Here is a 72089-nt window from a genome sequence, read left to right as displayed (position 1 = left end):
TCGTTTAAAACATTTTTAATCTATGTAAAAATAAAATAAAATGGGTTCGGGAGCCGATTACGTAGGAGGAAGGGTTAACACCCTCACTACGCCAAAAAACTGGTACCAGATTGATCACATGTTGTCCTTATGTTTAAAATTTTAGAAAAGAAATCTTGAAATATGGTTCTTATTAAAATGTTTGAGTGGTGTAAGCTGGTCATCAAAACTCTCTCGTTTCAAAGGTATGCAGCATCACATCCAGCACGATTGGACACAATTGGACACGATTCTTCATACCTTTGAAAACACAATTGATTTTTTGACTCCCAAAAGGTTAAAAATTATAAAAGGATATCCAGATATTTAGTCCAACGAAAAATCGAAACCCAGCACGGTAGGGCACGATTCTTCGAATTTCCAAATATTGAACATTGTCTTATTTGAAATTTTTTTTAAATAAACCATTGTAAACTATCTCAAAACGTCTTAATTTTACTTGAAATAAAATAGAATAATTAACTTTAAAACAAAGAGTGAAAATAAACAAAAGGCGAAATTACGAACATTGGATAATATACACGAGTAATATATCCTTTTAACGAGTGAAATTATTATAGTCATGAAAAGAAAAAAACAAATTTATGAACATACAATAACAATGTGCTCACATCCAACGTTAATAAATTAGAATAAAATATAACAATTTTCGAACATAGATGAACAGAAATTGAAGTAATAGTACAAAAGACTGATTGACAATATACAATATAAAATAATATGAAAAATAAAACGCAACACATAATATACAGAGCAATATGGACACTGAGAGCCAATATAATACACAACAATTTAAAAACTATATGAAAAACTTATAAATAAATAATGCATGCTAGGGTTTGAAATGGTTTACATATATAAAAATAAAACTTAAAAATATGTAAATCGATATTAAAATAAAAATATTGTGAAAGAAGAAATTCGGAGCAAATATCATACAAAAATATTTTAAAAACAATACATATCTATTTAAAGGTGATAATATACATACAATAATAAAAATTGATGTAAACAATATATATAATGAAGATATAATAAAAATAAGGAATAAACAATATACATAAAAGAATAACAAGCCAATATATAATAAAACTATAGATACATGAAAGAATCCTAAATAACAAAGAAATAATAAAATATGTTTTTTCAAGAATAAATTACATACATAATAAATTTAAAAGGAGATGCAAATAACCAGATTTAAAAGAAATTATATATATAAAATAACATAGAATTACTAATGTTTATAAAATAAAACTATTTTTAATATAAATTATATATATAGGTAATTTAAATTAAATATTGTACAAAATTTTAAAACAATATGATATATAAAAGGTGATTTTAAAATTAGACTTTTATAATAAAAACAAAGTAATTTATGAAAGTAATTTAAAATGTATAAAAAATTAAGAGATAAACACTAAATGAATGTATAAAAGAAATAATGAATTATACAAATTAAAATGGAAAAAAACTTAATTGAAAAAAAATTAAACTAACAGAGATAATTAATAAATAAAATAAATCAATGAAACTGTTATAAGGACTAAAATACAATGCGCGTGAATGCACGAGGGCTAAAAGTGCAAATGTTCCCAACTCCAAAAAAAACACTCAAGGGCGGACTGAATTGGAATAGCGCGCAAACTTCAAGGCAGAAATGAAAGAAATAGGATAAGATTAAATTAAGGGTGGTGCAAATGGGAGGGACTGGTCGCGAAAATTTTCCGTTTAAAGTGAAAATGCGCATACCCAGCTTACAAATGGGGTCAACGCGCGAGCTTTCTTGTTTTACCAAATGACGCCATTTTTTAACGTTAAAACTAAAAGAAATTGGATGGCAATCTGCCATTTTCTTTAAACAATCAAAGCAAATCCCTAATTCTCTCGTTCTTTAACCGATTCTCAAAGACCAAACCCTAGCCACTTCAAAAACAAAGAAAATTCCCACTTTCACTATTCGGCTGATTAACACTCTAAAATCCCCATCTCAGGCTTCGATTCCGAAGGAGATAAGGACTCCGATGGCTCGTTTTCGAAGGTAAACTCCCCTCTATCTTTTCCTTTTGTTCTTAAACGCAATGACGAATGATTGAAAAAGATCAATCGCCAGAAAGTGCTAAAATTTAAAGAAATTTAAATAGAAATCACCTTCTAAAAATTCTAACTGCCTTCTTCGTATTCCCCCCTTTTTCTTTTCACATTTTTTTTAAATGTAAATGATAAAAACAAAAGAAATAAAAAATGATCAACAGAATATTAAAGAGATTTAAGAAAAAGCAATCACCTTCTCCAAAAAATCCTTTGAATTTTTATTGAGTATCAGTATCTAGTATGAGTGCGTAATATGCGTCCCCCCCAAAAAAAATACATAGTACATTCAGTCCCTTTTTATAGCTGAAAAATGAAAATAAAATAAATAAGAAAACTTGAATTGCTTTGCTGTAATCTGCTACGTATTCTGTTATTTGCTCCTTCTTGTGTGGTCCATTTGCAAGTGTGGAGAAATGGCAGTACAGAAGAAGCTGCTCGTGGAAGCCGTGCGTGGGAACTACTAGTGGGATCGATCTGTTGTTGCTCTAGCACATTCGAGAAACCCCTAAAGTTTCTGGTGTTTTCACATTATTGGGCTCCTTTGGGCCGTTTATTAATTGGGTGTAATGGGTTTTGTTGGGCCAGGGATTAAGTTGGGGTTTAGGTTGTTTGGGTTAGGTTTAATTTAGGTTTATTTAGAGTTGTTTAATAGAGCATAAATTTGGACTTTGGGCTTTATTATTATTATTATTTTTTATATATTTTGATTTGCTTTTTTTTTTTTTTGTATAAGCCCGGATAAAAATTGAGCCTTACACATGCTACTCCATATGAACGATGTAAACAAACACTATAAGGCACATACATATTTAGGAGAATCCCAATGGCTCACCTAGCACTTTTGTGGAATAATGACACTTTCTTTTAGTATAATGATAATTTTTGTCTTTAATATTTATATTTTCTGATATTAATTTTATTTAAAACATATAAAATTCTAAAAAATATTTTAAAAAATTTAAGATATAAAAATGATAAAAAGTTATAAAAATATTGAAATTCTAGAAATAAATTATATAAAAGGAATTAAAAAAAATTAAACTTAAATTTTAAAAAAAAAAAGATAAATTAAAAAAAAGTTATAAAAAATTATTAGAAATTTCATTTTTTATGGATTGGAGAAGGTGAAGTGGCATTTGTAGTTTCCATCCTTTAGGCTCGTAATTGGTATATTTAGTTCTAAGCTCAGTTGAGTTGCTAGAATTTGAGCGGCAACACATAGTATGCACCTCCACATTTGCGTTGGTAGTTTGGTAGCATTGACCCAATAAACATTCTTCTATTTGTCTTTTCACCCACACCACGTTTCCTTTCAACACCCTGAAAATCGTGTGTGTATATATAATGCACTATTCAATTTAAAAAAAGACTCCAACACCATTACTTAAGACCCAAAAAAGTAGAACGAGAGTGAGCTTTAGAAATAAATCGATTTGGAGTCAAAGGCTACTCTCAGCAACTCTGGAACTGTATATGTAGATAAGCTTAGGATAGTTAGATTTTAATTTTTATAATTTTTAATTATTTTAAGATTTTTATCGTTTTTATAAATCTTTACTAATTTTGTATATTTTTTAAAGAATCGGTATAGGATATTAGTGGGGTGTACCTTGTATTTTCGGCCGAACAGACAGCGACGTCACGACAAGAAGCTTCCTGACGTTACAACGACAAACGACATCGTGATGACACAAATGTGGACTGGTAACGTGATCCCCACATAAATTGGGTTTTTTCCTCAGTTGAACTCTACTATCTTTTCCTAATTAAACTCTGATTACTTTATTGATATTTTAGTCTGATTAGACCTCTAATCTTAGCTTATAAAAGGGGTCATTGTATCCTTGTTTTGATAGGCCAAGTAAGAGGCAATAAAAGATGTACTACTACACGGCTTTTCTTTTGGTGTGATAAGATGTACTTGCAGAAGAGTTTTGGTAACAATTTTCGTGATAATTATGGAGAGAATATTGTACCCCTTTTGAGATAACTCTATGAAGGTTAGGGTTTTGTTTTTGAGTTTTCTCTATGAGAGTTAGGGATTTATTTTCGGGGTTTTGGGTTTTGGGTTTGTACGTTTAGTATATTTAAGTTTATTTTCTTCATATTGTACTCTCGTTTGTTTACTTATTTAGTGAAAAGCCAAAACCTCATTTGCTTGTGGTTTTTATCCTTTTTGGAGGAATTTTCCACGTAAAATTTGTGTTCAATCTTCTCAACCTTTTCTATTTCGTTGTTTATACGGGTCAATCCCCAACAAATTGGTAACAGATCTTGGTTTGGGCTGCAATCGACCCTTTCAGGGATGGCATTAACAAATTTAGGTATCGAAAAGTTCAATGGTATGAAAGATTTCAGATTGTAGTAGTTCCGGATAAAGCAGAGTGTTTAAAGCAATGTTGGTCGCAAAGGGTGACAGTCAAGTGGAGGGAGTTGATTTTCTCGATGTTTTCTATCTTGTTGTGAAGCACGTCTGTTCGTGTATCAGTGGCCCTAGTTGCATTATACAACCTTGATTTGAAGACTAGGAGTCTTTCGATTTCCAAGTTCAAGAATGGTTTGGGTTTCGTTAACATTCTTCAAAGATAGAGTTCGGCCCGTGACGAGGCATGGAGAAGAAGGTATGGTAAATACGAGTCAATGTGGATATTTGTGAGTTGTACCTCGTATTTTCGGTCGAATAGACAGTGACATCATGACGAGAAGCCTCTCGACGTTGAGATGATGGAAGACGTCGTAACGACACAAATGGAGACGTTGCAACGTGGCAACTTGTTCCCCACATAAATCGGGTTTCTTCTCCAATTAAACTATGTTATCTTTTCCCAGTTAAACTCTGATTACTTCATGGATATTTTAGTCTGATTAGACGACTAATCTTTACCTATAAAAGCGGTCATTGTATCCCTGTTTAAAAGGCAAATTAAGAGGCAATAAAATATGTAGAAGTATAGGGCCTTTCTTTTGGGGGCAACAAGATGTAGTCGTAGATAAGTTTTGGTGAGAGTTTTCGTGGTAACTATAGAGAAAATTTTATATCCCTTTTGAGAGGACTCTATGAAAGTAAAGGTTTTGTTTTTGAGTTTGCTCTATGAGAGTTAGTGCTTTATTTTTGGGGCTTTAGGTTTATACGTTTAGTACATTTAAGTTTATGTTCTCTATATTGTACTCTCATTTGTTTACTTTTTTAGTGAAAAGTTGAAGCCTTCTTTAATCGTGGTTTTTATCCTTTTCAAAGAAGTTTTCCACATAAAATGTGTTCAATCTTCTCAACCTTTTCTATTTCGTTGTTTATACAGGTCGATCCTTAAAAATATTTTTATATAGATGATACAAATAGAGAAATTTTGGAAATTTTAAAAAGAATTTTCCAGGATTTTCTCTCACATTACCTTTTAAAAAAACTTCATATATTTTTGTTTAATTTAATTTTTTTATTTTCAATGTTTTTCAGAATTTTTTTTACTTTTTTTAAAAATCAAATTTTAATAATTTTTGCATCAAATCAATGTGCAATTGATAGAAAGCATAAAATCTTAGTTAAAAAAATGTTATTATATAAACTAAAAATGTGATACGGGTAACCGCTTAACAGTCGAGTGACCAAAAAAGACGTTAGTGATCAAATTGTAATTTTATTATATAAATATTTGCTTATATTAAGTTGTTTTATTTGTTTATATAATTATCTATATATATCTTTATTCGCTAACGTATTTTGTCAAATACAAATGTAAAATCTCTAAATTTGGGAGTGATAGTGCGTGATTCATTTGTTGTATTGTATATTAAAAATAATAGAATTACTCACTGAGCTAAGCTCAACAAATGTAGAAAAACTAACTTACATACACAAATTTTGGTGCTCTTCATTAATTTTTTTCTTTTTACAGTTTTTACAATATCAAGTCCTAATCATCATTGTAATTAGAAACTTTCATTCTAAGTTAGCAACTATATAGTTTCCAAATTAAGAATACATCACTGTAATTAAACACTTTCATTCTAAGTTAACAACTTAAACAATTAACAACTTTAGGTCTCAAAGTTATATACATGTTATTCATGCACCAAATTCTTGGCCCATGGAAACAAGCTAACATATATTTTTAATTCACAAATAAATAGTCATATTATATTTTTGGGTCATGCTCAAAGGTGATAATCCAACATGAAATTGCACATGTTTTAGGGTGACATGAACGAAAGGGCAGGGTGAGATAGCAATTTTGTTTGGTTTCATTCATGCGAGGGCTTTTGAATACAAAATCAGACTCCTCCGGCTTCCCAATTGCATTAATTCGATAAACTACAAATTAAATCTCCAAATAAACTGCACTTGATTTAGATTAATTTATCAAACAATGCTGACAATGGGTCTTTATCATAGGATGTTGAAGGGCAAGCATATAGACAAGATATGTGTCCCGAAAACACCTCAAATATGCATCGCAACAATTTGGACTTTGGACTATATAGTTTCCAAATTAAGAATACATCACAATCGGTGTGCCTTATCATTTTTCTAATTATTTATCAAAACAATTATCATCAACAAGACTTTGCAGTGCACGCAGCAGAAAGCCAAGATGGGGAAAGAATTGGACTATATATAAGTCTAGGAATTCATCACATTTGGTGTGCCTCTTCATTTTTCTATTTCATCGCAAACTCTTCTTCCACCATGGCTTCCAAAAACCAGCTTCATCATCAATTCCTTTATTTGGCCTTACTATTCTTCATATTGCGTGTATGTGAAGCCACATCCCGCACTGCTCTGGAAGATGCATCCATGTACGAGAGGCATCAACAATGGATGGTCAAATTCGGACGAGTTTACAAGGACACCAACGAGAGGCAAAAGCGTTTCCAGATTTTCAAACAAAATGTGGCACGCATCGACTCTTTCAATGCTGCCAACAACAAGCCGTACAAGCTCGGTGTGAACCAATTTGCAGATCTAACCAACCAAGAGTTCACTGCTTCTCGAAATGGGTTTAAGGGCCATATGTGTTCCAACACGGCTACCACTTTCAAATACGAGAACGCCACCGCATTGCCTTCTACCGTGGACTGGAGAAAGAAAGGAGCTGTTACACCTATCAAGGACCAAGGCCAATGCGGTCTGCTCTAATTTCTTGTTCTCAGAAACACTACTAAAATATTACTATGCTTTCTTCTTTGTCTGTGTTGTGTTCTAACTATATGTGTGTCTCGATCATGTGATGCTGAAATATAGGATGCTGTTGGGCGTTCTCGGCCGTGGCAGCCATGGAAGGGGTTACTAAATTGACAACAGGAAAGTTAATTTCGTTGTCCGAGCAGGAACTGGTGGACTGTGACACCAAGGGTGAGGATCAAGGCTGCGAAGGTGGTCTAATGGACGATGCATTCCAATTCATCGAGAAGAACAAAGGCCTAACAACCGAATCCATTTACCCCTACAAGGGAGTTGATGGCACATGCAATACCAACGAAGAAGCCAACCATGCGGCTAAGATAAATGGGTTTGAAGATGTGCCTGCCAATAGTGAAGATGCATTGCAGAAGGCCGTTGCCAACCAACCTGTTTCCGTTGCCATCGATGCCGGGGGGTTCGACTTCCAGTTCTACTCAGGTGGTGTGTTTACGGGAAGTTGTGGCACCGATCTGGACCACGGAGTAACGGCTGTTGGATATGGAGAGGATGGTGGGACTAAGTATTGGTTGGTGAAGAACTCTTGGGGCAGTAGCTGGGGTGAAGAAGGCTACATTAGGATGCAAAGAGATGTGGATGCAAAAGAAGGCCTTTGTGGCATTGCAATGCAAGCATCCTACCCTACTGCATAAACAATACTTAAACCATAGTTGCCTTTTCTATATATTATCATACTATGAATTTTATACATGCTACTCTACGGGATTGTACTATGAACAATGTAAATACACACTTTGAGTGGCATACCCCATTGTCTATATATATACATGCTACTCCATATGAACGATGTAAATATAGCACATACATATTTAGGAGAACCCCAATGTCTATTATGTCTAGCTATAAATTTAAGGGTTGACTTAATTATATATCAAAATCAAATATATATGAAATTAATTTATGATAAGAATGTAAATGATTTCTGAAATTAAATATCAAATGATTATATGAAATCAAATACAAGAAGCAATAAACCCTATTGTATGTTATGGCATGACGTGGCCCCTAGTTCTAATTTAAGTAGAACTTGTATTTTTTATTAAAATGTTATTATTTAATTAGACATTATTCGAACAAAATTCTTATACAATTTCTCTATAAATTGAAACTATGAGTTAACTTGCTAACATAAACTTTTTAAGCATTGATATTCTATCGAAAAATAGTAGGAATTTATTTTAAGAATAAATTCAATTTTTGCAAGAATACTCATAGTTACGTGTCTATTGATAAACATAATATATACATATTTTTACCCCATGTTTAACATATTTATGGATGATTTTTCCTTAGTTTCATTGAATTCGATGCTCCTAATCCTTTAAATTTATGTTTTATACTTAGTTGAGCATAGGAAAGTAAAAAGAGCAAGAAACAGGCCAAAAACGGACAAATCGAGCCTAATTCAGTGTTTCACACGGCCTAAGCACTTCCACACGGGTGATCCACACGCCCGTGTGTTATGGCCGTGTCAACATTAAACCAAGTCAGAATTGCACACGGCCTGAGCACATTCACACGGGCGTGGCACACGGCCGTGTCCTTGTCGAGCCAAAGTCTAATTCTATTCGGAAAAGGCTAATTTTGAGCTATTGTGGGCATTCCAATTCTATATAAACACCCTAGAAGAGGATCAAAGGGGGATTCGCAGAGTAGAAGGTAGAGAATACTCAAGGATAGCCATCAGAATCAGCTTGGAAGCAGGATCTACTTCAAGACTGAAGATCTCCATTCAATTTCCTTAGAAGTTCTTTGGGTTTCTTTATGTTTTGTTATTTTCCCAACTTTGAGATGTTTTCCATTATTATGAACTAAGCTTTCTAAATACCTAAGGGAGATGAAACCTAAGAAGAATCTTATTACCCTTTGAATTATATGATAAATACTTGTTATTATTCTTAATTGTGAGTTTTAATTCTTGTTTTAATATTTCAGGATATTAGTTTAGGTTTTGATGTGCTTATTTAGTGGAGCAAAAGTCCCTGTTTAAGAGTAGATCATTCATAATTAAGCGGAGTTGCATGTAATCCTAGAGATAGGACGATATAAATCTGCCGGATTAGAGTCAAATCTAATAAGGGAATCCATAGATTGAGTTAATGCGACAATAGGGTTTTTAATTAGAAAGAGATTTCGATTAATCAACCTAAAGTCAGTTGTTTTTAGTCTCGAGAGAGATATTAACATAAATCAGGGATTTCTACAGATTAAATAAATCGTCTAATTCAGAAGTGATAAGTGAAGTCAAGGTGGATTCTTCCTTGGGTATTGTCTTCTCCATCGATTTTCTAAAAATTATTTTCCAACTTTCATCTCTATTGTAATCTTAGTTAATTAGTTAATTAGTTTTAGTTTAAAAACATCCTTTAATTCTTAAGCTAGATAATAAAAAGATAGTAAGTACTACTACTTTTAGTCCTCGTGGATACGATATTATCGGTCTCACCATATCTATACTACTATTCGATAGGTGCGCTTGCCTTAGTCAAATTTTTAGTTAGTTTCACAGCCATCAAGTTTTTGGTGCCGTTGCTGGGGACTAAGATATTAGGAACACTTGATTTTTATTACTTTAGCCATTTTTACTTTTATTGCAATTTACTTTTTGTTTTTAGTTTAATTTTTCTTTTCTAAATTTTTCTTTTTAATTGCTTCTGGCAGGTGTCTCTAGTTTATGACTAGAAGAAACCTGTCAGGACTTTTGCTTTTTGACAGTGAAATCGAGAGCACAGCTCGCAGAAATCGAAGAGAAATAAGGCGAAGCCTACAGTACATAGAGGAAGAGCACGAGGATGACACCAATAACACCGAGGAGATAACTGATAATCAGAATAATACGTTACCTCTTGTGGTTGCTGCAAATCCAGTAGATCAGAATCCTGCTCCTCGTACTATGTATGATTATTCTAAACCTATTTTAATAGGAACTGAATTGAGTATAGTTAGACTTGTTGTTGCTGCAAATAATTTTGAACTGAAACCTAACACGATTCAAATGATACAATAGTTTGTTCAGTTTGATGGTTTGTAGGACGAGAATCCAAACACCCATTTAGCGAATTTTCTGGAATTCTGCGGCACCTTTAAGATCAATGACGTTTCTGACGATGCCATTTGCCTTCGGTTGTTCCCCTTTTCATTGTGAAATAAGGCTAAACAGTGGTTGAATTCGTTACCATGAGGGTTAATCACTACTTGGGAACAAATGACCGAAAAATTTTTGTTTACATATTTCCCGCCAGCTAAAACGGCTAAATTGAGGAATGATATCTCTTCTTTTGTGCAGATGGATCTAGAAACTCTTTATGATGCATGAGAGAGATACAAGGACTTATTGAGAAGGTGCCCTCACCATGGGTTACCTTTATGGTTGCAGGTTCAGACTTTTTACAACGGTGTGAACCCCTCAACAAGGCAATTGATCGACGCAGTCACCGGTGGAACTTTAAACAACAAAATACCTGAGGAAGCTTACAAATTTATTGAAGAAATGTCACTGAACAACTATCAGTGGAAAGTCATGAGAACGAAGCTGGCAAAAACAACTGGTGTTTTCAACCTTGACGCGGTCATTATGCTATCTAACCAGGTAGAACTTTTAAATAAAAAGATTGATGGTTTGTATGGTTCTACCCAGGTACATCTGGTGTTGAGGTGTGATTCAAATGGAGGAGGAGTACACAATACAGATTATCCATCTTTCAACCCTAGCACCGAGGAGGAACAAGTCCACTACATGGGTAATAATTCTAGACCTCAAAATAAACCGTATAGTAACTCTTATAATGTAGGTTGGAGGAACCATCCCAATTTCTCATGGGGTGGTTAGGGAAATCAAAGGCCACAACATCCTCCAGGTTTTCAACAACCACCCTACCAATAAGAGAAGAAACTGAATCTTGAAGAGATGCTTACAAAATTCATCTCGGTGTCAGAAACTCGTTTTCAGAATACCGAAACAATGCTTAAGAATCAACAAGCGTCAATTCAAGGGCTCGAAACTCAAATAGGACAGTTTGCTAAGTTGATCTTTGAACGACCACAATGTGGCCTACCAAGTAACACTGAAACTAACCCAATGGAGCAACTTCATGCCATTACTGTGCACAATGATGAAGGGTTAGTTAAAGCTGAATCGAAACCGAGGCAAGACAATGTGGAAGATAAAAGTAAGGTTGATGTAAGCAATGATAAACAGAAACTGGTAAGCAATGAGTATAAACCTCGTGTGCCATACCCCAATGCGACAAGGAAAGGCCACACAAACGAACAATTCGGTAAATTCCTTAAATTATTAAAAAATTACATATTAACTTACCGTTTGTTAAAGCTCTTTCGCAGATGCCAAATGCAGTTAAATTTTTAAAGGAACTCTTGGCTAATAAACGAAAGTTAGATGATGCATCACATGTGGAATTAAACGCATTTTACTCAGCCATTCTACAGAATAAGCTACCCAACAAGTTAAAAGATCCAGGGAGTTTTACGATTCCCTGCTTAATTGGTAGTTTAAATATTAATAATGCATTAGCTGATCTAGGGGCAAGGATTAATGTTATCCCCTACAAAATGTTTAAACAACTAGGCCTTAGGAAACCAAAACAAACTAGGATAAGCATTCAACTGGCAGATAGAACAATTAGGTTTCCTAGGGGTATCATTGAAGATGTGCTAGTTAAAATTGATAAATTTATATTCCAATTGATTTTGTTGTTCTAAATATGGAAGAGGATAGTGACATGCCTTTAATTTTAGGACGACCCTTTTTAGCAACTACTGGGACTATCACTGATGTTGGCATAGGAGAACTAATACTTCGTGTAAGAGATGGCACGATTACTCTCCAAGCTCGTGATTCAACTAAATTATTTAGTAACCAAGATGGCTATACAATTTCTGTTGATATGAATACCATTATGGCTCAAACTTCTTTTCAGGAAACCCTTAGGAAGAACGTAATAAAGCCATATTCTAATCCATGTGACAAAAACAGAGCGACTCAAGAAGAATGAAGGCTTCAGATAGATGAATTATACGAATGGAGAACACATGTCAAGGAGAAACCAAAGTACATGATGAATCAAAGTGACGCCATGATGAGTGTAGGGATGAAACAAAGTAATTTAAGAAAGTATTATTAGATGAAAAGGAGTCCCGAATTGCTACTTCAAAGCTTAATACAAACGAAACGATTCCTTTCACGGTACTAGATGTTTTCCCATACGGTACAGTCGAGGTAAATCATTCTTAATTCGGCACATTTAAGGTAAATATTACTTGACTTAGACTTTATGTGGATAATAAAATTGATAGTGAGAAAGAGGAGTCTCGACTCCGTGGTCCACCGTGACCATGCAAATAAGAGGTAAGTCGAGCTTAGATTTTAAAGAAGCGATTCTCGGGAGGCAACCCGAGCACTAACACCACTAACCCATTTATTTTATCTATTTTTTGTGTTATGCAGGTACAATGGCCCACACGGCCTAGACACATGGGCGTGTCCCTGGCCGTGTGGAAACAGGGCTAAAAATCCCTAAGTATCGAGTCACACGGCCATAAATTCGATCCACATGGTTGTGCTACACAGTTGTGTGAAGCACACGGCCAGGACACATGGGCGTGTCCTAGGCCGTGTGAAAACTGAAGCTAAAATTTTAAATTTTAAACAAGTCAGAGAGTTATACGAGTAAGGCACACGGTCGTGTGTTCGTACACACAGACGTGTGGGATATCACGCGGGCGTGTCTAAGATCGTGTGGCGAATGGGAATTAAATTTTCGCGACAAACATGGGTTAAACTCAAGCCACACGGGCGTGTGACACGGCCGTATGGCCCAACATGGGCCTCACAGACCGTGTCCCCTTTTTAATCCCCAAACCTAATTTTTTTCCTTTCCACCTTGTCTTCTTCCTAACCCTCAAACCCTAAGCAGCCGCCACAGCCTTCCTTTCCCCTTCCGTCAGGCCACCCCTTTCTCGCCGCCCCCCCGGTTCACCTAGTCACACGAACCCCTCAGCCCTAACCGGGAACTTATTTTCCTTATCCAGTGCACACCCCCTTCTCCTTCCTAGCACCCCCTCACCTTCACGCACGTCCCACACAGCCCTCACCGCCACACACACCCATACACCTGAGCCCCGCACCAAATCGCAGCCACTTTTTCCCTCTCTCCCCTACGCGCAACACCCACAACCTCCAACCCACCACAGTTCGCACCTCCGATCACCACTGTCGGTTTCCCCCTTTTACCCCTCCCAATAATAATTATTATTATTATTGTTGTTGTCGTTATCATATTTAATCATTTTCAGTATTATTATTATTAGTCTAGTTTTATTTCAATATTGGTTATTATTCTTTTCTTTATTAGTTATTCCATACATTTAGTTGCTATCTAAGTAAGTCATTTATTTTGAATTATTCTTCATGCTGCCATTTTATTCATGTAGATAACCATTAGTCTGCCACATTATTAAATCTTTTCATTTCTTTGCTCATTGCTTCTTCATGTACTTAGCTGAGTGCTGCGTTTTTGATCCTTAGTCTTAGGATTCATTTTTCATTTTTTTTAGAATACTCTAATTCTTGATTAATCCTTAGTGTTAGGATTCATTTTTCAATTTTTTTAGATTACTCTAATTCTTGATTAATCCTTAGTCTTAGGATTCATTTTTCATTTTTTTTAGAATACTCTAATTCTTGATTATTTTAACAGCACTTTTCCCGTTTAAACTATTTGCACATGCCATTCTTGGTTTTTGGTGATGCTTGATTTATTTAATGATTGATCAACTATTCTATTTTTCAGGTATATCATGACCAACAAACGAGGTCGGTACTATCACTTTCTGACTTGGTGGCTTAGTACGACGACATATGAGCGTCCTTAAGTTTGGCGCAGCTTTGGGCATCTATACCGATGAGTTTATAGGTGCCGGTAACTTTCTTCACCTCCACCGTCACATCCATTACTTATCTTTGTGCTGTTGGACCTATCTCACAGCTAGTCAGATCCGTTATGATGCGAGTCGCTCGAAAGCGACATCTCCTTCTCCGGCTCTATGATACATCCATGCCTTATTAGCTCACATGTTGACTGGCAGGAGAGAGAGCACAGGAGTTGTAAGCACTACTGACGCATACTACCTTTGGAGCATGGCAACTGGTCAGGTCTTTGATTTGGCATACTTTATTCCCCTTGCTTTTCTCCACCAGACAGACCGCCATAGGAGGGGCCCCGTTTGCCTTGGCTCCTACGTGACTCGCCTCGCTAGACACTTCGGCCTCTTCGAAACTCTAGAGATGTCATCAACACTCACACTAGTAAGCCAGATGTCTTCTCAAAGAATATCTAATATGATCCACATGACGATGATAGAGTGACGCCGTGGATTCGACCCATCTTAATATAGACTCGTTCACTCTGATGACCAAGATGAGCCAGAGGACATTACTGATGATGTCCCTCCCCCTCACGAGGACCCACATCCAACACCACCACTGAGTCACCGGCCTCCTACTGCCACGTTGACAGATATATCCGAGCGACTCACTAGCTTGAGTAGCAGTGTTTTGAGCGGTTCGACAACATTGATGCCACTTTTCGACAGATTTGCCACCACCTCCACATCTCTCCTTCGGCACCGTCAACCCACGAGCCATCCGATGATGAGGACCTTTGAGTCTATTTATTTTATTATTATTATTATTATTAATTTTAATTTTATTTTCCTTTTATTTATATTTGAAGACTTATGTTTTATATTTTGAACTATGTTTATCTTTATAGTCATTATCGAGTACTCCCTTAATTCTCTTCCACAGTTGTGTTTATTTTCCTATTAATAATTCAGAATCATTCCTTTCATTGGCCTTATCTACAATTCTCACTTTCGCTATTCCAAGGATTTCATCCAAAAATTCAAGGCAATTTTGCTTCTCTCCCTTTCTTCTGATATTATGCTTATATTTTTACTATTTATCTTTGTATATTGAGGACAATGTATGTCTTAAGTGTGGGGAGATTATTTATATGATTATCAGAAAATCCCTGAATTTTTATCTTGTTCTCAAATAATGATATCATATTACTATTAGAATGAATTTTGATTGATTTATGATTTTTATTTATATGTTATGGATTAAAACATAGGTAATTTTGCTTTGATTATTTAAATTTTAAAGGTAGTAGAGAATCAAGAATGATAAGTTGACTTTGAGAATTAAAATTGCTAGGTTGTTTCCCTGAATTGAGGTATTATCTTGAAATTTTGAATTTACAGAACTAACATCAATTACCCATAATTTTCGTGAGATTTTGAGCCTTTTAGAGCATATATCTTTCTTGCTCACTAATTTTATTGGTTATGAGTGTGTCAACATTGAATTGTTATTCTAGAACTTACTTCGATTATGCATATCAAGACCATATCTTTGATTTGATATACCGAGATGATAAAGGCACCTAGGTTTTAACCCACTTACCCTACAAAAAGCCTACCTTCATAATTAACCCTTAGTAAACCCCTTTGAGCTTAACAAACCATTCTTAATTTACCCTAATTTTAACCCCTATATCATATTTTTTGATCCATTAAGAATTTTTCCTATTTTGATTCTCTTTTTGTCGAGATTTGATTTGGTTAATTACCTAACTATGTTCTTTCATTTGAGTTGTATAATTCTCTCTTATTACTCCATGTTCTTATTCTTTAAAAAAATTATATATATACATATATGTTGATTATTATTTCTTTGTTTGAGCTTAAGTATTTAATTCCATATTCTGAGAAGAAGCTCATGTTTATCCTTAATAAATTTGATTGATGTAATTATTTAGTGTTAGTTTATTTTTTCCAGTTAGGTAATTTATCAATTCAATCTCGATTCTAACCTTCTTTTGCAGCCTTTATCCACACCTTTAACCCAAGCCTCGTTATAACCCTTTAAAGACCTTTTGATTTGTATATCATCTCATTTAAAGTGGTGGAGATTCGATTTTCATGCAAGCCTATGGTAACAACTTTTCATGTTTGACTATTGAGTGCTTAATTATTAAACCTTAAACACTTTGAGTGATATGATTGGATCTTTAATGAGGATATCACCCCTTGTTGATTTGGAATTAAAGGTAATTACTTAGATAAAGGGGGATACCTATGATTTTATGATTGAAATACTCAAATTGGATTATTTGAGACTTTAATGTTCTTTTAGTTGAATTCTCAATGAATGATTATCTGTGGATTATCTCGAAACAGTATTGATGAGAATTATAAGTTGAGAAGAATTTATTTTAATTGTGTGTTGAGGATTGTGCTTGAGGACAAGCAAATGCTTAAGTATGGGGATATTTGATAAACCATAATATATACATATTTTTACCCCATGTTTAACATATTTATGGATGATTTTTCCTTAGTTTCATTGAATTCGATGCTACTAATCCTTTAAATTTATGTTTTATACTTAGGTGAGCATAGGAAAGCAAAAGATTAAGAAACAGGCCAAAAAAGGGACAAATTAAGCCTAATTCAGTGTTTTACACGGCCTAAGCACTTCCACACAGGTGATCCACACGCCCGTGTGTTATGGCCGTGTCAACATTAAACCAAGTCAGAATTGCACACGGCCTGAGCACCTTCACACGGACGTGGCACACGGCCATGTTCCTGTCGAGCCAAAGTCTAATTCTATTCAGAAAAGGCTAATTTTGGGCTATTGTAGGCATTCCAAGTCTATATAAACACCCTAGAAGAGGATCAAAGGGGGATTCGCAGAGTAGAAGGCAGAGAATACTCGAGAATAGCCATCGGAATCAGCTTGGAAGCAGGATCGACTTCAAGACTGAAGATTTCCATTCAATTTCCTTAAAAGTTCTTTGGGTTTCTTTATGTTTTGTTGTTTTCCCAACTTTGAGATGTTTTCCATTATTATGAACTAAACTCTCTAAATACCTAAGGGAGATGAAACCTAAGACGAATCTTATTACCTTTTGAATTATATGATAAATATTTGTTATTATTCTTAATTGTGAGTTTTAATTCTTGTTTTAATATTTCAGAATATTAATTTAGGTTTTGATGTGTTTATTTAGTGGAGGAAAAGTCCTTGTTTAAGAGTAGATCATTCATAATTAAGCGGAGTTGCATGCAATCCTAGAGATAGGACGACATAAATCTGCCGGATTAGAGTCAAATCTAATAAGGGAATCCATAGATCGAGAGAGATATTAACATAAATCAGGGATTTCTATAGATTAAGTCAAGTGAATAAATCGTCTAATTCAGAAGTGATAAGTGAAGTCTAGGTGGATTCTTCCTTGGTTATTGTCTTCTCCATCGGTTTTCTAAAAAGTATTTTCCAACTTTAATCTCTGTTGTAATCTTAGTTAATTAGATAATTAGTTTTAGTTTAAAAACACCCTTTAATTCTTAGACTAGATAATAAAAAGATTGTAAGTACTAGTACTTTTAGTCCTCGTAGATACGATATTACCGGTCTCACCATAACTATACTATTGTTCGATAGGTGCGCTTGCCTTAGTCGAATTTTTAGTTAGTTTCACGACCATCATCTATATAGATAATTAACTTTCCTACTAAAAGTAAAAAAAAAGTTTTCATTTTATGCACTTATTCGATTTGTTAGAGTCCATGATCAAAGCAAATCAGAGTTCGAGAATAGCAGAGAAGATCAACTGGTTGAAAGTTGGGAAATGACTTAGATTGCCTTCGCACAAAGCAAAAATATAAATTTGGTTGTAGTTTATTATATATATCACGAGGGCTCGATTTTAAGAAAAAACTTTCATTATGCCTAAAAAAAATTGTTTTCTAACCTGATTTTACTAACAAAAATATGTTCCTTTCTTGAGACTAGTGCTCTCTATCTCTTGTACATAAGAAAAACATTAACTAAGTCCCCAATTTATAGGCATTATTCAACTTTTATAATTGAGTTAGTATGATTGCCTTGAAACAAGGAAATTGCACCCCAATTAGACTTCTTTATTAACGCATGAAATAAATTAAAAGGTATCTGCTTCACTTAAACTTATTCAATGTGGTATTTCTTAAAAAAAAAAGAAGAAGATTATACTAGGACTCCTTTAAAATAATTTGGCTTTACCAATTCTCTTCATCAATAGTAATCTCAAAAAATAATGCTTAATATCCTTAAAAAGATGCATAATGATAATCAAGATAATCAAGATAATCGAGTAAAAATATGCCAATAAAATAGATAAGTTACACTACATCTAGTTGCAAAGTGAATCGCAACTAACGGTATAATTGTCAGGACTAGCAACAAATTTTTTTTTGCACAAGAAAACTGATGATAGCAATTAAACATAAGCCATTATTTTAAGTAGACATAATAAAAAATTTAGTCCTTAATATTTACTCATTTTGTAACTTTGGCCCTAATTTTTTAATACCACTTTGGCCCTCAACCTTCAAATTTTAGTCAAATTACTCATTTTTTTTTGTTGAAAAATTGACCGAACTGTTAAAATTTTAATGGTACTGATATGGTAACCTACATAGGAGCTTACATGTACTTCATTGCTAACGAGGATAATTATTTGGAAAAAAATTATGAACCTTTTTTTAAAAAATCATCAAATTTTAAGTTATTATTATTTGAATTTTTTATGAAATAAACATGTACTACCACATAAGTTACAACATTAATGATGTTGGGACTTTAATTATCTAAAATATGTTTTTTTTTTCAAAATGTCAAAGGGGGAATTGTTGGAACTTTAACTATCTATGTTTCAGCTACTACATGCTATGTTGAACATCACTTGAGGCAAGAAGTTGGGATAGATAAAGGCAGAGTTTTGGTTGGCACTTGTGACTTGTATATTTTTGTTACGGGTCGAATCAACAAATGATCATGGTATTGTGCTCCACTTGATTTTATTTATGCAGGTTAGTTTTTTTTTAACCCTTAGTAGAATTTTAAGAGAGATGAACCATTTTTTTTAATGGACAACAAATTTTATCCTTATTTTTTAAAGCCTTTGACTTAGTATTACTTGGAGCCAACGTTGATTTGAATTCAATTGGAGTTTAAGGCTTTGCTTGGAAAGTCAAAATGGAGATTTTGTGTGGATAATTATTTTATTTTAAATGTTTGTTTATCTATTTAGTTACTTGGAGAAGGTGTCGATTTCACACTATAAATAAACTATTAATTTTATGTGTAACTTTAATAGGTAGAAGGAGGATCAATTTATATATAATCAACTTTTTTTCTGATATGTCCATCAAGTAACCGAATAAATAAAAAAGAATGTTTTAATTTAGTATTAAATTAAATATCTTAGTTAGTTTAAGTTGAGTCGGCTTAATTTTTCCCATATATTTGGACTAAAATCTTATCGTGTACCAAGTCATACTAGCAACACCCCCACTCTGTTTTTGCCAAGGGAAAAGTTTTAGGAAGAAAAGGCAGATGGATCAATGAAATGGAATCAAATTGAGGAAAACAAGGATGATCGACACCTTGTTATAACATTAGATGGGACAATCTCGACTCACTGTGTTATAGCTGCACAAAAACGCATAGATTTTTAGATCTCTTAATGGCATACTTAAATTCAATCAATGTTGATTTGGTTGTCAAAAAGGTAAAATTTGTTGAGTTGATTTGCAACTTGGAGAAGACAACTTGGTAAGGGGGAGGATAACTAGCTGCAAATGTTCAAATTTGAGACGAGATGGTGACTAATTGCTTCGGCATTTTACATTGTTGATTTGGTTTTGAAAGATTGCATATTTTCTTTTTCTTGTTGCCCCGTGGTGGTGATTATGGTGCTGGTTTAATTTGTTATTTTTACAATTGTGCTATTTGGTTGGAATTTGTTTTAGACTTAATATCTTTTTCCTTGGTTGTGCACTTTGATTGATCATCCTTTATGTATTCTTTATGCTTTGAGATGTTTGGTTTACTAATTGAGGAATAAACATGCATGTTTATAGCCTAAGCTAATAGGGGAAATTTTTAAGCATGATATTTTGTGATGCATTCTCCTAGGGAGAGTTCTTTGTTTTGAAGTCAATTTCAGAGGAGGAAACTCTTTGACATTTTCTCCCAAAAGGGGAGAAGATTAGCAGTGAATGAGCTTTGGTCAGTTGTTGATGGTAATTGATGTTAATGCTTATTTAAACTTGATTTCAAATTTTTTCGAACATACTTTCTTAAGTTTTCGATTTTATACTCCATGCTTATATTACATTCGAACTCCTTGGCTAACAATTTGATTTGATCTTGTCAAAAGGGGGTCCTAGTATGATGTTGTGTGTAACAGCTTATTTTTTAGTGATGTCGGAAACAATGATTTTGAAATTACAATTCTAATGAGTGAGTCCATAAATATTGTTATTTAATATTTACGAGTCAAATATAGTATTATATTGAATTTTTATCTGGTAATTTTTGCTAACTAAACGATTAGTCAAGTACAAGTGGTTGTCCCTAAAGTCAAGTGGTTTTGGAAAATGAGGTATCAGGACATCATTTCTGTGAACTAAGCCCGTAAATATTTAAAAATATTTACGAAGTTACTAAATAGGTATATTGAAGTTTGGTCTAGAAATTTTAATATTTATATAGTTAATTAAATGAAAAGGACTAAATCGTACAAGACGTAAAACTTAATCACTATTTAATTTTATTAGTTAAATGGCTCAATCAATAAATGTGCAAGGGTTTATAATTTAATTTGGCCGTAATTAAGTACATTGGACGGTTGGGGGAGATTTTTAGTTGAAATTAAATTAAATAAAGTAATTAAAAATATAAGAATGAAAACCATCATATTCCACTTAGCATTTTTACCACTGAAATAAGAGAAACAAAAGCTTGAGGAGCCATTGTTGATAGTTTAAGGTTCGACCAGCATTAGATTCATGCATATCAAGTTGTTGACTTAGGCGAAAAATGGAAAATTGTCGAATAGTCTTTGGTATTTAAAGCACTATTGTTTTTTTCAAGTCAATTCACATGACTTACATGATTTCAAATTCGTTGTTAAATTATGTTAATTATATATAATCTAATGTAAGTTGGAATTTGACTATTCAGTAATGAAATTAAGTTGAATTGATTTGTTGAGATAATTCCGATAGACCTAGTAAAAGTCTCATAAACGAGATTACATATTGATTTCTGACTAGACCAAGCTCCAGCATTTGCTGTAGACTCGGATATACATGTGACATAGGTTTAGCATGGACTGGTAATCTATTGTTGTTTTAAAGGTTTAGCCTAGACCAATAACCTTACATGTATTTATAGCCCTAGCCAATCTATTTTTTTGTGTTGTCAAAGGTTTAGCCTGGATGAGTAACCTGACACATATATTTCTATATTTGGTTAGCTCGAACGAGCATCAGATGTTATTTGCACTCGTATATTGAGTTTCTTTTACGAAGTTCCATCGGTAATTCAAAGGATAAATAGTATGAATTTGTGATGTTAATGTGGATGAAATATGAACTTTAAATATCTGTATGTACATTACTTATTTACCTGGGATTGTTGAACTATGTCATGATAGGGAAAATATTTTGAATAGTTATTCGCGTTTAACTATTAAATGAGTAAGGTAAGTTATTGAATTGAATTATATGAACTTACTAAGTATTTTATATACTTACATTTTTTTATTATGTTCTGTAAATTTTGGACATTTTGATCATGTCAATCGGATCAATGGGAGCTCACACATATTATCTTTTGACTCGGTAGATTTTTGAAGTTTGAAAATGTGGACTTGTGGCATGAATACAGGATGTCTACTTTGCAAATTAATGATCATGTTTTAGTACTTTGGTTATGAAAAGATTATAATTAACCTTGATATATTAAGTGCTTGGTACCTAATTGACATTTAGTAAGTTGATGATATTAGCCAATATTTGAATGACATTCTGTGTAAGTTTAGGTAATAGCATGACTTGATATTGAATGTTGGTAATTGTTAATGTTTGGAGTGAATGACTTGAATGATATAAAATGGTTAAAGGCATGGTTTAGTAAGGTATGCTTAAATTGTGAAAATAGATTCTTATGTTTTGGGTCACTTATTAAACTTTGCTTATTGATATCTTAGTTAAAGTAATGATGATTGTATAAGTATGATTAGACATGAAAAATCTTGGTATGAATGGTTGATGTTTCATGATTGAATTGTGGTGCCAAATGAGGCATATTGGTTAAGCTTAGGTTGAATATTAAATTAGCATGTTTTGACATGTTTTAGTGAGGTTTGAGTTGGTATAAATAGATGTAAATGGTATATATTGATTTTTAAGAAAGAATGGATGATATTGCTTGAGTTTGAAGGTGTTTTGGGTACACACGGCCTGTGACATGGTTTGTCACATGATCATGTGCCCCACATAGTTGTGTGACACGGTCTATAACACGACTGTGTGCTCTGTTTAATTTTTTGTGATTTTACGTCCACACAGAACCATTTGGTTACATGGTCTAAAGACATAGCTGTGTATCTCCTCCTATACGGTCTAAGCTCTACTACACGGTTTGGCCACATGACCATGTCCCTGCACCACATAGTATCTGCCTTGTCACACGGCTTGGCCATATGGCCTTGTGACCCATGTTTTCACTATTTACCTATATTTTTGTAAAAGTTTCAATTTAATCCAGAATTGTTATTGGTTTGTTTTAAATGTTCTGTAAGCTCGAATTAGGTCCCTATATAATTGAATAGCATGGGAATGATCTCTTTGTCTATGTTTGATTAATTGGTGAACAATGTTATCTTTTATAGTGGTAATATCCTGTAACTCGAGTCTGGCGACTGGACCGGGGGTATGGGGTGTTACACTTTGAGTTAGAGGAAGACTTATTTTCTTATTGTTGGTCTTTTTTAATCATTAGCTAATTTTTTTTCTTTTTAAATGTCAAAATGGGAGATTGTTGAACTTTAACTATCTATGTTTTAGCTACTACATGCCATGTTAGAACATCACTTGATTTTATTTATGTAGATTAGTTATTTTTATCCCTTTGTAGAATTTGAAGAGAAATGAAGTATTTTTTTAATCGCAGCAAACTTTATCCTTATTCTTTGAAGTATTTTGACTTAGTATTACTTGGAGCCAATGTTGATTTGAATTTGCTTGGAGTTTAAGGATTTGTTTCGAAAGTCAAAATGGAGATTTTTTGTGGATAATTCTTTTATTTTATATGTTTATTTATCTACTTGGTTACTTGGAGAAGGTGTCGATGTCATACTATAAATAAACTATTAGTTTTATGTGTAACTTTAATAGGTAGAAGGAGGATTAATTTATATATAATCAACTTTTGTTCTGGTATGTCCATCAAGTAACAGAATAAATGAAAAAGAATGAAAATTAAATCTCTTAATTAATTTAAGTTGAGTCATCTAATTTGAGACTTAAAATTGCCCATATATTTGAACTAAAATCTTACCATATACCTATTTCGGCATTCGTCTAGACCAAATCATACTAGCAGCACCTGTTCTCACTTTTTGCACAAGGAAAAGTAAAATTGTTAACCGAATACATACCCTTACTATCTAATTCCCAAAAACTTCTATCCCAAGCCCTATCATTCACCCTCACCCCGTTCAATTTACACCACGGCAAATTTAATAAACCATATTCCCATTGAAATAAACTATACTTAAAGTTTAAACTTTCTATGAAGTCTAATTCTTTTGAGATTTATAGTTTCCTTTTCAATAATGTATTTTTAAAACTAAAATTAAGTACTCGCAACGAGTGTAAAGTAATTTATCATTGCACCCAACACTTTTGAGCGATTTTCAAGCTCTTCATATCCTTCACCTAACAACATTAATTATGAGCCTATGAATACAATTATTTCTAGCTCTAGCTACGAAATACTTGGTGTTTCTATTCTCATCCTTTACGCACTTAGACTTCTCTTTTTATCTCCAAATGGACACTATATTATTACGCAATCCATAGGTGTTTAGTACACTGATATAACATAAAAGTAACACATTTTAATGTCATACTTAGCATATTTTTGGATGGTTTATCATATAATTTAGTGAATTAGATGCTCCTAACCCTTTAATTTCAAATTTTATACTTAGGAGAGCGTAGGGGAACAAAAGGAGCATAAAACGGGCCAAAAACGGACAAAACGGGCTGATTGAAAGATCCACACGGCCAAGACGAATTCCACACTCCCGTGTGAGACACACGGGCTGGCCACACGCCCATGTGGCAGCCCGTGTTGATATCGGTACCTGTTTCGGGTTTCTGAGCATTCTAAAGTTTATATAAACACACTAGAAGAATACCTAATGGGACACGGAGAGTAGAACACATGAATTACTTGAAGAACGCCAACGAATTTAGCTCGGAAGTAGGATCTCCTTCAAGATTGAAGATCTCCCTTCAATTTCTCTCTCGAAGTTTTTGGGTTTCTTTATGTTTTTTTATTTTCCTATTTTTGATATGTTTTCCTACTACATTATGAACTAAACTCCCTAAAATACCTAGGGAGGATGAAACCTGAGACAGATCTTGTTATTTAAAGTTCTGAATTTAATGATAAATACTTGTTCTTGTTCTTAGTTATGAGTTATTAATTCTTGCCTTAATATTTTCAAGATATTATTCCAAGATTGATGTGCTTATTCAGTGGAGCAAAAGTCCCTGTTTAAGAGTAGATCTCACATAATTAAGCGGAGTTGCATGCAACCCTAGAAATAGGGCGACATAAATTTGTCAGATTAAAGTCAAATCTAATAAGGGAATCCATAGATCGAGTTAATGCGACAATAGGGGTTTTAATTAGAAAGAAATTCAATTAATCAACCTAGAGTCAGTTGTTTTTAGTCTCGAAAGAGATATTAACATAATTTAGGGATTTCTACCGATCAAGACAAGTGAATAAATCGTTTGGTTAGGATTCGGAATAATAAGTGAAGTCTAGGTGGATTCTTCCTTGGATATTGTCTTTATTATTGGTTTATTCGATTATTTTCTTCACTCTTTGTCGCATTCAGTAGTTAATTAGTTAGTTAATAGTAGAATAAAACGAATCCCTTATATTTTAGGTTAAATAATAGAAAGAAAGTTAATAGTAGTACTTTTAGTCCTTGTGGATATGATATTCTGGACTCACCATAACTATACTACCATTTGATAGGTGCGCTTGCCTTAGTTGTGATCATAGTCTAGTTTAGTGTTCCACAAAATGCTCATCAAGTTTTTGGTGCTGTTGCCGGGGACTAAGATAGTAGGAACGCTTGATTTTTATTACTTTAGCCATTTTTTTATTTTTATTGCATTTTATTTTATTTTTATTTTTTTATATACTAATTTTTCTTTTGTTTGCTTCTGGCAGGTTCTTGTAGTTTATAACTAGAAGAAACCCATCAGGACCTCTACTCTTTGACAGTGAAATTGAAAGCACAGCTCACAGAAATCATAGAGAAATAATACGAAGTCTATAGTATATAGAGAAAGAGCATGAGGACGATATCAATACCACTGAGGAGATGGCTGAAAATCAGAATAATCCACTACCTCTTATGGTTGCCGCAAATCCTATAAATCATAATCCTACTCCTCGTATTATGTACGATTATGCTAAGCCTAATTTAGTAGGGCTTAGACCTGCAATTGCTGCAAATAATTTCAAACTGAAACCTAACACTATACAAATGATTCAACATTTTGTTCAGTTTGATGGTTTGCAGGATAAAGACCCAAATACTCATTTGACCAACTTCTTAGAGTTCTGTGATACTTTCAAAATAAATGGCATTTTTGATGATGCCATTCGCCTTCGGTTATTTCCCTTTTCATTGAGGAATAAAGCTAAACAGTGGTTGAACTTCTTACCACGAGGTTCCATCACTACTTGGGAACAAATGACCGAGAAGTTTCTACTAAAGTACTTTCCACTCGTTAAGATAGCCAAATTGAGGAATGATATCTATAGCCAAATTGAGGAATGATATCTCTTCCTTTGTATAGATGGATTTACAGATTTTATATGATGCATGGGAGAGGTATAAAGACTTATTGAGAAGGTACCCTCACCATGGGTTACCTTTATGGCTACAGGTTCAAACTTTTTACAACGGTTTGAACCCCTCAACTAGGCAGTTAATCAATGCAGCCGCCGGTGGAACCTTAAATATCAAAACACCTGAGGAAGCTTATGAATTTATTGAAGAGATGCCACTGAATAACTATCAGTGGCAAGTCATGAGGACAAAGCCTAATAAAGTAACCGGTGTTTTCAACCTCGACATGGTCACTATGTTATCAAACCAGGTAGAGCTTTTAAATAAAAAGATTGATGGTTTATGTGTCTCTGTGCAGGTACATTCGGTGATGTAGTGTAACACAAGTGGAGGGGGAATGAATAATACAGAATGCCTAGCTTACGACCCTAGCACTAGAAATGAACAAGTCAACTATATGGGTAACAATTCTAGACCTCAGAATAACCCCTATAATAATACTTACAATGCAGGTTGGAGGAACCATCCCAATTTTTCTTAGGGTGGTCAAGGCAATCAAAGACTACAACCCCCTCCAAGCTTTCAACCACCTTACCAACAGGAAAAGAAGCCAAACCTTGAAGAGATGCTAACGAAATTCATCTCGATGTTAAAAACACGTTTCCAAAACACCGAAACAGTGCTTAAAAATCAGCAAGCGTTGATTCAAGGTCTCGAGACTCAAATAGGTTAGCTTACTAAGCTGATCTCAGAAAGATCACAAGGTAGCTTGCCTAGCAACATCGAGACTAACCCAAGAGAGCAGCTTCATGCGATTACCATTTAATATGAAGAAGGGTTAGTTGAGTCCGAACCAGAACCAAGGCAAGAAACTGTGATAAGTCAAGATAAGGTGGATGAAAGCCAGAACAAACAAAAACCGATAAGCAGAGAATATACACCTCGCGTGCCATACCCTAAAGCGACCAAGAAAGACCACACAGATGAAAAATTTGGTAAATTTCTTAACATCTTAAGAAAGTTACATATTAACTTACCGTTTATTAAAGCTCCTTCGTAGATGCCCAACTCGGTTAAATTTTTAAAGGAGCTTCTAGCAAACAAATGGAAGTTAGATGATTCATTGCATGTGAAGTTGAATGCAGTTTGCTTGGCCATTTTGCAGAACAAACTACCTAGTAAATTGAAAGATCTAGGGATTTTTACTATTCCTTGTTTAATTGGTAGTTTAGCTGTTAATAATGCTTTGGCGGACTTAGGGGCAAGTATTCACGTCATGCCCTATAAAATGTTTAAGCAACTAGATCTTGGGAAGCCCAAACAAACTAGGATGAGTATTCAACTAGCAGATAAAACTATTAGATTTCCTAGGCATATCATTGAAGATGTACTAGTAAAATTTGATAAATTCATATTCCCAGTAGACTTTTTTGTTTTAGACATGGAAGAGGACGGTGACGTTCCTTTAATCTTAGGGCGACCCTTTTTAGTAACTGATAAACCATAATATATACATATTTTTATCTCATGCTTGGCATATTTTTGGATGATTTACCATAAGATTTAGTGAATTTGATGTTTCTGATCCTTTAATTTTGATGGTCATGAAACTAACTATAAATTTAACAAAGGCAAGCACACCTATCGAATAGTAGTATAGTTCTGGTGAGACGGAAAATATAGTATCCACGAGGACTAAAAGTACTAGTAATTACTATATTTTTATTATCTAGCCTAAGAATTAAAGTGTGTTTTTAAACTAAAACTAATTATGTAAATTAACTAAGATTACGGCAAAGATAAAGTTTAGAAAATACTTTAGGAAAAATCGATGGAAAAAGCAATACCCAAGGAAGAATCCACCTAAATTTCACTTATTACTTCTGAATTAGACAATTTATTTACTTAACTTAATCTGTAGAAACCCTTAATTTATGTTAATAACTCTCTTAAGACTAAGAACAACTGTCTTTAGGTTGATTAATTGAAATCTCTTTCTAATTAAAACCTCTATTGTCGCATTAACTCGATCTATGGATTCCCTTATTAGATTTGACTCTAATCCGACAGATTTATGTTGTCCTATCTTTAGGATTGCATTCAACTCCGCTTAATTATGAATGATTTACTCTTAAACAGGGACTTTCGCTCTACTGAATAAGCACATCAATACCTGAATTAATATCCTGGAATATTAAAATAAGAATTTAGAACTCACAATTAAGAATAAGAATAAGTTTTTATCATATAATTCAAATAGTAATAAGATTCATCATAGGTTTCATCCCCTTTAGCATTTAAGGAGTTTAGTTCATACTAATGGAAAACAACAAAATATAAAGAAAACCCCAAAGAACTTCTAGAAATTTGGATGAAAATCTTTAGTCTTGATGTAGATCCTTGCTTTCGAGATGATTCGGATGGCTGTCCTTAGGTATTTTCTACTTCCAACTCTGCGTGTCACCTTTAATCTTGTTTTAGGGTGTTTATATAGGCTTTAAAATGCTTCTAAACCCTCAAAAGTGGCCTTTTCCGAGTAGAACTAGACTTGGGCTCGACAGGGACACGGCTATGTACCACGCCCGTGTGCAAGTGCTCAAACCGTGTGCAATTCTGACTTGGATTAATGTCGACACGGCCACGACACACGAGCGTGTGGACTGCCCGTGTGGAAGTGCCTAGGCCGTGTGTAACACTGTTTTAAGCCCAATTTGTCCGTTTTGGCTCGTTTCTCGCTCTTTTTGTTATCCTAAGCTATCCTAAGTATTAAAACATGAAATTAAAGGATTATGAGCATCAAATTCACTAAAACCAAGGAAAAAATCATTCCTAAGTATGCCAAGCATGGGGTAAAAATATGTATAATTTACAGTTTATTAAATATCCCCACACTTAAGCATTTGCTTGTCTTCAAGCAAAATCCTCAACTCACAATCAAAATAAATTCTTCTTAACTTATAATTCTCATCAATAATGTTTCAAAATAATCCACAAGCAGTCATACATTGAATATTTAACTAAAAGAACACTAAAGTTTCAAATAGTCAAAGTTGAGCATTTTAATCATAAAATTATAGGCATCCCCCTTTATCTAAGCAATTATCTTTAATTCCAAATTGATAATGGTTGACATCCTCACTAAAGGTTCACTCAAATCATTCAATGTGTTTAAGGTTCAATGATTAAGCACTCATTAGTCAAACATGAAAAGTTATTGCCATAGGCTTGCATGAAAATCAAATCTCCACCACTATAAGTGAGATGATACACAAATTAAAAGGTCTTTGAAGGGTTGTAACGGGGTTTTGGGTTAAGGTGTGGATAAAGCCTGAAAGAGAAACGGTTAGAATCGAGATTAACTTGATAAATTACATAACTGGAAAAATAACTAACATTAATTGAATAAACATGAGCTTCATTTTAGAATATGGTATTAAATACTTAAGCTCAAAAACAAAGAATTACTACCAATATTTTATTTTAAGAATAAGAACAAATAATTGTATAAGAGAAAATTATAAGATTCAAATGAAAGAAACTAGTTAGGCAATTAACAAAATCAAATCTCGACAGAAAGGGACTCAATAAATTAGGAAGAATTCTCAATGAATCAAAAGGTATGATATAGGGGTTAAAATTTAGGGTAAATTAAAAAAAAATAGTTTGTTAAGTTCAAAGGGTTTCACTAAGGGTTAATTATGAGGATAGGCTTTTTATGGGGTAAATGGGTTAGAACCTAAGTGCCTTTATCATTTTCGTATATCAAATCAAAGGTGTGGTCTTGACATGTATATTCGATGCAAGTTATAAAATAACAATTCTGTGTTGACACACTTATAACCAATAAAATCAGTGAGCAAGAAAGATATATGCTCTTAAAAGGATTAAAATCTCACAAAAATTATGGGTATTTGATGTCAAACCTGTAAATTCAAAACTTCAAGATAATACCTCAATTCAGGGAAACAATCTAGCAATTTTATTTCTCAAAAGTCAACTCATCATGCTTGATTCCCTAATGTCTTTAAAGTTCAAACAATCAATACACAATTACCTATGGTTTAATTTAAAACATATCAATAAAAATCATAGGTCAATCAGAATTTACTCTAATAACGATATGAGAAAATTATTAAGAACAAGATAAAAATTCAGGGATTTTCTGATAATCACATAAATAACCTCCCTACACTTAAGGTATACATTGTCCTCAATGTACAGAGGTAGATAATAGCAATATAAGCATAAGATTAGAAGAGAGGGAGAGAATCGAAACTGCCCTGAATTTGGATGTAATCCCTGAAAGAGCGGGAACAGGTTTAGAAGCATTGAAGGTGAAGTGTATGTGACATGTAGATAGAGGTGAAGGTGGTGGTAGAGGTTGGGTTCCACAATCACAGTGGCTAGCGAAAAGGTTATCATGGTGGTCGGTGTCGTGGTGGCTATGGTTGTAGTCGAGCAGGACATGGAAGTCGTGGCTGATTGTATGTGTATGCCTTAGCAGTACCCATCGACTAAACCTTTTGAAACTGCGATACCATCAATAATATTTAAGGAATTTATATGTATATGGTTGATCGCGTGATTTCGTGATAGGTTTTAAATATTTATAATTGCTCATTCTTGAACTAAGTATTATCACGATGTAGGCAAGTGTACCTATCAAACCGTAGTATAGTTTTAGCAAGACCGGATTGTCGAACCCAAAGGAGCTAAAAGTACTAGTAATGACTGTCTTTTTATTATCTACCTAAGAATAAAGAGGTTTTTATTTTAACTAACTAATTGTCTAAACTAAGAACGCACAGAGAAAAGAAGTAGGGAATTTCTTTTGGGGAAAATCAATTGACTTAAGACAATACCTAAGGAAAAATCCACCTAGACATTACTTGTTATTCTGGCTCCGAATCGGACGATTTATTCATTCAACTTGTTTCGTAGACATCCCTAAGTTATGTTATTATCCCTATTCAAGACTAATAATGTCTAATCCCTAGATTGAATAACCAAGACTTTTCTCTAATTAACACTCTAGGGTTGCATGAACTCGATCTATAGATCCCCTATTAGGTTTCACCCTAATCCGGAAAAATCTTGTCACCCTATGTCTAGGCACACAATCAACTCCGCTTAATTATGACAAATGTACTCTTAGATAGTGTCTATTCCTCTTCTGAATAAGAGCTTGTCTTGAATCAATATCCTGGGATATTAAAACAAGAATTAAGAACACATAATTAAGAACAAGTTAAATATTTATCATACGATTCAGAAAATAGTAACAAGATTCGTCTTAGGTTTCATTCTCCTTTGGTATTTAGGGGTTTTAGTTCGCAACTAAATAAGAAAACATCTCAGAATAATAAAGAATACAAAACATAAAGAAAACCCAAAACTCCTGAAGGGAAATTGAGGAGAGATCTTCAGTATTGATGATGAATCCAGCTCCTGAAATGGATTAATTGGCTTCCTTGGAATAATTCCTTACCCCCTATTCTTTGCCTCCTTTTTCCTCCTCCTCTAGGGTGTATTTATAGGCTTTGGGATGCCTAGAAGCCCTCAAAATTAGCCTTTTCTGAATTGGAATCAACTTGGGCTCGACGGGGACACGTTTGTGTTCAATTACTTTAGGCCATGCTCGAGCCTGCCAAATTGGCACGGCCATGTGGTCTGCCCGTGTGAGGAGGTCCAGGCCATGTTGATTTCGTACTTTGGCCCATTTTATCCTTTTTTGGCTTGTTTCTCATTCCTTTTGCTCTCTTATTCTCTCCTAAGTATAAAACATGAAATTAAAGCATTAGGAGCATCGAATTCACCAATTCTAATGAGATATCATCCATAAAATGCATTAAACATGGGGTAAAAATATGTATAATTTACGATTTATCAAATACCCCTACACTTAAGCATTTGCTTGTCCTCAAGCAAAATTCTCAACTCATAATCAAAATAAATTCTTCTCAACTTATAATTTCTATTGATAATATCTCACATTAATCCATAAGTAATCATACATTGAGAATTCAACTAAAAGAACATAAAAGTTCCAAACATTCCAAGTTGAGCATTTTATTCATGCAAACATAGGTGTCTCCCCTCATCTAAGTAATTACCTTTGATTCAGAATATCACAAAGTTTTACATCCTCACTAAAGATTCACTCAAATCACTCGAGGTGTTTAAGGACAATAAATGAAGCACTCAATAGTCAACAATGAAAAGCCATTACCATAGGCTTGCATGAAAATCAAATCTCCACCACTATAATTTAAGATGATACATCAATCAAAAGGTCTTTAGAGGGTTGTAACGAGGCTTGGTTAGGGGGAGTGGTCACAAGCTAAAAGAAAGGGTTAGAATCGAGATTGAATTGAAAAATTACCTAACTAGAAAAAGAGTTAATCTTCACTTGCGTACAACAGAGCTTCTTCTCAGAATATGAAATTACAGATATGTATACATAGTTTTTTTTAAGAACAAGTTAAATAATCAAACAATACATAGCTAAGCAATTTCTTCAACTCAAATCTCGACAAAAATAGGAATCAAATTAATTTAGGGGATTTCAACAATAATGGGTTAAGGGTTAATATTGAGGTTAATACAAGGAATCGCTTGTTAGGTTCAAGGGGGTTTACTAGGGGTTAATCGTGGAGGTAGGCTTTTCATGGCATGAGTGGGTTAATCCTAAGTGCCTTAATCATTTTGACATATCAAATCAAATGGTGTGGTCTCAACATGCATAATCAAGCAAGTTGAAGAATAATAGTTCAATACTGATGCACTCAAAGCAATAATAAAAGTGAGCATGAAAGAATTAATAGATGCTCAAAAGGATAAAAAATCTCACAAAAATTATGGCTTTTTGATGTTTAGACTCATGACTTCCAATTCAAAGTAATACCTAGACTTGGGGAAACAACCTATAATTTTAAATTTTTAAAAATCAACTTATCATGCTTGATTCTCTAATGTCTTAAAGTTTAAACAATCAATGCATAAATCCCTATGTTTTAATTCAAGATATATCAATCAAAATCATAAATTAATTAAAATTTATCCTAAATATGATATGAAAGCTTTTCAAGAGAACAAGGCAATCATTAAAGGATTTTTTTGATAATGAAATAAATATTCCCCCCACACTTAAGATGTACATTGCCCTTAATGTACAAAGATAGATAATAAAGTATAAAAATAAGATAGGGAGAGAAGTGAAAGTTCCTGTATGATGAATTCCTCGAACTAGAGTTTTGGAGAGAAATCGGTTCGAGAGTGGAGGAGGACACTCCGGCAGTCGTAGAGGTTCATTAGTCCATAAGTCCTATGCCAAAAGAATATTATATCTAGTGGTAGCTATGGTCGTGGTCGATCAGGACATGGTAGTCGTGGGAACCTTTCCCGGTGGAGTTTTAGTTCCTATGTAACGATGAGCTTAAGAGCTCTATATAACTGTGATAAAATCAGGAACTTTTTAGGGGATATTAGGGAGAACAATTACTCAAAAAGAAATAATCAAAATTAATAATTAAAAATAAAATTTCTAAAATCTAATAAAAATTAAAAAGTAGTTTCAATAAAAATTAAAAACATAAAATAATAAATAAATATTTTTAAACATCTTCATTGCTGGATGGCTCGCGAGGTGGGACTGGTGATAAAATGTGAAGGTGTTGACAAATCTGCTGTAGAGTAGCATCAATGTTGTCAAATTTTTGAAAACATTGCTGCTCAAATTGGATGAGGCGCTCAGAGATGTCAGCATATGAAGCCACCGCATGAACTGGACGAGAGGGTGGTGGTGGCTGAGTTGGTAGGTCCTCATACTGTGGGGGGACATCATCAGGAATGTCTTCGTAGGCCTCCTCCTCGGTAAATTGAGTGAGACGATACTGGAGAGGGTAGGTTCCTCGGCGTCTCTCAATCATCCTCATGCTAAGCATGCTTGAGATGCCTTGTGGAGACATCTGGCCAATAAGGGTGAGGGATGATTCTTGGGCTGCGGTGTTGAGGAGCCCAAAGTGTCACGCCAGTCGAGTCACGTAGGGGCCAATAGAGATGACCCCCTTCCAATGCTGCTCCATCTGGTGCTGAATTGCGAGGGCGATGAAATAGGCAAGGTCGATGACGTGCCCTTGCAACATGCACCATAAGAAGTAGACGTTGTGGGTGTTGACGACGCCAGTACTCTCTCGCCTCTCTGTAATCGTGTGAGCTAAAATAGCGTGTAAGTACCTTAGGGATGGTGGGAGAACTGATGCCTTGGAGCGGCTAGGATTGTAGGAGGCCGTGCAAGGGCCAAAGTGTGCCAGCACTTCGAGGGAGAGAAATGTATGTGGTGACTGAGAGCATGTAGTTCATTCTCCTCCTTGAACTCCTCTGTATATAAGCCTAGTGTAGCACCAAACTCTGGGATGCTTAGCTGGCGGACTAACCCGCCTAGGCGAAACTGCACCATGTCGGGATCATCGTAGTTCGTCATTATGGTCTGGAGATGGAATGTTGAGCATAGTTCCATCGTGAACTCCAGGTATGTTTGTTCGATGATCCCAAAGAATAGCTCCCAAGGGTCAGTGGTTAAAAGAGCCCGAATTTTATCAGCCATCTGAACTTGTTTTACGGCAGCCCAGTCGATGCAGCGACCCGCAATTAAAGGTCGGGCCCGAAGTATCTAGAAAAGTTCTTCCTGAGGCCTTCGGGGGAACTATAGAAGAGGGTGACGAATTTTTGCGGTTGGACTCACGGAAGAGGACGCTCCCTTCCTCTTCTTTGAAGCAGGTATGGTGGTTTTCTTTCCTCTTGAAGACAACATTGCGAGCTTGTAATATAAAGAATAATAATAATAGGTAAACGGATTCGAAAAAATAGAAGGCATGAATTTGGAACTAATTATTTCAGCCAATACTATTAATATGAAGCAAACTTAACCACAATAACAATGAGAATGAGAATAGAAATGTAATTGGTATGAGGTTTTCCTAATTTAACACGGAATGTATGATAACTAACTTAGGAATGCAAATTAAATGATATACATTGGCATGGTAATAGCATGAGAATAAACATAATAATGTCGTGGGTATGAGATGTTCCTAATAACTTGATTTAACACCAAATGTATGATAACTAATCTAAGAATGCAAATGAAATGATGGAAAAATGAAAAATAGTTCAAAAGATATGAAGATTATGTTGATAATAAGCATTAGAAATAAGTAAAATAGAAGTGAAAGGAGTACACAAACGCTAAGAGAAAGAGATTGAGCGTCAAAAATGAAGTGGGAAGTAGCAGACAGGCGTGGCGAGGAGGCTGTGTGGAGTTGCAGCGGCTAGGGTTAGGGTTTTTGAATGGGGAAGAAAGTGAATAGTGCAAGGTATTTATAGATTTTGGGCCACACGGCCAGGACACACGCCCGTGTCCCCTAATTTCAGCTCGTGTGATTTGCGAATTTCAAAATTGGGTGCCTCTGACATTTAGTACACGCCCGTGTTCCTCGGGCGTGTGGGTTCACACGATCGTGTCGGACAGCCGTGTCTAGCTTCGTTCGCTTCTCCCACGTCCGTGTGTGCAACCCCACGCCCATGTTAATTTAACAGGTTCGACCACGAGCTACACACCCGTGTTGTTTTAACAGGTTCACCCACGGTTCTTCCGCACGGGCGTGGAGTACGCCCGTGTTGTTTTGGTAGGCTCGACCACGGCCATATCGCACGGTCATGGCATTTAATTGTAGCCCGTGTTGGGGAAATCTTTTGCCCTGTTTTCACACGGCCTTAAGCACTCCGGTGTGCTTGGCCGTGTCTCTGTGGAAACACCTGTATTCAAGATTTCTATTAGTAAGTTAGGAGTTAAATACCAAAATTTAAAGAAATTAATATTGTTAGTTCTCGGGTTGCTTCCAAAGAAGCGCTTATTTATAGTCTAAGCTCAACTTACCTCTCCAGTGAATGGTCATGGTGGTTTGAGGAGTTTATACTCCTCATTCATGCTATCAATCTCATCAAAATAGGATTTTAATCGGGTATTGTTTACCTTAAAAGTGTCGAACTTGGGATAACTCACCTCCACCGTACCGAATGGAAAAATAATGAGTACAGTAAAAGGGATTTCCTCATTCGGTGTGGTAGTGACAATGTGAGGATCTACGGTATCTAATAAGACCTTATCACCAACCTTAAGTTGATTTGGAGAGGTATCGGGCTTGTTTTGGCATAGTTTCGGTTTGTCAGGTGTTCTTGGTTTGTGCATCCGCCATTCATCAAGTTCCTTGACTTGTAGTCTTCGATCTTCATGAACAGGTCCTCTATTATTGCTTGAGAATGACTCGTGTGCTTTCTTCAGACTCATTTTCTACAAAGTAGGTTGCACCATATTGTTAGGTTTAGTAGAATGGTTTAAATGATCACCTTCAATTCCTGATGTGTTGCAAAAATTGCGAGCTTGAAGGGTGATTGTTTCGTCTCCCACCCGGAGTGTGAGTTCACCTGTGCTAACATCAATGATGGTTTTAGCAGTTGCTAAAAATGGCCTTCCTAGAATTAAGGGAGTGTTGCTATCCTCTTCTTTGTCTAGAACAATAAAGTCAACGGGAAATATAAATTTATCGATTTAGCACATTTTCAATAATACCTCTAAGGAATCTTATAGTTTTGTCTGCTAATTGAATGCTCATCCTAGTTTGTTTGGGTTTCCCGAGACCTAGTTGCTTAAACATTTTGTAAGGCATGACGTTGATACTAGCCATTAGATCAGCTAATGCATGATTAACATCTAAACTATCAATTAAGCAAGGAATAGTAAAGCTCCCTGAGTCTTTTAGTTTGTTGGGTAGTTTATTTTGGAGAATGGCCGAGCAAACTACATTCAGCTCCACATGCGACGCCTTGTCTAAATTCCGTTTATTTGCTAAAAGCTCCTTTAAAAATTTCATTACATTTGGCATCTACGATAGAGCTTCAATAAACGGTAAGTTAATATGTAATTTTTTTAAGAGTTTAAGGAATTTACCAAATTGTTCATCTGAACGGTCTTTCCTTGTCGTTATGGGGTATGGCACACGAGGTTTATATTCGACAGTCAATGGTTTGTTTGTATTTTGATCTACCTCACCTTGACCTTTACTTACCACATTTTCTTGCCTCGGTTCTGGTTCAGGCTCAACGACTCCTTCATCATCTTGAATATTAAATGCGTTGAGTTGTTCCCTTGGGTTAGGTTCGATATTACTTGGAAAACTACCTTGTGGTCGTTCGGAGATTAGTTTGGAAAGCTAGCCTATCTGAGTTTCGAGGCTTTGGATCAACACTTGTTGATTTTTAAGTGTTTTCTCGGTGTTCTAAAAACGGGTTACTGACACTGATATAAACTTTGAGAGCATCTCTTCATGGTTTGGCTTCTTTTTCTGTTGGTAGCCCGGATGATGTTATGGTCTTTGATTTCCTTGACCGCCCCATGAGAAATTGGGGTGGTTCCTCCAACCTGCATTATAAGTGTTACTATATTGATTGTTTTAAGGTCGAGGATTATTACCCATGTAGTTTAATTGCTTGTTATCCATGCTATGGCCATAAGGTTGGTATTCTGATGGTTTGTTCCACCGCTACTTGCTTTACACTGCATTACTAGGTGAACCTGTGAAGAACTAAGAAAACCAACCTGATTAGAGAGCATGGTGACCGAATCAACGTTATAAACACCAGCTATTTTCGTTGGCTTTGTCATCATGACTTGCCACTGATAGTTATTCAGTGACATCTCCTCTATAAACTCATAGGCATCTTCTGGTGTTTTATTGTTGATAGTTTTGCCCGTCGCTGCGTCAACCATTTGCCGAGTCGAAGGATTCAGACCATTGCGAAATGTTTGTACTTGGAGCTAAAGTGGTAACCCATGGTGGGGGCATATTCTCAAAAGGTCCTTGTATCTTTCCCATGCATCGTAGAGTGTTTCTAAATTCATCTGCACAAAAGAAGAGATATCATTACGTAATTTAGTCGTTTTAGCCGACAGAAAGTATTTTAGTAAAACTTTTTCGGTCATTTGTTCCCAAGTAGTAATTGACCTTCGTGGTAACGAGTTCAACCACTGTTTAGCTTTGTTCCTTAATGAAAAAGGGAATAACTGAAGATGAATGGCATCATCAGAAACGCTATTGATTTTAAATGTATCGCAAAATTCCAGAAAGTTTGCTAAGTGAGCATTGAGATCTTCATCCTGCAAACCATCAAACTAAACAAATTGTTGTATCATCTGAATAGTGTTAGGTTTTAATTCAAAAGTATTTGCAGCTACAACAGGTCTAACTATACTAGATTCAATTCCTATTAAAGAAGGTTTAGCATAATCATACATAGTGCGTGGAGCAGGATTTTGATTCACCGCAATTGCAGGAGGTAATTGATTGCCTTGGTTTTCAGCCATCTCTTCAGTTGGGGGTTGTGTATCGTCTTCTTGCTCGTTCTCTGTGTATCTTAAGCTGGGCCTTATTTCTCTTTGTTTCTACGAACTGTACGATCAATTTCTTCGTCAAAAAGTAATGGTCTCGACGGGTTTCTTCTAGTCATAAACTATAAAAACCTGCCAAGAGAAAGAAAGAGTAGGTTAATAAATAATAATAATAAAAAAATTAAATTAAATTGTAAGAAAAATAAATGGCTAAAGTAATAAAAATTGAGCGTTCCTAATATTTCAGTTCCCCAGCAACGGCGCCAAAAACTTGATCGTGTGATTTCGTGATAGGTTCTAAATATTTATAATTACTCGTTCTTGAACTAAGTATTATCGCGATGTAGGCAAGTGTACCTATCAAACAGTAGTATAGTTTTAGCAAGACTGGATTGTCAAACCCAAAGGAACTAAAAGTACTAGTAATGACTGTCTTTTTTATTATCTAGCCTAAGAATAAAGAGGTTTTTGTTTTAACTAACTAATTATCTAAACTAAGAACGCGCAGAGAAAAGAAGTAGGGAATTGCTTTTGGGGAAAATCGATTGACTTAAGACAATACCTAAGGAAAAATCAACCTAGACTTTACTTGTTATTCTGGCTCTGAATCGGACGATTTATTCATTCAACTTGTTCTGTAGACATCCTTAAGTTATGTTATTATCCCTATTCAAGACTAATAACATCTAATCCCTAGATTGAATAACCGAGACTTTTCTCTAATTAACACTCTAGGGTTGCATTAATTCGATCTATGGATCCCCTTATTAGGTTTCACCCTAATCCGGCAAAATCTTGTCATCCTATGTCTAGGGGCGCAATCAACTTTTCGTAATTATGACAAATGTACTCTTAGACAGGGTCTATTCCTCCTCTAAATAAGAGCTTGTCTTGAATCAGTATCCTGAGATATTAAAATAAGAATTAAGAACACATAATTAAGAACAAGTTAAATATTTATCATACGATTCAGAAAATAATAACAAGATTCGTCTTAGGTTTCATTCCCCATAGTATTTAGGGGTTTTAGTTCATAACTAAATAAGAAAACATCTCAGAATAATAAAGAATACAAAACATAAAGAAAACCCTAAACTCCTGAAGGGAAATTGAGGAGAGATCTTCAGTCTTGATGAGGAATCCGGCTCCTGAGATGGATCAATCGGCTTCTTTGGAGTGATTCCTTACCCCCTATTCTCCGTCTCCTTTTTCCTCCTCCTCTGGGGTGTATTTATAAGCTTTGGGATGCCTAAAAGCCCTCAAAATTATCCTTTTTCGAATTAGACTCAACTTGGGCTTGGCAAGGACCCGCACATGTTCTATTACTTCAGGCTGTGCTCGAGCCTGCCAAATTGGCATGGCTATGTGGTCTGCCTGTGTGAGGAGGTCCAGGCCGTGTTGATTTTGTACTTTGGCCCATTTTCTTCGTTTTTGGCCCGTTTCTCATTCTTTTCGCTCTCCTATGCTCTCCTAAGTATAAAACATGAAATTAAAGCATTAGGAGCATCAAATTCACCAATTCTAATGAGAAATCATCCATAAAATGCATTAAACATAGGGTAAAAATATGTATAATTTACGGTTTATCAATGATTTGTTAGGGTTAGTAATAATGAAATAACTAGATACAATAAAATTAAAAGTATACTAATAAAAGTCTTGTAAGTAATTGATAATAAAAGTGCAAAAGAAATGCCAAAATAAAAATAAAATAAAAAGAGAAGCAATTTAAAAATTAGAAGGACTTAATAGTCCTCGTCGACAACTAGATCGTGCGGTGGTGGTGCTGGAGGCGATATGTGAAAATGTTGGCAGATTTGTTGTACCGTCGTCTCGATGTTGTCGAATCGCTGAGTGTAATACTGCTCAAAGCGATAAAGATGGTCAGAAACTTCAGATATTGAAGCAGCTGCATAAACTGGTTGGTAGCGTGGTGGTGGCTGTGATGGTGGGTCCTCTTGAAATGCAGGGATATCATCAGGAATATCCTTGGCGTTATCCTTATCGATAGCTCGTGCAAATCGGTACTAAAAAGGGTCGAACCCACGATGATGCTCAATCATTCGCATATGGAGCATACTTTGGATGCCTTGTGGGGACATCTGGCCAATGAGAGTAAGTGATGAAGACTACGCCACTGTATTCAGGAGCCCAAAATATCATTCTAAACGAGTCACATATGGGCCGATGCTGATGACTCCCTTTTGGTGTCGTTCTGTCTGGTGGCGGAAGGCAAGGGCAACAAAATATGTGAGATCAAAAGTATGCCAATGCTTCATGCTCCATAGGAAATATGCAACGTGAGTGTTGACGACGCCAGTGCTCTCTCACCTGTCCGTTAATGTGTGTGCCAAAATGGCATACAGATAGCGTAGAGCTGAAGGTAGAGTTGATGCCTTTGAACGGCTAGGATCATAAATTCCTGTAGCAGGGTGGAGTCGACCTAACATGATGCAGGTGAACGATGTATGTGGCGGTGAAGGTGGGGGAAATGGTCGGTCTCCATAAAATCATCCGTATACAACCCCAGGGCCGTGCCAAACTCTGGTACACTGAGCTGACATACGAGGCCGCCAAGTCTGAACTGAACAGTGCCTAGGTCGTCGAACTCTATCATGACGACTTGGAGATGAAATGTCGAGCATAGTTCCATGGTGAACTCCAGATAAGTCGGCTCGATGATGTAAAGAATCAGTCCAAAGGGGCGGTAGCGAGAAGAGCTCGAATGGCGTCAGCTAAATGTATTTGTTCCAGTGCGGCCTAGTCGATACATCGACCTACACCAAGGGGTCGAGCCCGTAATATCTGAAATAGTTCCTCCTGAGGGCCAAGTGGCAACTGGAGAAAAGGGTTGCGCACTTCAGTGTTTACGCTCGAGGAGGTCGCACTTGACCCCTTTCTTTTCTTATGGACTCAGACGGCAGTCTTTTTCCCACGAGTATTTGTCATGGTGTACCTAAAAAAGATAGAACAATGATATGACTAAATTTGGAATACCAATCAAATACATCGTGGGATAGGATATGGGGGTAGGACTAAATGTGTGAGAAAATAAATACTAATAAGAAAAATGATCAAAGTGTAGAATCAAGTCCTATATGTGCTACTACCTAAGCCATTAGTATACTAATTAAATTAGCCATAATAAAGGACTAGTAACTAGACTAAACTAAACTAAAAATTCAAAACACCTAATAGTGAGTAAGGATGATCCTATAAGCAGCATGGTAGAATAAAACATGGTAATGAATCCCAAAATAATAAAATTAATAAGAATAAACGGCTAAATTAAATAAGAATCACATAATAAAGTGAAAAGAAATGTAAATAAATAAAAGATGAATAAAAAAGAGATAAAAATAAAGAATAAAAGAAAATAAAAGTAAAAGAAAACAACGAATAGAATAGGATGATATAAGGTGTAACCAATAAGGGTTGGTGGTGGTCGGCTGGGGGAAAGAAGTGGCACGACGGAGGTGGCCTTGGTGTGTTGCTGGCTCGGCTTAGGGAGGTGGTCGGATGGTGGGGGGTTGCAAAGGACTGGGTTGTTGTTGGAGATGAGGTGCGATGGGAGGTAAAGAAAGGGGGTAGAAGGAAAATGGTTGTTGCCGGTGGTTCGTCGAAGGTGGTAGCCAGAGTAAAGGAGGGTTGCGGTGGTGAGAGGATGAATAGGGAAAGGAGATGATGAATAGGATTTTAAATAGGGATGGTTTTACGGTTTAAGGATTTAAAGAGAAATGGGGGTTTAAAAAGGGACACGGCTGTGTGAAACCCGTGTTGGGCCACACGATCGTGTGGCTCGAATTTAGCCCGTGTTTATCAAGAAAATTGAATGCCTAATCGTTACACGGCCTAGGGACACGCCTGTGTGTCCCGGCCGTGTGGTTCACACGGTCGTATCGCACTACCGTGTGCGTTGTTGTTCGCTTCTCCCACGCCCATATGCAACTCAACATCCCCGTGGCTTAATGTGTGCATGATGTTTTATGATTTAGGACAGTATCACCCACGGCCTATGGGCACGCCAATGTTCCAAGTCCGTGTTTCTCACACGGTTGAATCGCACGGCCATGTGCTAGGTGATTCGTCATGCCCAGGCCTGTGTCATACACTCCACGCTCGTGTTCTATAGTCAGGTTTATCTACGGTCTCAGGCACGCCCGTGGGCTTTGTCCGTGCGGTTCACATGGGCCGTGTGATTTTAACGTAGCCCTTGTTTCTACTGAATTTTGGGTAACTTAAAGGGCAGTTTCACTACGGTGTGTGGCACGGTTGTGTCCCTCCACCGTGGGCTTCACACAGCCATATCGCAAGGCCATGGCTCCTTTGTCGCACCCGTGTGCCTCTATTTTGGAAAAAATGTGAGTCCTGTTTCAACACAGCCTTAGCCACGCCAGTGGGTCTAGGCCATGTTCAATACTGTCAATCATCTCATTAAAGTGCTCAAGGTTTACACGGTTCCAAGCATGCCCGTGTCTCCACCCCGTGAGTGTTACACGGCCTAGGACACGCCCGTGGGTCTAGGCCGTGTTCACCCCTGTCAATTGTCAAAATTACCTGCATTTGAACTATGAATAGTTAAAGAAAAATTAAACCCTATTTAGTGAGGTTAGTGCTTGGGTTGCCTCCCAAGAAGCGCTTATTTAAAGTCTAAGCTCGACTTTACCCTGTGACATATTTAGGCAGGTTCGTGGACCCGTAGCTCTTCTCTATTATCCTTAAAGTCCTCACCTTTATAAATTTTAAGACGATGTCCATTTATCTTGAAGATGCCGTGAGTTGGATGACTTACCTCTACTGTGCCACATGGAAAAACAGTTGGACGACGAATGGACCTGACCATCGTGATTTTAGCTTCCGAGGAAACAATTTGAGCCTTGAGTTGTATAGCAAGACAAGATCTCCAGTTTCAAATTGATTGTGTTGCTTTAAAAGAGCATCATAGCGGCATTTCGTGGTTTCCTTGTATAGGCGTGAATTCTCATATGCATTAGTTTGCCACTCATCTAACTCGTTCAACTGCATCAACCTATTTTCACCTGCAAGTTTGAGATAGAAGTTTAGAAACTTTATAGCCAGAATGCATTGTGTTCTAACTCAAACGGTAGATGGCAACTTTTTACATAAACATGTCTGTAAGGGGATGTTCCTATGGGGGTTTTAAAAGCAGTTCTATAAGCCCATAAAGCATAATCTACTTTCATCGCCCAATCCTTCCTATTTGATTCTACTGTCTTTTCTAGGATACGTTTAAGCTCTCAGTTTACTACTTCGATTTGTCCACTAGTTTGAGGATGGTAAGTGGTAGCTATTCTGTGGTGAACTTCGTATTTCTTAAGGGTCTTATCAAATTGGGCGTTACAAAAATAAGTACCCTTATCACTGATAATTTCTCTAGGTGTTCCAAATAAGTACCCCAAGCTTTGGAATGTTAGATATGGCCTAAATTTACCGAATGCAAAAACCACAGCTAGCAGCTCTTTCTCCGTAGTGGTGTAGTTTTTTTTTTGCGACTGTCAAAGTTTTGCTGGTATGATAGGTAGGTTGAAAATGCTTGTCTCTTCGCTGTCCCAAAACTGCACCTATTGCAAACTTGAATCGCACATTAGTTCGAAAGGTAATTCCAATCAGGTGTGATTATAATTGGAGCATTAATCAATTTATCCTTTAAAGTATTAAACGCTTCTAAACATTCTTGATCGAAATTAAAGGGCACATCTTTTTCTAGTAATTTAGTCAACAGCTTAGCTATTTTAGAAAAGTCTTTAATAAATCTTCTATAAAACCCATCATGTCCTAAGAAGCTTCTAATAGCCTTAACCGGACTAGGGGGAGATAGTTTTTCAATGGTTTCAATTTTGGATTTATTAACCTCAATCCCTTTACTAGAAATTTTATGTCCTAACACAATACCTTATTGAACCATAAAGTGACATTTTTCCCAGTTAAGCACAAGGTTCGTTTCCTCACATCTTATTAAAACTCATTTTAAATTTTTAAGGCAAAGATGGAAAGAGTTACCGAATACTGAGAAATCATCCATAAATACCTTCATGATGTCTTCTACGAGTTCGTCAAAAATGACCATCATGCAGCGCTGAAAAGTAGCAGGAGCATTGTATAATCCAAAAGGCATTCTATGATAAGCAAACATACCGTATGGACATGTAAATGTCATCTTTTCTTGATTTTCAAGAGCCATTGGGATTTGAAAATAATTAGAGAGTCCGTCTAAAAAGCAGTAGTACATGTGCGCTGATAATCTTTCCAACATTTTATCAATGAATGGCAGGGGGAAGTGATCTTTTCCCATGGCATCATTCAGATTCCTATAGTCAATGCAAACTCTCCAACCTGTGACTGTCCTTGTTGGGATTAATTCATTCTTCTCATTGGCTACAACAGTCATGCCTCCTTTCTTAGGAACAACCTACACTAGACTTACCCAAGAACTATCAGAAATAGGATAAATAATTCCAGCATCTAGGAGTTTAATTACCTCAGCTTTAACAATTTATTTCATGTTGGGGTTCAGTCGTCTTTGAGCTTGCACACATGACTTATTCATATTCTATTAAAATTTTGTGGGTGCAAAAAGAAGGGCTGATCCCTTTAATGTCAGAAATTTTCCAAGCTATGGCCCTTTTATGCTCTCTTAATACTTGAGTAATTCCTCTTTCTCCTTGGGTTGCAAGTTAGAAGCAATAATCACTGGTAATTTAGAATTATTTTCGAGGAATACGTATTCCAAGTGATTTGGCAATTGTTTAAGTTCCAGTTTAGGAGGTTCTTCGATAAAGGGTTTTTGCTTAAGTTCATCGTTTGCCTTAATACCCTTATAATCTGCTTGTCTTGGAAAGGGTTCATTGGAATTTAGTTCAACTTTTATCTTACCTATCTCAGAATCATCATCATCTACCTCCTCTCATTGGGCAAGACACAGTTCCAACGTGTCCTTATGTATGATTTCCTAAAAAGAATCTTGAGTAGCATGATCAATAGAGTCAATAAAATAACATGAGTCATCCTATTCCCTAGAAAATCTCATGGCATCATAAATTTTAAAAATAATGTCTTCGTCACCTACTCTAAGCACAAGTTTACCATCACCCACATCAATAACAGCCCTAACAGTGGCTAAAAATGGACGACCTAAGTTTAAAGGCACTTCAACATCTTCATCCATGTCAAGCACAATGAAATCAACAAGGAATATCAATCTATCTACTTTTACAAGTACGTCCTCTATAATAACCCTAGGATATTTAACACATCTATCAGCTAGTTGAATACTCATCCTAATGGGTTTAGGTTCCCTAAGACCAAGTTGTTTAAACATTTTATATGGCATCAAATTAATGCTAGCACCTAAATCAGCTAGTGCCTTCTCAACATTCAAACTACCAATTAAGTAGGGAATAGTAAAACTTCTTGGATCTTTCAGTTTGGTTGGCAGTTTATTTTAGAGTATGGCCAAGCATTCCTCGTTAAGTTCCACTGTAGATAAGTCTTCAAACTTCCTTTTATTTGTTAGAAGCTCCTTTAAAAATTTTGCATATGTAGGCATCTGCGATATAGCTTCAACAAAAGGTAAGTTAATGTACAGTTGTTTAAAAAGTTTAAGAAATTTACCGAATTGTGCATCCATGCTGTCCTTCTTCAACTTTGCTGGATATGGAATTGGTGGTTTATATTCTTTTGGCATTGGATTGTTATTGTTTTTTGGTTTTACCTCATCTCATTCGTTTTTGTCAACTTCTTATGATGGCTTCTTTTCAGATTCAGCTAACACTTTCCTACTCCTTAGTGTAACTGCTTCCACATGCTCTTTTGGATTGGGTTCGGTGTTCCTAGGTAGACTTTCTGGTGGTTTCTCTGAAATCATCTTGGCCAACTGCCTTATTTTATTCTCGAGTCCTTGAATTGATGCTTGCTGATTTTAAGTGCAATTTTAGTATTCTGAAAACAAGTATCCGCTACTGAGATAAATTTTGTCATCATCTCCTCAAGGTTCGACTTTTTCTCTGGCTGGTACAATTGTTGGATCCTCATCTTGAAAATCATCAAACTGAACAAACTGTTGTATCATTTGACTCGTGTTAGGTTTCAATTCAAAATTATTTGCAGCAATAGTAGGCCTAACTATACTCGATTCAGTTCTTGTTAAAGTTTAGCATAATCATATAAAGTACGAGGAGCAATATTCTAATTTACTGGGTTTGCAGCAATCGCAGGAGGTAGCAGATTATTCTGATTATCATCCATCTCCTCGATTGTATTATGGATATCGTCCTTTCACTCTTCCTCTATGTATTGTAGGCTTCGCCTTATTTCTCTTCGATTTCTGTGAGCTGTGCTTTCAATCTCACTGTTGAAAAGTAGAGGTCCTGATGGGTTTCTTCTAGTCATAAACAATAAAAAAATGCCAGAAGTAAGGAAAAGGAAAATTTTATAAAAAAAATTAAATAAAAATAAAAATAATGGCTAAAGTAATAAAAATCCAATGTTCCTAATATTTTAGTCCCCGACAATGGCGCCAAAAGCTTGATGGCCGTGAAACTAACTATAAATTTGACAAAGGCAAGCCCTAGTAGTATAGTTCTTGTGAGACAGAAAATATCGTATCCACGAGGACTAAAAGTACTAGTAATTACTATATTTTTATTATCTAGCCTAAGAATTAAAGTGTATTTTTAAACTAAAACTAATTATCTAAATTAACTAAAGATTACGACAAAGATGAAAGTTTGGAAAATACTTTAGGAAAAACCGATGGAGAAAGCAATACCCAAGGAAGAAGCCACCTAGACTTCACTTATTACTTCTGAATTAGACAATTTATTTACTTAACTTAATCTGTAGAAACCCCTAATTTATGTTATTAACTCTCTCGAGACTAAGAACAACTGACTTTAGGTTGATTAATTGAAATCTCTTTCTAATTAAAACCCCTACTATCGCATTAATTCGATCTATGGATTTCCTTATTAAATTTGACTAATTCGGCAGATTTATGTCATCCTATCTCTAGGATTGCGTTCAACTCCGCTTAATTATGAATGATCTACTCTTAAACAGGGACTTTCGTTCTCCTAAATAAGCACATCAAAACCTGAATTAATATCCTGGAATATTAAAATAAGAATTTAGAACTCACAATTAAGAATAAGAATAAGTCTTTATCATATAATTCAAATAGTAATAAGATTCATCATAGGTTTCATCCCCCTTAGGTATTTAGGGAGTTTAGTTCATACTAATGGAAAACATCTCAAAGTACGGAAAACAACAAAAACATAAAGAAAACCCTAAAGAACTTCTAGAAATTTGGATGGAAATCTTCAGTCTTGATGTAGATCCTTGCTTCCGAGATGATTCTGATGGCTATCCTTAGCTATTTTCTGCTTCCAACTCTGCGTGTCACCTCTAATCCTCTTATAGGGTGTTTATATAGGCTTTAAAATGCTTCCAAACCCTCAAAAGTGGCCTTTTCCGAGTAGAACTAGACTTGGGCTCAACAGGGACATGACTGTGTGCCACGCCCGTGTGCAAGTGCTCAAACCGTGTGCAATTTTGACTTGGATTAAGGTCGACACGGGCGTGTGGTTTACCTGTGTGGAAGTGCCTAGGCCGTGTGTAACACTGTTTTAAGCCCAATTTGTCTGTTTTGGCCCGTTTCTCGCTCTTTTTTTTTATCCTAAGCTCTACTGAGTATAAAAACATGAAATTAAAGGATTAGGAGCATCAAATTCACTAAAACTAAGGAAAAAATCATTCTTAAGTATGCCAAACATGGGGTAAAAATATGTATAATTTACGGTTTATCAAATTTTAAGAGAGCTTAGGATAGCAAAAAGAGCATGAAACGGGCCAAAACAGGCAAATTGGGCCTAATTCAGTGTTTCATATGGCCTAGGCATTTTCACACTGGTAAAGCACACGCCCGTGTATGACACACGGGCATGACAGACGCTCGTGTGTCATGGCCGTGTCAACATTAAACAAAGTGAGAATTGCACACAGCCTGAGCACCTTCACACGGGCGGGACACATGGCGTGTCTCTATCGAACCAAAGTCTAATTCTATTCAGAAAAGGCTAACTTTGGGCTATTTTTGGCATTCCAATGTTTATATAAACACCCTAGAAGAGGATCAAAGAGGGGGACGGAGGGTGGAAGGTAGGAAATACTGAAGGACAGCCATCGGAATCAGCTTGGAAGTAGGATTTACTTCAAGACTAAATATCTCCATTCAATTTCCTTAGAAGTTCTTTGGGTTTCTTTATTTTTTGTTGTTTTCCCAATTTTGAGATGTTTTCCATTATTATGAACTAAACTCCCTAAATACCTAAGGGAGATGAAACCTAAGACAGATCTTATTACTATTTGAATTATATGATAAATACTTGTTCTTATTCTTAATTATGAGTTTTAATTCTTATTTTAATATTTCAGGATATTAATTCAGGTTTTGATGTGCTTATTCAGTGGAGCAAAAGTCCCTGTTTAAGAGTAGATCAGCCATAATTAAGCGGAGTTGCATGCAATCCTAGAGATAGGACGACATAAATCTGTCGGATTAGAGTCAAATCTAATAAGGAAATCCATAGACCGAGTTAATGCGACAATGGGGGTTTTAATTAGAAAGAGATTTCAATTAATCAACTTAGAGTCAGTTGTTCTTAGTCTCGAGAGAGATATTAAAATAAATCAGGGATTTCTACGGATTAAGTTAAGTGAATAAATCGACTAATTTAAAAGTAATAAGTGAAGTCTAGGTGGATTCTTCCTTGGGTATTGTCTTCTCTATCAGTTTTCCAAAAGTATTTTCCAACTTTAATCTCTGTTGTGATCTTAGTTAATTAGATAATTAGTTTTCGTTAAAAAAATCCTTTAATTCTTAAGCCAAATAATAAAAAGATAGTAATTACTAGTACTTTTAGTCCTTGTGGATACGATATTTTCGGTCTTACCATAACTATACTACTGTTCGATAGGTGCGCTTGCCTTAGTCAAATTTTTAGTTAGTTTCACTACCATCAAGTTTTTTTGGTGTCGTTGCCGGGGACTAAGATAGTAGGAATGCTTGATTTTTATTACTTTAGCCATTTTTACTTTTATTGCAATTTATTTTTTGTTTTTAGTTTAATTTTTATTTTCTAAATTTTTCTTTTTAATTGCTTCTAGAGGTGTCTCTAGTTTATGACTAGGAGGAACCCGTCAGGACCTTTGCTTTTGGACAGTGAGATCAGAGCACAGCTCGCAGGAATCGAAGAGAAACAAGGCGGAGTCTACAATACATAGAGGAAGAGCGAGAGGACGATATCCATACTACAACTAAGGAGATGGCTGAAAACCAAAATAATCCGCTGCTTCCTGTGCTTACCAGAAATCCAGTGAATTAGAATCCTACTCCTCGTACTATGTACGACTATGCTAAGCCTAATTTAACGGGGGCTGAATCGAGTATTGCTAGACCTACAATTGCTGCAAATAATTTTGAATTGAAACCTAACACTATACAAATGATTCAACAGTTTGTTTAGTTTGATGGTTTGCAGGATAAAGACCCAAATACTCATTTGGCCAATTTCTTAGAGTTCTGTGATACTTTCAAAATAAATGCCGCTGCTGATGATACCATTCGCTTTTGGATATTTCCCTTTTCATTATGGAATAAGGCTAAACAGTGGTTGAACTCGTTACCATGAGGGTCAATCACTACTTGGGAACAAATGACCGAAAAATTCTTACTCAAAAAAATTGAGGAATGATATCTCTTCTTTTATGCAGATGAATTTAGAAACACTTTATGATGCATGGGAGAGATACAAAGATCTATTGAGAAAGTGCCCTCACCATGGGTTACTTCTTTGGCTACAAGTTTAAACTTTCCACAACGGTTTGAATCCCTCGACTAGACAAATGATTGATGCAGCTGCTGGTGGAACTATCAATAATAAGACACCTGAAGAAGCTTATGAGTTCATAGAAGAGATGTCACTAAATAATTATCAGTGGCAAGTCATGAGGACAAAAACGACGAAAGATCCGACGTTTTTAACGTTGATTCGGTTACTATGCTTTCCAATTAGGTGGAACTTTTGAATAGAAAAATTGATGGTTTATTTAGTTCTACACAGGTTCATCCAGTAATGCAGTGCGATGCAAGTGGAGGTGGAACGAGCAATTTAGAATATCCATCCTACGGCCCTAACATAGAGAATGAGTAGCTGAATTATATAGGTAATAATCCTCGGCCTCAAAATAATCCTTATAGTAACACTTACAATGCAGGTTAGAGGAATCACCCAAATTTCTCATGGGGAGGCTAAGGAAACCAAAGACCACCACCCCCTCCAGGCTTCCAACAACAACCTTATCAGCAAGAGAAAAAGCTGAACCTTGAAGAGATGATGACAAAGTTTATTTCAGTAGCGGAGACTTGTTTTCAGAACATTGAAACTGCACTTAAAAATCAGCAAGCATCAATTCAAGGGCTCAAGAATCAAATAGGACAGCTGGCTAAAATGATTTCAGAGAGACCACCAAGGAGTCTACCTAGTAACACCGAAGCCAATCCACAAGAGCATGTGAAAGCAGTTACATTAAGGAGTGGGAAAGTGTTAGCTGAAACTAAAAAGAAGCTGCCACCAGAAGCTGACAGAAAAGATGACGAGCAGATAAAACCTAAAAAAATGAAAAACCGGTGTTGAGGGAATATAAACCACTAATTCCGTACCCAGTAAAGTTGAAGAAAGACCACATGGATGCACAATTCAGTAAATTTCTTGAACTTTTTAAACAGTTACATATTAACTTACCTTTTGTTGAAGCTATCTCGCAAATGCCTACATATGCAAAATTTTTTAAGGAGCTTCTAACAAATAAAATGAAGTTTGAAGAATTATCTACAGTGGAATTCAACGAGGACTGCTCGGCCATACTCTAAAATAAACTGCCAACCAAACTGAAAGATCCAGGAAGTTTTACTATTCCCTGCTTAATTGGTAGTTTAAATGTTGAGAAGGCACTAGCTGATCTAGGAACTAGTATTAATTTGATGCCCTACAAAATGTTCAAGCAACTTGGTCTTAGGGAACCGAAACCCACTAGGATGAGTATTCAACTAGCTGATAGATCTGCTAAATATCCTAGGGGAATTATTGAATATGTACTCATAAAAGTAGATAAATTCATATTCTCTGTTGATTTTTTTGTGCTTGACATGGATGAAGATGTTGAGGTGCATTTAATTTTAGGTCGCCCATTTTTAGCCACTGCTAGAGCTGTTATTGATGTGGGTGATGGTAAACTTGTGTTTAGGGTAGGTGATGAAGAGATTATTTTTAAAATTTATAATGCCATGAGATTTTCTAGGGAACAGTATGATTCATTCTATTTTATTGACTCTATTGATCATGCTACTAAGATTCTTTACAGAAAATCATGCATAAGGACACGTTTGAATTGTGTCTTGCCCAAGGAGAGGAGGTAGATGATGATGATTCTGCGATAGGTAAGATACAAGCTAAACTAAATTCCAATGAGCCTTCACTAAGACAGAAGAGCTACGAGGGTATTGAGGTAAACAATGAATTAAAATTAAAGCTCTCTATTGAAGAACCTCCTAAATTGGAATTAAAACAACTACTAGATCACTTAGAATATGCATTTTTTGGAAATAATTCCACATTACCAGTGATTATTACTTCAGATTTACGATCAAATGAAAAAGATGAGTTACTCCAAGTATTAAAGGAGCACAAAAGATCCATAGCTTGGAAGATTTCTGACATAAGAGGGATCAGCCCTTCTTTTTGCACACATAAAATTTTAATTGAAGATGAATACAAACCTTTTGTGCAAGCTCAAAGACTATTGAATCCTAACATGAAAGAAGTCGTAAAAGCTGAGGTAATTAAACTTTTAGATGCTGGAATTATTTATCCTATTTCTGACAGTTCTTGGGTGAGCCCTGTGCAGGTTGTTCCTAAGAAAGGAGGCATGGCTATTGTGGCTAATGAGAAGAACGAACAGATCCCAACATGAACAGTCACGGGATGGAGAGTTTGCATTGACTATAGGAAATTGAACGATACTACAAGAAAAGATCACTTGCCCTTACCATTCATTGATCAAATGTTTGAAAGATTATATAGGCATATGTATTACTGTTTCCTAAATGGACTCTCTAGTTATTTCCAAATCCTAATAGCTCCTGAGGACCAAGAGAAAACAACATTTACATGTTCATACGGTATGTTTTCTTATCGACAAATGCCTTTTGGATTATGTAATGCTTCTGCTACTTTTCAGCAATACATGTTGGCCATTTTTGATGAACTCGTGAAAGACATTATGGAGGTATTTATGCATGACTTCTCGGTATTTGGTAACTGTTTCCATCTTTGCCTTAAAAATTTAAAATGAGTTCTAATAAGATGTGAGGAAACCAACCTTGTACTTAATTGGGAAAAATGTCACTTCATGGTTCGTGAGGGGATTGTGTTAGGCCACAAAATTTCTAGCAAAGGAATTGAGGTTGATAAAGCAGAAGTTGAAACCATTGAGAAACTACCTTCTCCTAATTCAGTTAAGGCTCTTCGAACCTTTTTGGGTCATGCTGGGTTTTATAAAAAAATTATTAAAGACTTTTCTAAAATAGCTAAGCCTTTAACGAATTTGCTAGAGAAAGATGTACCTTTCAATTTCAGTTAGGAGTGTTTAGAAGCATTTAATACTCTTAAAGATAAATTAATTAATGCCCTAATTGTAGTTGCACCTGATTGGGATTTACCATTTGAACTAATGTGTGATGTGAGTGATTTTGCAGTAGGGTTCTTGGACAGCGGAAAGACAAGCACTTTCAACCGATCTATTACGTTAGCAAAACTTTGATAGTCGCATTAGAAAATTACACGAGGACAGAGAAAGAATTGTTGGCTGAAAAACCGTAATTTATACATATTTCTATCCCATGCTTAGCACATTTTATGGATGATTTTTCCTTAGATTTGGTGAATTTGATACTCCTAATGCCTTAATTTTATGTTTTATACTTAGGTGAGCATAGGAGAGTGAAAGGAACGAGAAACGGGCCAAAGACGGAGAAAATGGGCCAACATACAAAATCAACACGACCTAGACTTCTTCACACAAGCAGACCACACGGCCGTGTCAATTTGACAGAATCGAAGCACGACTCACACGGGTAGACCACATGCCCGTGGCTATTTAACAGGCTTGACCACGGCCTAAAGTAATCACACACAAGCGTGTCCCTGTCAAGCCCAAGTAGACTCCTATTCAGAAAAGGCCACTTTTGAACGCTCTTAGGCATTCCAAAGCCTATAAATACACCCTTGAGGAGGAGGAAAGGGGGGACGCACAGGAGGAAGCAAGGAATTGCTCAAGGAAAGCCGATTGATCCATCTCAGAAGTCAGATTCACCATCAAGACTGAAGATCTCCCTTCAGATTCCCTCAGGAGTTTTGGGTTTTCTTATGTTTTGTTATTTTTATTCTTTTGAGATGTGCTCTTTCATTAGTATGAACTAAAAGCCCTAAATACCTAAGGGGAACGAAACCTAAGACGAATCTTGCTATTATTATCTGAATTGTATGATAAATATTTGACTTGTTCCTAATTATGTGTTCTTAATTCTTGCTTTGATATTCTAGGATATTGATTCAAGTTAAGCTCTTATTCAGAGGAGGAATAGACCCTGTCTAAGAGTAAATTTGTCATAATTAAGTGGAGTTGGTTGCAAGCCTAGAGATAGGGTGACAAGATTTTTCCAGATTAGGGTGAAACCTAATAAGGGGATCCATAGATCGAGTTAATGCAACCCTAGGGTGTTAATTAGAAAGAGATTTAAATTATTCAATCAAGGGTTAGACGTTGTTAGTCTTGGGAGAGATAATAATATAACTTAGGGATCTCTACGGAACAAGTTGAATGAATAAATCGTCTGATTCAGAGTCAAATAAAAATTGAAGTCTAAGTGGATTTTTCCTTAGGTATTGTCTTAATCAATCGAATTTTCCAAAAAGTATTTTCCCCAAATATCTTTTCTGTGATTTCTTAGTTTAATTAATTAGTTTGATAAACGAAAACCCTTTTATTTTTTTAGGCTAGATAAAAAAAAGAAAGTTGATACTAGTACTTTTAGTTCTTTTGGGTTCGATAATCCGGTCTTGCTAAAGCTATACTACTGTTCGATAGGTACACTTGCCTTCATCGTGATAATAGTTAGTTTCAAGAACGATTCATTATAAATATTTAAAACCTGTCACGAATATCACGTATCAAGTTTTTGGCACCATTGTCGGGGAACTAAGATATTAGGAAAACTTGATTTTTATTACTTTAGCCATTTTAATTTTATTACAATTTAAATTTTTATTTTCTTTTCTAATTCTTCATTTATTTTCTTCTGACAGGTTTTTCTAGTTTATGACTAGGAGAAACTCGTCAGGACCATTACTTTTTGATAGTGAGATTGATCGCACAGTTCGTAGAAAGCAAAGAGAAATAAGACGAAGCTTAAGATACACAGAGAACGAGCAAAAGAACGATATTCAAACCACAACCAAGGAGATGGCTGAAAATTAGCAAAACCTGATACCTCTTGCGATTGCTGTTAATCCAGTAAATTAGAATCTTGCTCTGCGCACTATGTATGATTATGCTAAACCTTCTTTAACAAGAATTGAATCGACATAGTTAGACCTGCTTTAGCTACAAATACTTTTGAACTGAAACCTAACACAATTCAAATGATACAGTAATTTGCTCAGTTTGATGGTTTGTAGGACGAAGATCCTAACGCTCACTTAGCAAACTTTTTAGAACTATGTGATACATTTAAAATTAATGGCGTTTCTGATGACGCCATTCGCCTTCGGTTATTCCTTTTTTATTGAGAAACAAAGCTAAACAGTGGTTCAATTCGTTACCGCTAGGGTCAATCACTACTTGAGAACAAATGACCGAAAAGTTCTTATTAAAATATTTTTCGCCGGCTAAAATGGCTAAATTACATAATGATATCTCTTTTTTTTTGTACAGATGGATTTAGAAACACTCTACGATGCATAAGAGAGATATAATGACCTTTTGCGAAGATGCCCTTACTATGGGTTATCACTCTGGCTACAGGTTCAAACCTTTCATAATGGCCTAAATCCTTCGACTCGACAAATGGTTGACGAAGCTGCTGGTGGAACCATTAATAATAAAGCACCTGAAGATGCTTATAAGTTTATAGAGGAGATGTCACTGGATAACTATCAGTGGCAAGTCATGAGGATAAAGCCAACGAAAACATCTGGTGTTTATAACATCGATTCGGTCACCATACTCTCTAATTAGGTAGAACTCTTGAATAAGAAAATTGATGGTTTACTTAGTTCTACGCAGGTTCATCCAGTAATGCAGTGCGATGCAAGTGGAGGTGGAACGACCAATTTAGAATATCCATCCTACGGCCCTAACATTGAGAATAAGCAGATGAATTATATGGGTAATAATCCTCGGCCTCAAAATAATCCTTATAGTAACACTTACAATGCAGGTTAGAGGAATCACCCAAAATTTTCATTAGAAGGCCAAGGAAATTAGAAACCACCACCCCTTCCAAGCTTTCAGCGGCCACCACACTAGTAGGAGAAAAAGTCGAACCTTGAGGAGATGATAACCATATTCATCTTGGTGTCAGAGACTCATTTTTAAAATACGAAGACTGTACTAAAAAATCAACAATCATCAATCTAGGGGCTCGAAACTCAGATTGGACAACATGCCAAGTTGATTTCCGAAGGACCACAAGGTAACCTGCCAAGCAACACTGAATCTAACCGAAGGGGGCAACTCAACACAGTTTCCATTCAAGACGAGGAAGGGTTAGTGGCAAAACCAAGGCTAAAACCGGTGGTAAGCGAAGGTAAGAATGAGGTAGGCCAAAACAAACAAAAATCGGTAAGTCCAGAATATAAATCTCGTGTGTCATACCTCAATGCGACAAGGAAAGACCGCTCAGATGAATAATTTGGTAAATTCCTTGAACTTTTAAAGAAACTACATATTAACTTACCATTTATTGAAGCACTTTCGTAGATGCCAAACGTAGTCAAATTTTTAAAGAAGCTTCTAGCAAATAAATGAAAGTTAGATGAAAGGTCGCATGTGGAGCTGAACGCGGTTTGCTCAGCCATTCTTCAGAATAAGCTACCCAATAAACTAAAAAATCCAGGGAGTTTTACGGTTCATTGTTTAATTGGTAGTTTAGATGTTAATAATGCGTTGGCTTATCTAAGGGCTAGTATCAATGTTATGCCTTACAAATTGTTTAAGCAACTAGGTCTAGGGAAACCCAAACAAACTAGGATGACTATTCAATTAGCAGATAAAACTGTTAGATATCCTAGGGGTATTATTGAAGACGTACTCGTTAAAATTGACAAATTTATATTCCCAGTTGATTTTGTTGTTTTAGACATAGAAGAGGATAGTAACGTTCCTTTAATTTTGGGAAGGCCTTATTTAGCAACTGGTAGAACAATTATTGACGTTAGCACAGATGAACTCACACTTCGTGTAGGAGACGAAAAAATCAACCTTCAAGCTCGCAACCCGTACAACACATCAAAAATTGAAGGTGATTGTACAAATTGTTCTACTAAGACTGATCATACGGTGCAACCTATTTTTTAGGAAATAAGTTTGAAGGACACACATGAGCCATGTTCAATCCACAACAAAGAATCTACCCATGAAGAACGAAGGTTACGAATCGAGGAGTTAGATGAATGGTTGACATTTAAACCGAGAAAACACGATAAACCAAAACTACACCAGAATGAGCTCAATGCCTCACCAAATCAACTTAAGGTTGGAGATAAAGTTTCATTGGATGCCGCAGATCCTCACATTGACACTACTAAACCGAATGGAGAAACTCCTCTTATATTACTTAGCATTTTCCCATTTGGTAGAATCGAGGTAAGTCATTCCAAATTTGGCACCTTTAAGGTAAACAATTCCGCCTAAAACCTTATTTTGATGGGATTCATAGCAGGAATGAGGAGTATAAACTCCTCGAACCACCATAACCATTCACCAAAGAAGTAAGTCGAGCTTAGACTATAAATAAGCACTTCTCGGGAGGCAACCTAAGCACTGACAATATTAATTTCTTTAAATTTTAGTTTTAACATCTAACATACTAACCGACCCATAGACCACAGGCTTTCTAAAGCACATAAAGCCAGGCACACGGGCGTGCCTTAGGCCGTGTGAAAACAGGGTGAAATTTTCCCCAACACGGGATGCGATAAGTCGCCACGGTCGTGCGTTAGGACTGTGGGCGAATCTGCCAATACAACACAGGCATGCGACACGCCTGTGTCGTAGAACCGTGGTTGAACCTGAAAAAATAGCACGGGCATTCGGCACGCCCGTGTCTAGAACCCGTGGTCGAACCTGTCAGATTAACATAGGCGTGGGCCTATATACACAGGCGTGGTAGAAGCAAAGGAAGATAGACACGACCGTGCGACGCGGCCGTGTGCACCCATACGCCCAAGGAACACCGGCGTGGGCCAAATGTCAGACGCACCCAAATTTAAAATTCGCGAATCACATGGGTAAAAATTGGGGAACACGACCGTGTTCCCTGGCCGTGTGTCCCAAAATCTATAAATACCCTTCATTATTCATCATCATCTTCACCTAAAATCCCTAGCCCTAGCCGCTGGAAGTCCACACGGCCTCCCTGCCAAGCCCGTGCGCCGCCTCCAACTCTATTTTCAACACCCATTCTCATCTTTTTAGCATTTGTTTACTCTTTTCTCTCTATTTTCTTCATCCCTTTTACTAATTTTATGATTCTTATGGTTTTATTTTGCAGATTTTTTATTTATATTCATAGTTCTCACTATAGTCATGCTTATACGTTTATTCTTTGCCATTTTAGTCAATGCTTTCGGATACATTCATTCTTTTCGTGTGTTCCCATAAGAGTCTAGTTCAGTCATTTTATGTTGAATATAATCATGCTTTTATTATGTCAATTGCTATATAAACTCCTATCATTTAGATAAAACTGCTAAGTATTGTTGGTTGGACTAGTTAGTTTAACTATATTCATGACTACTTCTTGAGTTAGTTAGTTATGTTATTTTCTTTTTTCTTTTTGCAGATATACCATATCAAGCTCACATGGCAAGAAAACTATCGTTCCCGCTTCGACAAAGCAAAAATGGGCATCTTTCTCGAGCCCTACTGCGGAAATTTGCCACCCATACCTTTAATTTCCACTGGCAATCAGGAAGAACTATTCCAAATCCTAAGGGCCTGACTTTTACGTGTGGGTCGCTGCATTGACTGGGCAGCGCTTGAACAAGTCTAGTTGGCTGAAGATGTACGAGCACTCCTAACAACCGATCCATGGGACCTCTTCTTTACGATCATAGAGCCGAAGTTCCTTAAGCTCACACTTGAACTTTGTTTGACATTCCCTGTTCAAGACATCATGATCAACTTTGATGATCCTGGAACAGTCTAGTTTCGTCTCGACGATTTAGTCCTCTAGTTGAGTGTGCTCGGGTTTGATATAGCTTTGGGACTGTACATAGAGGAGTTCATGGATGAGAACGACCTCGACACTCTCCGTCACCACATCCACTACTCTCCCTAGAAGTACTGGTATGCTTTAGTCCCCGGTTCAGACACCTACGACCCGAGCCATTCTAAGGCATCGGCTCTCTCTCCCTCCTTGAGGTACTTACATGCCATCTTGGCGCACACTTTGACAGGATGTCGAGAGAGCACTAGCATAGTCAACACTCACAATGCCTACTTTCTATGGAGCATGGCGAACGGGCATGTACTCGACCTTGCCTACTTTGTTGCCCTCGCCATTCGCCACCAGACGGAGCGGCATCGGAGGGGGGTCATCTCCATTGGCCCCTACGTGACTCGACTGGCACAGCACTTCGGGCTCCTCAACACAGTAGCCCAATCATCCTCCCTTACTCTTATTGGCCAGATGTCCCCACAAGGCATCTTAAGTATGCTTAGTTTAAGGATGATCGAGAAGCACCGAGGAACCCACTCTCCTGAGTATCGCCTCGCCCAACCAGCCAAGGCGAGAGAGCCTGAGGACATTACTGATGATGTCCCTCTACGTCATGAGGACTTACCGTCTCAGCCACCACCACCCTCTCGTCTAGTTCATGCGGTGACTTCATACGTTGACATCTCTGAGCGCCTTACCTAATTCGAGCAACAGTGTTTTCAGTGCTTCGATAACATTGATGCTACTTTACAGCAGATTTGTCAGCACTTCCACATCTCATCGCCACCCCCACCTTGCAAACCACCTAGCGATGAAGATGTTTAAAAACTTTTATTTATTATTTGATGTTTTTATTTTTATTCTATTTTAAGACTACTATTTATTTGTTCTTTAAGCGTATTTCTATTAGATTTTATAAATTTTATTTTACAATTATCAACATCGGTTATTCCATTACGAGTAATTATGTTTCATTATACTTCCTAAAAAGTTCTTGATTTTGTCACAGTTATAAAGAGCTCTTCAAGCTCATCATCACATAGGAACTAAAAACTCCACCGGGAAAGGTTCTCCACGACTGCCATGTCCTGCTCGACCACGACCATAGCTACCACCAGATATAATATTCTTTTGGTGCAGGACTTATGGACTAATGAACCTCTAACACCATCGGAGTATCCTCCTCCACTCTTATGCCAATTATTCTCTAAAACTCCAGTTCAAGGAGTTCATTCATCGTTAGGAAGTTTCGCTTCTCTCCCTATCTTATGATTATAAATCTATCATTGTTAATATATCTATCTTTGTACATTGAGGGCAATGTACATATTAAGTGTGGGGGTATTTTATATCACCATTAAGAAACCCCTGAATATTTCTTATTCTCACGTGAATTACTCATATCACTATTAGAATGAATTTTAATTAGTTTATAATGTTTATTGATATGTCTTGAATTAAAACATAAGCATTTATACATTGATTGTTTAAACTTTAAAACATTAGAGAATCAAGCATGATAAGTTAATTTTTGAAGAATTAAAAACTTTCAGGTTGTTTCCCCCAAGTTTAGGAATTACCTTGAGTTGGAATTCACAAGTTTAAACATTAAAAAGCCATAATTTTTGTGAGATCTTGAGCCTTTAGAGCATCTATTATTTCTTTCATGCTCACTTTCATTATGAGTGTGTCAGTATTGAATTGTTATTCTAAAACTTGCTTGATTAGGCATGTCAAGACCACATCATTTGATTTGATATGTCAAAAAGATAAAGGCACTTAGGTTTAACCTACTCACTCCATAAAAGCCTACCTTCACAGTTAACCCTTAGTGAACCCCCTTGAGCCTAACAACTCATTCATTGATTTACCCTCAATATTAACCCATAACTCATTATTGTTGAAATCCTCTAAATTAATTTGATCCCTATTTTTTGTCAAGATTTGAGTTGGAATAGTTGCTTAGCTATGTTTTATTCTATTTTTGTAATTTGACTTGTTTTTTTAAAAAATACATGTATACATATTAGTAGTAGTGATCTTCTGAGCTAAAGAAGTTAAATTCCATATTCTGAGAAAACGCTCTGTTGTACGCAATTGATGACTAGTCATTTTTCTAGTTAGGCAATTTTTCAATTCAATCTCGATTCTAACCTTTTCTTTTAGCTTGTGACCACACCCTCTAACCAAAGCCACGTTACAACCTCCTAAAGACCTTTTGATTGATGTTTCATTTCAATTTATAGTGGTGGAGATTTGATTTTCATGAAAGCCTATGGTAATGACTTCTCATTATCAACTATTGAGTGCTTCATTTATTCTACTTAAACACCTCGAGTGATTTGAGTGAATCTTTAGTGAGGATGTGAAACTCTGTGATATTTTGAATCAAAGGTAATGTGACAGCCCAAAATTGACCCTAGTCGGGAAGTGGTTTCGGGACCGCTAAACTGAGTCACCGAAATGTTTGAATGTGATATTTATTGTCTAGAATATGTAATTATGAATGTGTGAAAATTTCAAGCTTCGATTTAGTCGATTGCATGTGAATTTAGTCAATAGGACTTATGTGCGACATTTTTGAAATGTGATAGGTCGAAGCATAAGGACCTATTAGTGCATGAAATAAAAAGGGGGGACTTGCATGTCAAATTCCCCCCTAATTAGTAGTGGCCGGCCATGACAAGCATGGTTGACCAAGTGTGATGGGCAAGACATGTCATAGACATGTTGTGTTGGTGCATCATGGGTGGAAAAAAATAAAATAAGGAGCATGGGCATAAAATAATGAAAGGGAATATGATGAAAACAAAAAAAAAGTGTGTGGTTGTTTCCCCCCCCATTGCCGTGAGTTAAAGAAAAGAAAAGAGAAAATTTTGTTCATCCTTTTTCATCTTCATTTGGCCGAAAATTCTAAGGAAGGAGGAAGGAGTTCTTGCTTCATGTTTGGTTTGGAAAAGGATTAGGAGGAGGTTTGGCCATACTTGTATCTAGATCAAGGTATGTTTGAGGTTGTGCCATGAGATTCATGCATGTTTTTAGTTGCTAGCTTGAGTTCTAATTAGCCCATGGTTCAAATCTTTGCTATGTCATGGGGATGATATTCGGCCTAGGTAGATTTTGTGTTAATGCCATTGCATGCTAAATATGAAGCTTGTTAATGATGCATGTGATGGTGGATTGATGATTCTTGAATCTTCTTTTTAGCATTTTTGAGTGAGCACATATGTGCATTGGTTGCTAGATGGAGAAGAATCGGCTAGCAAGTTGTGTGCTAAGGCCGAATATAATTTTTGTATATTAATGAGTAATGCATGTGTTAAATTGATGGAAAGGGAGAGGATGCTTTACTAGTGTATATATGTGTGTATTAGCCAAGTTTTGAACTTGAAACAAAAGGGTGTTTAGTCAATACAAGTGACCATACTTGTAGAATGTATTAAGTGTTGAAATCGGCCCCAACATAGACATGCATATTCGGCCATAGGAAGGAGATTGGTGTTGCATGTATTCGGTTAGAGGCAAGCATATTGATGCTTTTGTCTTGGCTTAGAAAATTCGGCCAAGGGGGGAAAATTAGCTAAAATGTTGAGTTTGATTCATGATTCCGTACATATGTGACTTTGATGTCTAATGTATAAATATGGGCTAAGTGCCTTGTGTTCCTCTTTTCGATGCTCAAATGATTAAATCAATTTATTTGTTTAATTAAGCTCAAGAGCAAAGGGGAACTAAATCTGATAAAGGGAAGGAAAAAGTGGTCGAATAGCTATCGGAATCGTTCGACAACACCCGAGGTAAGTTCTTGAGTAAAAGAGCTTAAATTATGATTTGATTAGATCATGTTTTAAGCAAATTAAAATCATGCTCTTTGTGTGTGGCTATTGAGCCGAAATTGCAAGAATGATAAGTGTCTTGTGTTCGAGTTTTGCTAACGAAAATGAAATACGAATGTGCCATGATTTATTGTTAAATGTGCATGGTTATTTGAATGATGTCCGGGCTAAGTCCCGTAGGCTTTGTGCTAAGTGACCATATCCGGGTTAAGTCCCGAAGGCATTTGTGTGAGTTACCATATCCGGGTTAAGTCCCGAAGGCATTTGTGCGAGTTACTAAATCCGGGTTAAGTCCCGAAGGCATTTGTGCGAGTTACTATAACCGGGCTATGTCCCGAAGGCATTTGAACGAGTAGCTATATCCGGTTAAATTCTGAAGGTACGTGATTTGGGAATGAATGATCTTGCTGTAAAAATTTCAGTTAATACGCTTGAAACATCCCAACATTGAGGTATGTTTCGTATGTGCTTTGAATTAGTTGAGCCCTTACAAATAAGTATTCGCTCAGTTGATAAATGAGCTACCGGCCTGTGGCTAAGTTGATCTTTTGTGTATGTACATAAGGGTTGGTAATGTGAAGCAAGTATGATATCGAAAATTTGTGCATATGAAATTATCCGTTTAGCTATATGAATGCTATACTTTTGCTGTACTGGAATTCCTTGCTCAAAACTTACTAAGCATAAATTGCTTACTCCGTTTCTTTGATCCTCTATTTTATAGATTTTGGTTCTCCAGCTATCGGACTCGGGATTTTGAAGTCGAAGTCGCCCACACTATCAAAGCCCCCCCCCTTTTGGTACAATTTTGGTTGAACTTCGAAATGGCATGTATAGGACTACCCGTTTGTTGTGGGTCATGGACCCTTTGGACTTGTATAATTTTGGATAGCCATGCGAAAATGGCTTATATATGTTTGAGTGTAATGTTATAATCATTTGGTATGGATATGGTTATTGAGAGGTGTGGATAGGCTTGACAAGGATTGGCCATGGGAATGGTTAATCACTATCATAAATTGTGCTACTTATGCAAAAAGGGCTAGTTGAATCATGGAAACTATGAAATAGGTAAAGTCTACCTTAAAGGCAGATGCAAAACAGCAGCAGTGATGTAGATTTGGAAAATCACTAAAAATATTAGGAATCGAGTTAAATAGTGAATAAATTATGTAAACGAACCTTGATGAATCTATTTTCATAGGAAAGTAACGAAACAATCATACGGACAGTATGTTAAGAGATATTCAGGTTCTTGTGAGACAGGGCCAGAACGGTTTCTGGATTTCCTGTTCCGACTTTGGAAATTCATTATAAATTAACCAGAGACAATTAGGAGTCAATCCATATATGTATAGATTCCTCTCTGAGTCTAGTTTCTATAGAAACAAACGGAATCAGTATTGAAGCCCTGTACAGGGAGATATCCAAGTCGTAATGCGCAAAGGTCAGGGTAGTCGATCCCTGTAACATGGGAGATTTTGACTAATAAACTGTACTAATTGGACAAACCAAAAATTCTAGAAAAAAATATGTAGATGGGCATATGAGTCTAGTTTCAGGGAAAATTTACGGAACTGGATTCCGAGTTTCTGAACTCAAGATATGATTTTTAAAGTGACTATTACGCAAATTGGCAGTGTCTGGGAAATTTTTTAAAGTCTGTTAACACCTCGTGTTCGACTCCGGTGACGGTCTCGGGTTCGGGGTGTTACATTTGATTGGTATCAGAGCTACGGTTTAGTCGATTCTAGGACTACCGTAATGCGTTGGGTCTAGCTATACATGCCATTTTATGTGATTATTTGATAGTGTGGTGATTTCTGACATTTGTAAATGTGTTTAGTTATAGTAATGGATCCCGATCCCGACCGAGCGGTAGCTGATGATCTTGAGAGTGTAGCGCCTGCTCCCGCACAAGGGACAGCGCCGGTGGACTCTCAACCTAATGCTAGTAACCTGAATGATAAAGCTAGACAAGCTTTCTATAGCGTGATGAATGATTGGTTCAACCAATACATTCGAACTAATACGGCTGTTCCACAACCTCCATTCCCGACAAATACCACCCCTGCACCTACAATACCTCTGGAAACTGACCAAATAAGGTCAAATAAGCCCCCAGTTGACAGAATCTGAAAACATGGGGCTACTGAATTTAAAGCTACGGACAGCGATGATGCCGAGCAAGCTGAATTTTGGTTGGACAACACTATCCGGGTACTCGATGAGCTATCTTGTACACCCGATGAATGCCTAAAGTGTACTATCTCCTTGCTACGCGATTCTGCCTACTATTGGTGGAGTACTCTGACTTCTGTTGTGCCCCGAGAGCAAGTAACTTGGGAGTTTTTCCAAACTGAGTTTCGGAAAAAGTATATCAGTCAGAGATTTGTTGATCAAAAATGGAAGGAATTTCTTGAGCTTAAGCAAGGTTCTATGTCAGTTACTGATTACGAGCGAAAATTTGTTAGACTTAGTAGATACGCTCGGGAATGTGTTTCGTCCGAGGCTATCATGTGTAGACGCTTCGAGGATGGGCTGAATGAAGATATAAAAATGTTCGTTGGCATTCTTGAAATACGAGAGTTCGTAGTACTTGTCGAGCGAGCTTGTAAAGCCGAAGAGCTTAGAAAAGAAAAACAAAAAGTTGATGTGGGAACTGGAGAGTTTCGTAAAAGATCTTCGGGAAAGTCTCTTCAACAGGCATCGAAGAAATTTCGAGATGATGTGGGCTGGTCGAGAGGCACTTCGGGCCTTTTTAGACGAGATCGTGATCGACCCCCTGTGGGTACACGAGGCACTTCGGTCGCCAGTGTTGGGAATGAACGTCGAGACAGAACGAAATGTCGATATTGCGGTAAATGGCATTCGGGGAGTTGTAGATTCCCTGACCGCTCCTGTTACAAGTGCGGATCAGTTGACCACTTCATCAAAGATTGCCCGAGGTTGTCTGAACAGAATGTAAATCAGAGTGGGAAACTGGGTGCTACCACTGCTCGAGGTAGACCATCTGGAAATACGGGCAATGCTGGTGGTGGTCAGAGAGGATCTAGAGATGCTACGACCAGATCCGAGGCTCGTGCGCCTGCTAGAGCTTATGCTATACGTGCCCGCGAGGATGTTTCTTCGCCTGATGTTATTACCGGTACTTTTACTCTCTTTGATACTAATGAAATTGCTTTGATTGACCCCGGTTCTACTCATTCTTACATATGTGAAACCTTAGCATCCAGTAAGACTTTACCTATTGAGTCTACTGAGTTCGTAATTCGGGTGTCAAATCCCTTGGGTCGTTACGTGCTTGTCGACAAAGTGTGTAAGAAATGTCCCCTAGTAATTCGAGGTTCCTGTTTTCCGGCGGACTTGATGCTTTTGCCGTTTACTGAATTTGATGTTATTCTCAGGTTGGATTGGTTGACCGTGCATGATGCGGTTGTGAATTGCAAAAGCAAGACTATTGAATTGAGGTGCGCAAATAACGAAGTAATCCGAGTTGAGTCTACGGACTTGGATGGGTTGCCAGCTGTAATATCCTCAATGTTGGCCCAGAAATATGTAAGAAAAGGGTGCGAAGCATACCTTGCGTATGTACTTGATGACAAAGAATTAGAAAAGAAACCCGAATCTGTGCCGGTGGTTTGTGAATACCCGGATGTTTTTCCTAAAGAATTACCGGGTTTACCACCTGTTCGGGAGATAGAGTTTGGTATTGAGCTTGTACCTGGGACTACGCCGATTTTGATAGCTCCGTATCGTATGGCACCAACCGAGTTAAAAGAGTTGAAAGCTCAGTTGCAAGAATTGACGGATAGAGGTTTCGCTCGACCAAGTTTCTCACCTTGGGGTGCACCAGTATTGTTCGTGAAAAAGAAGGACGGAACCATGAGGTTGTGCATTGACTATCGTCAGCTGAATAAAGTGACAATAAAGAACAAATATCCGTTACCGCGTATCGATGATTTGTTCGACCAACTGAAGGGAGCCTCAGTGTTCTCAAAAATAGATTTGAGATCGGGCTATTATCAGTTGCGAATTCGAGATTCGGACATACCCAAAACTGCCTTCAGAACGAGATATGGTCACTACGAATTCTTAGTGACGCCGTTTGGGCTCACTAATGCCCCTGCGGTATTTATGGATTTGATGAATCGGATCTTCAGACCATATTTGGATCGGTCCGTAGTTGTGTTCATTGATGACATCTTGGTCTATTCAAGAGATGAGACCGAACATGCTGAGCACCTGAGACTAGTGTTGCAAATTTTGCGGGATAAGCAGTTATATGCTAAGTTCAGTAAGTGTGAGTTCTGGTTAAGAGAGGTTAGCTTCTTGGGTCACGTGGTATCCGCATCGGGTATTCGAGTTGACCCGAACAAAATTTTAGCCATACTTAACTGGAAACCTCCAAGAAATATTACCGAAGTTCGGAGCTTCCTGGGGCTCGCCGGTTATTATCGACGATTTGTAAAAGGTTTCTCGATGATAGCCACACCAATGACGAAGCTACTTCAAAAGGATGTTAAGTTCGAATGGACGGAGAAATGTCAGAAAAGTTTCGATCAACTGAAAACTTATTTGACTGAAGCTCCAATTTTAGTGCAACCCGAATCAGGCAAAGAGTTTGTCATTTATAGTGACGCATCCCTACTTGGGTTGGGTTGCGTATTGATGCAAGAAGGTCGAATGGTGGCCTATGCGTCGAGACAATTAAAGCCACATGAGAAAAATTATCCGACCCATGATCTTGAACTAGCTGCCATCGTATTTGCTTTAAAAATATGGCGACATTACTTATTTGGTGAAAAGTGCCATGTATTTTCGGATCACAAAAGTCTCAAATATTTGATGACTCAAAGAGACTTAAATCTGCGACAAAGACGTTGGCTTGAGTTGTTGAAAGATTACGAGCTTGTCATTGATTACCACCCGGGAAAGGCTAATGTGGTTGCGGACGCCTTAAGCCGGAAATCATTATTTGCTTTACGAGCGATGAATGTGCACTTGTCTGTTCTACCCGACAATGTGTTAGTAGCTGAATTAAAAGCCAAACCATTATTGATTCATCAAATTCGTGAAGCCCAGAAAGTTGATGATGAATTGGTTGCAAAACGGGCTGAGTGTGTTCCGAACAAGGAATCGGAGTTTCAAATTGATGATGATGATTGTTTGAGGTTCAGAAGTCGTTTGTGCGTTCCAAGGAATTCGGAACTCATTTCGATGATTCTGAACGAAGCCCATTGTAGCCGAATGTCAATTCACCCGGGGAGTACGAAAATGTACAACGATTTGAAACATTGGTTTTGGTGGCATGGTATGAAACAAGACATCTCCAACTTTGTTTCGAGATGTTTAATATGTCAACAAGTGAAAGCGGAACATCAAGTGCCTTCAGGATTACTTCAGCCGATCATGATACCCGAGTGGAAATGGGATCGAGTCACAATGGACTTTGTGTTCGGACTGCCATTGTCAGCAAGTAAGAAGGATGCGATTTGGGTTGTTGTTGATAGACTGACTAAGTCAGCTCACTTTATCCCCGTGCGTACGGATTTTTCATTGGATGAACTAGCCGAATTGTATGTTTATCAGATTGTGAGATTACACGGGGTACCTATTTCTATCGTGTCGGATAGAGATCCGAGATTCACCTCGCGATTTTGGAAGAAATTGCAAGAAGCTTTGGGTACCAAGCTGCATTTTAGCACCGCTTTTCATCCACAAACCGATGGTCAATCCGAGCGGATAATTCAGATACTTGAGGATATGTTGAGATGTTGCATCCTCGAGTTTAGTGGTTCATGGGAACGGTATTTACCTTTGATTGAATTCGCTTACAACAATAGTTTTCAATCAAGTATTAAGATGGCACCTTACGAGGCTTTGTACGGTCGTAAATGCCGTACACCGTTGTTTTGGACCGAGCTCGGTGAAAGTAAAATTTTAGGAGTTGATTTGATTAAAGATGCCGAACAGAAAGTAAAGGTAATCTGTGAAAGTCTGAAAGCAGCCACAGATCGTCAGAAATCGTATGCGGATTTGAAACGAAAAGACATTGAATATCAGGTGGGAGATAAAGTGTTTCTTAAAGTTTCGCCTTGGAAAAAGGTACTCAGATTGGCCGTAAGGGCAAGTTGAGTCCGAGATTCATTGGGCCGTACGAAATCTCCGAACGATTTGGTCCGGTTGCGTATAGATTGATTTTGCCCCCTGAACTTGAAAAGATTCACGATGTCTTTCATGTTTCGATGCTTCGATGTTATAGATCCGATCCGTCACATGTGATTAATCCCTCAGAAGTTGAAATTCAATCTGACTTGAGTTATGAAGAAGAACCGATTCGTATCCTAGCTCGTGAAGTGAAAGAGTTGCGAAACAAAAGGGTTCCGTTAGTTAAGGTGTTATGGCTCAAAAACGGGATCGAGGAAGCTACTTGGGAAATCGAGAGCTCGATGAAAGAACGATACCCAAACCAATTTACCGGTAAGATTTTCGGGGACGAAAATTTCTTAAGTGGGGGAGAGTTGTGACAGCCTAAAATTGACCCTGGTCGGGAAGTGGTTTCGGGACCACTAAACCGAGTCACTGAAATGTTTGAATGTGATATTTATTGTCTAGAATATGTAATTATGAATGTGTGAAAATTTCAAGCTTCGATTTAGTCGATTGCATGTGAATTTAGTCAATAGGACTTATGTGCGACATTTTTGAAATGTGATAGGTCGAAGCATAAGGACCTATTAGTGCATGAAATAAAAAGGGGGGACTTGCATGTCAAATTCCCCCCCTAATTAGTAGTGGCCGGCCATGACAAGCATGGTAGACCAAGTGTGATGGGCAAGACATGTCATAGACATGTTGTGTTGGTGCATCATGGGTGGAAAAAAATAAAATAAGGAGCATGGACATAAAATAATGAAAGGGAATATGATGAAAACAAAAAAAAAAGTGTGTGGTTGTTTCCCCCCCCATTGCCGTGAGTTAAAGAAAAGAAAAGAGAAAATTTTGTTCATCCTTTTTCATCTTCATTTGGCCGAAAATTCTAAGGAAGGAGGAAGGAGTTCTTGCTTCATGTTTGGTTCGGAAGAGGATTAGGAGGAGGTTTGGCCATACTTGTATCTAGATCAAGGTATATTTGAGGTTGTGCCATGAGATTCATGCATGTTTTTAGTTGCTAGCTTGAGTTCTAATTAGCCCATGGTTCAAATCTTTGCTATGTCATGGGGATGATATTCGGCCTAGGTAGATTTTGTGTTAATGCCATTGCATGCTAAATATGAAGCTTGTTAATGATGCATGTGATGGTGGATTGATGATTCTTGAATCTTCTTTTTAGCATTTTTGAGTGAGCACATATGTGCATTGGTTGCTAGATGGAGAAGAATCGGCTAGCAAGTTGTGTGCTAAGGCCGAATATAATTTTTGTATATTAATGAGTAATGCATGTGTTAAATTGATGGAAAGGGAGAGGATGCTTTACTAGTGTATATATGTGTGTATTAGCCAAGTTTTGAACTTGAAACAAAAGGGTGTTTAGTCAATACAAGTGACCATACTTGTAGAATGTATTAAGTGTTGAAATCGGCCCCAACATAGACATGCATATTCGGCCATAGGAAGGAGATTGGTGTTGCATGTATTCGGTTAGAGGCAAGCATATTGATGCTTTTGTCTTGGCTTAGAAAATTCGGCCAAGGGGGAAAAATTAGCTAAAATGTTGAGTTTGATTCATGATTCCGTACATATGTGACTTTGATGTCTAATGTATAAATATGGGCTAAGTGCCTTGTGTTCCTCTTTTCGATGCTCAAATGATTAAATCAATTTATTTGTTTAATTAAGCTCAAGAGCAAAGGGGAACTAAATCCGATAAAGGGAAGGAAAAAGTGGTCGAATAGCTATCGGAATCGTTCGACAACACCCGAGGTAAGTTCTTGAGTAAAAGAGCTTAAATTATGATTTGATTAGATCATGTTTTAAGCAAATTAAAATCATGCTCTTTGTGTGTGGCTATTGAGCCGAAATTGCAAGAATGATAAGTGTCTTGTGTTCGAGTTTTGCTAACGAAAATGAAATACGAATGTGCCATGATTTATTGTTAAATGTGCATGGTTATTTGAATGATGTCCGGGCTAAGTCCCGAAGGCTTTGTGCTAAGTGACCATATCCGGGTTAAGTCCCGAAGGCATTTGTGCGAGTTACCATATCCGGGTTAAGTCTCGAAGGCATTTGTGCGAGTTACTAAATCCGGGTTAAGTCCCGAAGGCATTTGTGCGAGTTACTATAACCGGGCTATGTCTCGAAGGCATTTGAACGAGTAGCTATATCCGGTTAAATTCCGAAGGTACGTGTTTTGGGAATGAATGATCTTGCTGTAAAAATTTCAGTTAATACGTTTGAAACATCCCAACATTGAGGTATGTTTCGTATGTGCTTTGAATTAGTTGAGCCCTTACAAATAAGTATTCGCTCAGTTGATAAATGAGCTACCGGCCTGTGGCTAAGTTGATCTTTTGTGTATGTACATAAGGGTTGGTAATGTGAAGCAAGTATGATATCGAAAATTTGTGCATATGAAATTATCCGTTTAGCTATATGAATGCTATACTTTTGCTGTGCTGGAATTCCTTGCTCAAAACTTACTAAGCATAAATTGCTTACTCCGTTTCTTTGATCCTCTATTTTATAGATTTTGGTTCTCCAGCTATCGGACTCGGGATTTTGAAGTCGAAGTCGCCCACACTATCAAAGCCCCCCCCTTTTGGTACAATTTTGGTTGAACTTCGAAATGGCATGTATAGGACTACCCGTTTGTTGTGGGTCATGGACCCTTTGGACTTGTATAATTTTGGATAGCCATGCGAAAATG

General features: G+C 36.6%; 1 protein-coding gene, 1 long non-coding RNA gene and 4 other non-coding genes across 6 annotated transcripts; 3 read left to right on the top strand and 3 right to left on the bottom strand.

Annotated features, from left to right (window-relative positions):
• The first annotated feature begins 1596 nt into the window (after positions 1–1596).
• LOC107959645 (uncharacterized) lies at positions 1597–5350 on the top strand. Its single transcript, XR_005927491.1, has 2 exons — positions 1597–2083; positions 3717–5350. It is a non-coding gene; the product is annotated as an uncharacterized lncRNA (long non-coding RNA).
• A 1334-nt stretch (positions 5351–6684) lies between these two features.
• Positions 6685–8233, top strand: LOC107959644 (senescence-specific cysteine protease SAG39). Its single transcript, XM_016895738.2, has 2 exons — positions 6685–7259; positions 7376–8233. Exons 1-2 carry the CDS (start codon positions 6821–6823, stop codon positions 7963–7965), a joined length of 1029 nt encoding a protein of 342 aa, XP_016751227.1. The 5' UTR covers positions 6685–6820; the 3' UTR covers positions 7966–8233.
• A 2353-nt stretch (positions 8234–10586) lies between these two features.
• LOC121230099 (small nucleolar RNA R71) lies at positions 10587–10693 on the bottom strand. The gene has a single exon (XR_005928051.1). It is a non-coding gene; the product is annotated as a small nucleolar RNA R71 (small nucleolar RNA).
• Positions 10694–26332: 15639 nt separating this feature from the next.
• Positions 26333–26439, bottom strand: LOC121229926 (small nucleolar RNA R71). The gene has a single exon (XR_005927877.1). It is a non-coding gene; the product is annotated as a small nucleolar RNA R71 (small nucleolar RNA).
• Positions 26440–38243: 11804 nt separating this feature from the next.
• On the top strand, positions 38244–38350 carry LOC121229896 (small nucleolar RNA R71). The gene has a single exon (XR_005927850.1). It is a non-coding gene; the product is annotated as a small nucleolar RNA R71 (small nucleolar RNA).
• A 12213-nt stretch (positions 38351–50563) lies between these two features.
• LOC121230110 (small nucleolar RNA R71) lies at positions 50564–50670 on the bottom strand. The gene has a single exon (XR_005928062.1). It is a non-coding gene; the product is annotated as a small nucleolar RNA R71 (small nucleolar RNA).
• Between the last annotated feature and the right edge of the window lie 21419 nt (positions 50671–72089).

The sequence above is a fragment of the Gossypium hirsutum genome, chromosome A05, assembly GCF_007990345.1.
Source record: "Gossypium hirsutum isolate 1008001.06 chromosome A05, Gossypium_hirsutum_v2.1, whole genome shotgun sequence".
In the NCBI taxonomy this organism is placed as follows: domain Eukaryota; kingdom Viridiplantae; phylum Streptophyta; class Magnoliopsida; order Malvales; family Malvaceae; genus Gossypium; species Gossypium hirsutum.
Note: the sequence above shows the minus strand (reverse complement) of the source record. Positions and strands in the feature narration are given on the sequence as shown.

Coding starts and splice junctions, on each gene's coding strand:
- LOC107959644 (XM_016895738.2), top strand. CDS start 6,821: ATGGCTTCCAAAAACCAGCTTCATCATCAATTCCTTTATTTGGCCTTA. Junction 7,260..7,375: donor CAAGGACCAAGGCCAATGCG/GTCTGCTCTAAT, acceptor GCTGAAATATAG/GATGCTGTTGGGCGTTCTCG.